The sequence below is a fragment of the Mobula birostris genome, chromosome 13, assembly GCF_030028105.1.
Source record: "Mobula birostris isolate sMobBir1 chromosome 13, sMobBir1.hap1, whole genome shotgun sequence".
In the NCBI taxonomy this organism is placed as follows: Eukaryota; Metazoa; Chordata; class Chondrichthyes; order Myliobatiformes; family Myliobatidae; genus Mobula; species Mobula birostris.
The window spans coordinates 85,951,700-86,023,788 of record NC_092382.1 but is presented as its reverse complement, the minus strand read 5'-3'; the positions used below and the strand labels follow the sequence as shown (position 1 = coordinate 86,023,788).

The following is a 72,089-nucleotide window of genomic DNA, read 5'->3' as shown; positions in this document are numbered from 1 at the left end:
GTAAATGAAGTGTGATTGAGGAGTAATCGGTGACAAAGCCACTACCCAGGCTAACCAGATAAGAAAGTCAAAGACTATTGAGATTCACTGATACTCAGAGACATTCACTGGTCTTGAAATCATATTGTGGTGAAGGACAACGGTAAAGTTCTGGTACTGCAGAATATTGAGGGACCTGACCTTGTTTACAGCCTCTCAATGTTTCTCCAGTGCAGAGTTGAATTGTGAGGGACCTCCACTTATCACAAAGGAAAGAAATTAATTTTTGATTTTATTTTTACTTACAACATACCCTAACCATACTTACAGCAAATATTATAAATATATGTTTCTGTACATGAGAAAACATTTTACATTTAATCTTAAAATTCAAACCATTTAAATATAAATTTAACATAAAAACAAATTGGAACACACAGATTAAGAGAGCACAAATTAAAGACAGATAATCAGCAATGAAAAGCTGAATTTACACAATTTGAAATAGAAACAGCATCACTTTCATTAGTTCATGATCTCTGGTTGCCCTGAGACAGGCCGGGCTGCTTGGGAACTGCTCCTCCAGGGCAAACAATGGAACCACAAAACCTTTCCTGGTTCTGATCTGGAGTGATGTCAAAGTTCAAAGTGCCTTTAATAGCAAAATATGCATACTATATAGAACTGTGAGATTTGTCTCCTTACAGGCAATCCCAAACAATAGAAAAAAAAACTATAGAACCTGTTTTATAAAAAAAGATTGCCAACAATCCAATGTTGCAAACAATAAAAGTAAGCAGATGGCATTCTGAACTGAAGTTTACAAAAGTGAATCCACAGCTGAATCAGGAACCCAGTTGTTCCAGTCCGTAGTCTCAGTGTGGTCAGCAGACAGACCCACAACACCACTGCCAGAAAAGAACAGGAAGGTGGCACTCCACTGCCAGACTCCATGAGGATTCAAAACTAGTGTATGGTTTGACTGACTGTGGGATGCATCTTTCAGAGATGTGGAGATCAGTGTCCATGCTTAGGGTCTTGTGCAGAGACCTGGGTCATCATTCTGACCCTCCTGAAAGGAAACTTAAGCCCTACTGTTGTGAACTCTGAGCTTACCTTCCAACCAGCCTTGTCTCTTCCCGCAGCAACAACCCTGTGGAACTGCTGTCTCAGGAATTTTCCATCTGCCAGAACTGAAATAACAATTGGAGAATGGATTCCTAAATTGAGGCAGAGTACTCACTTTGAGAATTGAACCCTATCCTCACCCTGTCTGCTTTCAACCTTCCCCCATGCCATCTAATCCTCTTTTTTAATTCTCCATCCCTATTTTCCATTTCTCTCTCCAGGTCACTCACTCACTGTGTAGAATGTGTCAGCTCTCTTAGCCCTACAGTTGCCCGCTGCCCCATTGTGACGACCGATAATCTGGTCTTCCAGCAATTCCCCTTCCCACACCCTTCAATCTCCCTTCATGCTGGGTTTGAAGACATTATTCCCTCATTACCTGCTGAATCTGTACCATCCTTCTTCAAGATATCTGTCAGACATACATTGTTCTCTTGTGCTGGGAGAATTCATTCTCCTCCAGGGCTGATCCAAGATGTTGTAATTTACACACGGATCACCAAGTGCGGAGTCTGTAACTGAGGGACAGGGTGACAATGAATAGTTTTTAAGGTCACCTGATATCACACAACAGCTTATTCACCCAGTCCACTTCCACCATCCCCACAGGAAAAGCAACAGTCTTGTTCTCCAATCAGTGATCAATCCCACAAATAAATGGTGGAAATGTTGCCTCATTCCACAACTTGGCTCCATTGCACTTGGTCCATCGCACCCACAAACTCACACCAGTGAGAAACTGATGGGGAACAGGAAGAGCAGCCCCAGCCATTCACTCTTGGAGTACTGGAAAACGTTAGTCAACTGCACTCAGAGTTGTGGTAATGCAGGAAGCCCCATCATCAATTTCTGCTAAAATGGCCACCTGCATTCTGCACTCTGATGCTGATCAAAGTCCTGAGGGCCATGTCACCACTTCCCACCACCACTCCCCCGTGTTATCCTCATCCCCAGCTTCACCCTCCCCAACACTCTTTCCCCAGTAACAAGTGCCATCCACACTCTTCCTCTCACCCATCAGCCTACCTTTGTTCCCTGCAACACTCCTGCAACCTCTCCTCAATCTTGTCCATTGCTCTGCTACTCTTTTCTGTCTCTCCTCCATTCAGTACCACCAGTCCAACATCTCTCTGCTATTCTCAGATTTTATTCTCAGCCCTTCGTTCTGCAGCGGCCAGAATCTCTGAATTTAACCCGATCCCAACTGTGGGACAATTTACGATGACCAATTGGTACATCTTTAGACCGTGGGAGGAATCTGGAGCACCCAAGGAAACCCGTGCTGTCACGGGGAGAACGTACAAACTCTTGCAGGCAACATAAGACCATAAGATACAGGACCAGAATCAGGCCATTCACCCCATCTAGTCTGCTCTGCCGTTGCATTGTGGCTGATCCCGGAGCCCCTCTCACCATATCCTTTGTCGCCCTGACCGATCAGGAAACTACCAACTTCTGCAGTCTGTGGCACAGCATTCTTCAGATCCACCATTCTCTGGCTAAAAAAATCCTCCTTGCTTCTGTTCTCAATTTTGAGCTGTGTCCTCCAGGTCTGGATATGCCCACAGAGGAAACATCCTCTCCACATCCACCCTATCTAATCCTTTCAACAGTCGGCAGGTTTTATTGAGATTCCCCTGCATTCTTCTAAATTCCAGTGACAACAGGCGCGAAGCTGCCAAATGCTCCTCATATGTTAACCCCTTCATTCCCAGAATCATTCCTGTGAACCTTGCTCAACCTGGGTTAAAGGTACTGTAAAATGCTGTGCTATCCTTTGTTACCGGGCTGACAATCACTCATGATTGTCATTATCACCACCCCCTTTCACCTAAGCACTTAGACCTCCCATTTCTTCCCTTCCCCTTGGGAAGGCTAATGAACTAATTTTAAACCCGGTCATCTCTCATATTTGCCACCTTCTGTTAGTAACCACATTTCACCTGGTGCTTTTTTTTTAAATATGTAGATTAATTAGCCACCATATACTGCTCTGGTATATGGTCGAGTGACGTGCATGTGGGGAGAGCAAACTGTAATCTATGCAGCGTTGATGAGAATGGGTCAGCACATTCTTAATGGACCGAAAGGCTGGTGTCCCTGCAACAATCGTCTATAACTCACCAACGTAATTAGTGTTCAAATGCACCATGACAATCTACTGCCCCACAAATAAGAGTTTTAAAAAATCAATCCTGAAACAGTAAAATAAACAGAGATAAACACTGCCAGTGATGTTACCATAGCCCGTCTCAGTGGATGTGATCAGTCGTAGGGGAGTCTAGAACAGAGGGCACAGCCTCAGGATAGCCATTTGGCAAATGGTACCGTAGCATTAAGGCCAGGACCAACAGGATCTGGGACAAATTCTCTCACCAGGCAATCAGCTTTACATTGATCTGATTGTATATCTGATGGTACATTGATCTGACTGTACATACATGTATACACAACATTTAGGTATGCAATCCTCACAAAGTGCTGGAGGAACTAAGCATGCCAGGCAACGTCTATGGAAACAAATTACAGTCGATGTTTCCCCGTCCCCTTTTCCCTCTCTCCTTGCCTGCCCATCACTTCCCTCTGATTCTCCTCCTCTTTTCATTCTTCCATGGCCTTCCATTCTCTCCTAGACTCCCACTTCTCCAGCCCTGTAACTCTTTCATCTAACAATTTCCCAGCTCTTTCCTTCATCACTCCCCTTCCGGTTTCACCTGTGACCTTGTGTTTATATCTCTCCCCTCCACCCACTTTTTAAATCTTCTCATCTATTTTTCTCCAGTCCTGCCAAAGAGTGTCAGCCTGAAATGTCGACTGTACTCATTTCCACAGATGCTGCCTGGCCCACCGAGTTCCTCCAGCATTTTGTGTGTGGTCCTTGGATTTCCGGCATCTGCAGATTTTCTCTTGTTTGAAATATACAATGCTAGTGTTGGGCAATATCCTCCCACATTTCCCTTCTTTATTGCTTGTACAATGCGCTGAAGATGCAACATAAAGGTGTTTAGTCCCTTGGATGGAAGAAATAAAATAACTACAAATACAATATGTCCACTTAGAATGGAGATGAGGAGGAATTTCTTTAGCCCAGAGAGTAGTGAATAGGTGCAATTCATTGGCACAGTAGGGTGTGGAGGCCAAGTCAGTGGGTATATTTAAGGCAGAGGTTGATAGATTATGGGCATGAAGACAGGAGATTGGAGCTGAGAGGGAAATGGATCAGCCATGATGAAATGGCAGAACAGACTCGATGGGCCAAATGGCCTATTCTCTGATATCTTATGGTCTTATGGTGTCCACTAAACGCAACGAACAGCCTCTGCTTCAGCTCCCATTCTGTGTGTTGACTCTGACAATGATCTTCCACACCAGAAAAAAGGACCTGCATTCAGGTTTTGTGTTTCAATGTGGGAAGCCCTGCAGGGAACAGCCACCCTCGCCTAGTTTAGCTGTTAGTGTACATGGATATCAGGACAACTTCCCAGTCTCTTAATAGTCATTTTTCATTGATGTTTCCTGGAGTGTTTGGTGTGCTTTACTGTGTTCAACACAGTTCAATAAAACTACTGTAACTCAGCTTCATTTAAATTTTCACAAAGTTTCAATACCTGAAACTTTCAGACAAACTGATACAGGAAAGAGACAGCACACTGTTAAGGGCAAGGTTCTCAGTATTGTTGCTGAGCAGAGGGATCTTGGGATCTTGGTTCGTACCTCCTTGAAACTGGCTACACAGGTCGATAAGGTGGTTGAGGTGGCTTATGGAATGCCTGCTTTTATTGGTCAAGGCATTGAGTTCAGACAGAGCATTTGCCTCATTCTGGACGTCAGGGAAAAATAAGTGAGCTGATCACTGATGGCCAATTGGAAAATTCAGGCCACTCTGGCTGTTGAAAGATTTGGATGGCCCAGAAATTTACTGTGTTTGACAGACACACAGATGTACAGCGCCGATATGAAGACAGACATACCTGTACAATACACACTGTAAACACCAGGTGTCGGCTTCAACTCGTACACAAAGTAAGCTGTGCAGTTTTTGATCCTGATGTCTATTTGCTTGGTGCAAGTCTTTCTCTGCGGGTTGCCTTGAGCCCAGTTGAAACAGATAGTGCGGGTCACTTCGCCATCTCCCACATCGGGATGGGAACCTGGAATGAGGTTTATAAACACTGTAAAATGAATCTGCTGCCATGGTACAGCTGGGAATGATATCAGTACCTGCCAAAGCACAATGGTTCACAACACAAGGACCGTTCCATTCTCAGTCAAAAGTTCACATTCCACTCCCCTCAATCCACGTACCCTGAGGTCACTTCATGCTGGTAATGTCCTCGGACAGGGGCTCCCAACCTGAGGGCCATTGACCCTCCTCAGGCAGCTGTGTAGGCCAGGACACTGGATGTATTTAAGGTGGAGGTTGAGAGAGTCTTGATTAGTCATTGCTTCAGCTGTTACAGAGAGAAGGCCAGGGAGCGGGGCAGAAGAGGGGAAAAAGGATCAGCCATGATTGAATGGTGGAGTGGACTTGATGGGCCAAATGGCTTAATTCTGCTCCTATGGTCTTAATGAGAGGGGTCCGTGGCATAGAAAAAGGTCGTAAATTCCTGTCCATAAGATCACAGGATATTGGAATGGAACTGGGCAATGGAGGGCTTTCACTGCTTGCCTAAACACTATCGTCGTGAAGGGCAAAAGAGAATTTTTAATGAAAGAACAACTTTGAATGAAGTGGTGCTATATTCAATCTGTAAGGGGGTCAAGAAGGTTGATCCACAATACTCCTGCAAAGCCGCCCCTCCTCTGGACTCCATAAAGATCCACAACTGGAGTGGAGACTGAGTAACTGTGAGGAAACCCCTCTGTGAACTCTACTGATTACCCTACTGCAGCCAACTAAAGCCCTGACTCCAACCAACATAGCCCTTCAGGTCACAAGAGACTGAGATTGTCAATCTTACCCTACTCAATAATAACTGTGGTAAATTCTTGTAAACCTACCTTTTAACCAGCCTGGACTCCATGCAGAGCAGTGAAAGAATGGAACCGTAGTCTCGGGGATCTTCACATTGCCATGACTGAAACAATGATCAGAGAGTCAGTCCCAGACCAGGAAGTGTGGTCTATTATATCCACACACTGTCCAGCTCTGGTCAGATCACAGGAAACTTCGTTTGTCCTCTGCCCCTTCTAAATTCCTGTGCAAATGATCATTTCCTCAAAGATGAGTGAGGGAGTTTCCTCTTCCCTGCACCCACACACTGCCCCCTCCAAAGAAGTGACATTCGTCGCATCTCTGCTCGACTCATTCTATCACATTTTACCCTCATGATATACAGTCTAAATGCAGAAGGAAACCATTCAGCCCATCAGGTTCAGACTGTACCCTTGGAAAGTGATCCTTTCACCACCATTCACCACTTCCTCTAACCAAAAACTCAACTGGCTCATTTACATTTTTTGTTATTATAATTTGCTGTGTCATATGACCATGGCCAATCAAGGTCGTTCCATGATTGTTCTTCGCAAACCTTTCTGCAGAAGTGATTTGCTGTTCCCTTCTACTGGGCAGTATCTTTACAAGACGCTGACCCCAGCCATATCCATATTCTTCAAGGATAGTCTGCTGGCATCAGTGGTCACATAAACAGGACCTGGGATATGCAGCAACTGCTATATGGCCATCCACTACCTGCTCCCCTAGCTTCATGTGTCCCACGTCGGTGCTGGGGGGGGGGGGGTGCAGTGTGGTGAGGTCTAAGCAGGTGGGACACCTTGCCCAAGGGTGACCTGCAGGCTAGCAGAGGGAAAGACCGTGTCACATCTCCTTGAATATCTCTACCCCACCAACTGATACATTTGCTTAGGCTAGGGAATCTAGAGGGCAATTTATATTGCTAGCTCACACATGGAATATAGAAAGAGCCAGGAAGATGATGATGAATTCACTGATACCATCCCCTTAAGATGTAACTGGGAACCCAGAAGATGTAAGCAGCAGGAGCTGCTGAACCTCACCTGCTAAATCTGTACCATCCTTCTGTAATGTGTCCATCATCCATCCACCGACCACTGCACCGAGTGTCAGAGCAATTCGAGCTCCTCCAGGGCTGATCCAGGATGGTGTGATTTTCACATGGATCACCGGTGGTGGAGGCTGTAAATGAGGGACAGAATGATGACCTGTTTTTTATCTAATAGTTACTGATCATTCAGCCTTTGCTATCCCCTGCCCACCTCCATTCCTACAAGTGGTTATGATGTGGGAGGAAAGAGGAGATCCAGGAACAAGCTACGTGGCCATGCTGGGAACGTGAGTTTCTGGGGACAATTTGGGAAGGGGCAGGATAGATATATCCCAAAGATGAAGAAGTATTCTCAAGGGAGAACGAGGCAACCATGGCTGACAAGGGAAGTTAAAGGCAGCATTAAAGCAAAAGCAAGAGCATGTAATAGAGCAAGCATTAGTTGGAAGATCAAGGACGAGGAAACTTTCAAAAATCAACAGAAGTCAACTAAAAAAATGTGAGAAAAGATGAAATATGAAGGTAAGATTGAAAATACTATCAAAGAGCATACCAAAAGAGTTTGTGAGATATATAAAGAGTAAAAGTAAGAATGGATATTAGACCACTGGAAAATAACACCTGTGACAGGATCCTGAATTACCCCTATGATTAACCCTATGAACTGTGTTTATGAAAAGAGAGGATGAGTTATTTAACACCGGTGTGTGTGTGTGTGTGTGTGTGTGTGTGTGTGTGTGTGTGTGTGAGTGTGTGAGAGAGAGAGAGAGAGAGAGAGAGAGAGAGAGACAGAGAAGGATGAAGACTGCTCAGAGTTTGTTTATACTTTCTACAAGGACATTGTCTGCTTGTACGTTCTTACAGACAGAGAAAGGAGGAGCTGTTTGAATAACAGTTGGTGTTCAGCATGGGGAGATATACAGAAGGTCAGATGATAGATCTGGAACATGTGATTTCGGACACTGTATGAGCTTCGTTGTTGCCCACAGAAAAAGTGGGTTTTTGGAGGATCAATCAGTGGCTCCCACAGTGTGAACAGGGTGTGACCGGTGGGGAGTTATTTGTGTGTCCAACCCTCGCCTGGGTTGATAGCTCCACCACAGAAGAACGGTCCCTTTTGTTGTGGTAACAGTCAGTGACAACGGGAAGATCGACGGCGACAGCTCACCTGAAGACTCAAATCTCTCCCTCTCTCTCTTTCCATCACTACTCACCTCAATACCACAAACTGAACTGAACTTTACTCATCATCGTAAGACTGTACCTATTTACCCCTAGACTTGGAGAAGCTTGGTTTTCATATATTTCCACACTTACTTATATATAATCAATGCTAACTCATTTGATTTATCTGTATTTATATTACTGTATTGCGTAGTTACTAATAAATATTACTAGTTAGTAGCAATACTGGACTGCAAAGTGTTTTCCATTTCTGCTGGATCTTTAACCCATCACAGGGTACATGACACACCAGAGAGGTAATAATGAGGTACATAGAAATGATGGATGAATTCAATGAGTATTTTGCGTCAGAACATTAAGAGTGTCGGGGACAGAAGAGAGTTGCCATTACTATGGAAAAGGTGCTTGGGAAGCCGAAAGGTTTGAAGGTAGATCAGTCACCTGGACCAGATGGCTAAACTATAGGGTTCTGAATGAGGCAAGTGAGAGATTGTGGAGGAATTACTATTGATTTTTCAAGAATCACTAGATTCTCAAATATTTCTGGAGCAATGGAAAATCGCAATTTTCTATCTACTCATTAAGAAAGGAAGGAATCAAAACAAAGGAAATCAAAGGCCAGTTAGCATGACTTCAGTGGTTGGGAAGATGTTGGATGCATGTGATAAAGTAGGCCAAAGTCGGTATGGTTTACTTCAGGGGAAATATTGCCAGACAAATTTGATGGACTTCTTTGAGGAAATAGCAAGCAGGATAGATGAAAGGAGAATCAATGGATGTTGTTTACTTGAATTAACAGAGGCTTTTGACAGGCTGCCATACATGAATCTGCTTAACAAGATAAGGGCCCATGGCATTACAGGAAAGATACTAACGTGGATAGAATATTGGCTGACTTGAAGCAGGCAAAAAATGGAATAAACAGGGCCTTTTTGGCTGGCTGCTGATGACTAGTGGTGTTCCACAAGGGTTAGTTTTGGGACCATTTCTTTTCACATTATCTGGCCATGACTTGGATGATAGAACTGATGGCTGTGTGGCCAAATTTTCAGAGAATAGAAAGCTAGGTGGAGGACAGGTAATGCTGAGAAAGCAGGGAGTGTGTAGGAGGACTTAGACACATTGGGGGAATGGGCAAAGAAGTGGCAGATAGAATAATGTAGGGAAGTGTATGCTCATTCACTTTGGTAGAAGAAATAAAGGCATAGTCAATTTTATAAGCGGGAAGAAAATTTTAAAAAATGAGAGGTGCAAAGGGACTTGCGAGTCCTTGTGCAGGATTCCCGAAACGTTACCTTGCATCCTGAGTCGGTGGTAAGGAAGGAAAATGAACTGTTACCATTCTTTTCGAGAGGGCTAGAATATATGAACAAGGATGAGATATGGAGGCTTAGCCAATCTTGGAAGATTGAGAGCTGTCTTGGGCACCTTATTTAAGAAAAGATATGCTGGCATGGGAGAGGATCGAGAGCAGGTTCCCAAGATTTATTCTGGGAATGAAAGGGTTAATGTATTAGGAGCATTTGATGACTCTGGGCTTTTCTAGCTGGAGTTTAGAAAAACGAGCTAGGATCTCATTGAAACCTCTTAAATATTGAAAGGCCTAGATAGCGTGGATGTGGAGTCTCGGACCACGAGGGACAAACTCAGAACAGAGCAACATTCATTTAGAACAGAAATGAGGAGGGATTCCTTTAGCCAGAGGGTGGTGCATCTGTGGAGTTCATTTCAAAAGATGATTGTGGAGACCGAGTCACTGAGTATATTTAAAGCGGAGGTTGATAGGTTCTTGGTTAGTCAGGGTATCAAAGGTTATGGTGAGTAGGCAGGAGTATGGGATTGAGAGGGATAATAAATCAGCCATGATGGAGTGGTGAAGAAGACTCGACTGACCGACTGGCCTAATTCTGCTCCAATGTTTTTTGCTCTTATAGAACATTCAAAGTCCCAACTGACTCCCTGTGAGCAGGCAGCTCATTCTGTCACAGAAAAGCTTACACTGGTACTTAAAAGTCAGAAACAAAACTGATGATCTCAGGCATACAATCAAACAGTAACTGCCAGAATAAAACAACAGGTTAGAAACCCTCACAGAACTCAGGTTTCAGTATGAAAACACTTCATTCAAATAATATCATCTCAAACCTTTACGTACACTGAGTGCACTGATAAGAAATGCAGAAAAACAGTGATTAATTTCTGAACTGCAAAAACGATGGGGTGACTAAAATCAATGTGTTTCTTTTTTGAATTAATTTACTGGACAATGCATTATGTTTTCTAATTTTCCTGTAACGTGGTGAAACACTCTAATGTGTCCATATCCCTGTAAATTAAGTCAGTATTGTTCCACAAATCAGCCTGAATCTACATTCTGAAGTCTCCGATCTGCAGCTAAGAGCTTTCAATAAGACACAGGGGTATGGGAGTACAGAGGAATTAGCCAAAGGCAGCGATATGAGTGGGGAAGGCAGAGGTAACAAGGATTATGGCAGAGAGAAACAAAACATTTTTGTGTCTTGTCTCAATTTTTCATATTGTAATGGATGTGATCAGGAAAAGAAATATGATGAACAAATGAGACCAAGTTTTCTGACGGGCTTATGATAGATCATGCCTTAGTGTTGGGAGAAGAAACCACCAAACATTCTGCATTACAAATTTCAGATGAAATACAAAGAGTTTGAGCCATATTCACTGGAAGAATACATGGAGTAACGTGCCTGCACGGCCATTCTGGTTAAAATGGGAAAGATTAAATGGCCATACACATTGTGAGGTGCACAACAGACTGCTCAACATCAGTGGAAGATCAAAGAATAAATGCAGTGGCAACTTTATGAGCTGTGTGAAGACAGGGTGTTTCAATTATCCTGTCACTAATTGGGTTAGGACCACAGGAGGGATGCAGAATCAGTAGAGCTCTTGGAATCCACCCAAGAGACCATTCTTGAATCGGGCATAACAAAACCAACAGGAGAGGTAGCAATTCTGGATGCAGACTTCAGGAGAAGCCTGAGCAAGTCGACGTAACCCTCCATTCTTCTACCATCCATGTGTCCATCGATAAGTCCCATTATATGCCCTATCAAATACGAAAAGGCTTTGATAGACTGGACACAGAGACATGTCCACAGTGGGAGAGTCTAGGACCAGAAGGCACAACCTCAGAATACAGGGATCTCTCTTTAGAACAGAGATATGGAGGAATTTATTTAGCCAGAGTGTGGCGAATTAGTGGAATTCAGACGGCCACGTTGACCAAGTCTTTGGGGATAAACTTATTGGCCACTTTATTAGGTACATCTGAACACCAACTCGTCAATTCAAACATTTAATTAGCCAATCATGCAGCAGCAACTCAATGCATAAAAGCAGAGTCAAGAGGTTCAGTTGTTGGTCAGACCAAACATCAGAATGGGAAGAAATGCGATCTAAATGACTTTGATCGTGGAATTATTGGTGCCAGAGAGGATAGTTTGAGACTCTCAGAAAGAGCTGAGATTTTAACACACGTCAGTCTCTAAGGTTTACAGAGAATCATGCAAAAACAAACAAACAAAAATTCATTGAGGAGCAGTTCTGTCGGTGAAAGTGCCTTGGTGATGAAAGTGGCCACAGAATGGTCAGACAGGTTCAAGCTGACAAGCAGGGGACAGTAACTCATATAACTACATGTCACAACAGCAGTGTGCAGGAAAGCATCTCTCAACACGTCAAACCTAGACGTGTTTGGACTGCAGCAGCAGAAGGCTATTCTGGGTCCTACTCCTGTCTCCACTTTATCAGATACACTCTGTACCCAATATAGTGGATGCTGGGTGTATAAAGTGACACTGATTGCAAGAACAACACATGCATGATGCTCGAGGAGCTCATCAGGTCAGTCAGCATTGATATAAATGAATAAACAGTCGACCATTAGAACTGAAACTCTTCTTCAGGGCTGGAAAGGAAGATGCCAGAATAGAAAAGATGGGGCTGGAGGTGGGGATGGAAGTAAGGACTAGCTAGAAGACGATAGGTCAAGCCATGGGGGTGGAAAAGGGAATGGGCTGGAGAAGAAGGAACCTGATAGGAAAGGAGAGGGGATCATGGGAGAAAGGGAAGTACAGTGAGGCAGCAGGGGGTGGTGATCGGCAGGTGATGAAAGGAGGATACAGGCCAGATTAGGGAATAAAAGAAAAGGAAAGGGAGGAGGGAAATAAAATACCTGAAGGAGAAATGGAAGGTGACCTGGCTAAGGATGCCCCCAGACTAACGGCAAGAGCCCTGTCTGAATCTCACCAATCAAGCTCCAGCTTTTATACAGAATATCCTGCACAGAAAGTGGATCTTCAGCTCACAGAGTGAACACTGATCATAAAACACAAACTTACCCTAGTCCAACACTATTCACATTTCATCATCCAGATGTACCCAACACCTCCCCCCAGGATCTAACCCACCACCACACAAAGAACCATTTACAGTGGCCAGTTAACCAATCAAACCTGCATTCCTGATAAAGAGTCCTGAACTGAAACATCAACTCTTTACTCCTGTCCACAGATGTTGCCTCACTCTGAACCAAACGTGAACTCTGGCATGAGAGGGAAACAAGAGAACCTTTGAGTCCACGTGGTCACAGGGAGACCGTGCAAACTCCATGAAGGTCAGGTTTGAACTGAGTCACTGGAACTGCCAATGGTCCTTCCTCAAGCCTTACCCAGGAGCACAGGCACCTCCCTTCCTGGGGCTTCTCCCTCAGCCAGCGGGTCTGCTGCAGTCACAGATGTGGCTCCAGTCGCACCTCTCCCCACCGTGACAATCACCTCTGTGACGTCACCCAGCTGAGCCTCTGTGATGTCACCCAGCTCAGCCTCTGTGACATCACCCAGCTGAGCCTCTGTGACATCACCCAGCTGAGCCTCTGTGACATCACCCAGCTGAGCCTCTGTGATGTCACCCAGCTCAGCCTCTGTGACATCACCCAGCTCTGCTTCTGTGACATCACACAGCTCTGCCTCTGTGACATCACACAGCTCTGCCTCTGTGACATCACACAGCTCTGCATCAGTCCCATTCACATCTTCAGCTACCTCCCACTCTGTCCTTCACAAACTCTGCTGGCTGTACCTGAAATTGTCCCAAGGCTCCTTCACCAACCATCCCTGTGTTCACTAATCTGGTTAAGTAACGTACAACCCAACTTTGCTTTCACATCCCAACATCGCCTCACCACTTCCTCCCAGCGTAATCACCTCTAGTCTCTTAACACTCCCTCTAGTTCAAGCCTCTTGGAGTGTAATCAGTGCATTACCTTTCTTTCTTTCTTTTTAAATCTTTTTATTGTTATATTATACAGGAAAGATAACGAGTACATTGAAGTAACAACACTTACAATGTCTCAAAAAAGACATTATCTTAAAGATTGAAAAAGAATTTGTGATAACAAAAAAACCTACTAAGCAGAAAAGTGAGAAAAAAAAGACCCCATTAGGTGTACGACCCCAGAGTCATGCATCATACAAAAAGCTTCTAAAAATAACCAGCAAGAAAATATACGAAAAAATTTACAATTAGATCGTGGAAAAATTATATCAATTAACTCAAATGATAATAATGAGCAAATGAGCCCCATCTTTTCTCAAAATCAAGTAAAGGTTCAAAGGTTCGACTTCTAATTTTCTCCAAACTAAGACATAGCATCACTTGAGAGAACCATTGTGACAAAGTGGGAGCTGATGTATCCTTCCACTTCAACAAAATGGCCCTCCTAGCTATCAATGTAACAAATGCAATAACATGTTGGTCAGACACAGAAATACCATGAACATTTTGAGGAATTATTCCAAAAAGTATAGTTAATTTATTAGGTTGTAAATTAATTTTAAGTGCTTTAGAAATAGCTGAAAAACTGACTTCCAGAACTGTTCCAATATAGAACAAGACTAAAAAATGTGTCAGTGTAGCTATCTCAGTTTTACATCTTTCACAATGACTATCAACATTAGAAAATATTTTAGAAAGTCTCTCCTTTGTCAAATGATAACAAGGTACAGTTTTAAATTGAATCAATGAATGGCTAGCACAAATTGAAGAAGAGTTAACCAACTTCAAAATCCGCACCCAATCCTCCAGCATAAAAGTCAAATTAAGTTCCTTTTCCCAATCCTGTTTAATCTTAGACAAAGGACGCTTATCCCATTAATAAATTATAAATTCTTCCAATAGAACGCTTAATCAAAGGATTCATACTCATAATAGTATCTAACAGGTCAGCCTCCAATACGTAAGGAAACTTACTTAAATATTTTTGTAAAAAATGTCTTACTTGAAGGTATTGCAGAAAGTGTGAGTATGAAAGAGAATATTTATCAATTAATTGTTCAAAACACATCATTCTATCTTCTTTAAATAAATCCAAAAAAGAATTAATACCTTTATTTTCCCAAAGTAAAAAAAATTGGGTCACTCAAGGAAGGCTTACAGAAGTAATTTCAGTAAATTAAACTACAAAGTTTAAATTTTTTAAGATTAAAAAAGTTGTGGAATTGGAGCCAAATTTGTAAAGAATACTTAATCACAGGATATAGGTTTAAATTAACAACTTTAACGAATTGCATAGGTAAAGGAGCTCCCAATAACAAGGTTAAATAAAACTCTTTTACAACTTTCAGTTCCAGGTCTACCCAAATTGGCTGATCACTCTTATCAACCCAATAAACCAAAAAGACATATCACACATTAACAGCCCAATAACACATTCTTAGATTAGGCAAAGCAAGACTTCCATCCTTTTTCAAATTTTGTAAGTGACACTTACTAATTCTTTGTCTGTTATTATTACAAATAAAAGATAAAATAATAGAATCAATCCGATCAAAAAACTTCCTGGTCAAAAAAAGAGGAATATTCTGAAATAAATATAAAAATTTCGGTAAAATCATCATTTTAACTATATGAATACGACCAACAAGTGAAAATGTAAGTGGACTCCATCAACATTTAAATACTTCATAGAGTCTACTAAGGGAACAACACTGCATTGCCAGCCATGCTTTCTCCTGTCTTCAAGCCTGAAATTCTCTGCTGAAAGATCTCTGCCTCCCCATCTCCCTGCATTCCCTAATATTGGTTTATCGAACCGGGTATCTGGATGTTTCTGATCACCAACTTTAATGCTGTATGTTTCAGGGTCAAACTGGCTTCATAATGTTCCCCATGTCCTGCAGTACCTTTCCCCATCAAACACAGGCTGTCTCTGCTCAGCTACAGAAACAATAAATAACATCTACTTCCTCTTACTGTACACAGCACGCAGTTTGTCCCTACAACACATTACTCACCCAGAGAACCCAGGATCAGCAGCAAAATGGTCAGTTCAGCCGGAAACATTCTGGAAATGAAAGACTGGAATTAACTCAGTGAGAAACAACACAGTGAGGCTGAGGACAAAGTGTAAGTATTAATGGGAACTGAGGATGAAACGGGATATCGATCTATAGTAGGATAAATACCTCTCTCCCTCACTGAAACCCCACAGGCAGAGGTGGATCTCCTTTTCTCCTTCATGACAAAGGAGAGATCTCGTTCACTGAGACCCCACAGTAAGAGTTTTCATCTCCTTTTCTCCATCACTGAGATGCCACAGATGGAGGTGAGATCTCCCTCACTCGGACCCCACAGGCAGAGACGAGAGCTCCCTCATTGAGACCCTAGATAGAGGTGAGGAATTGCTTCCTGAAGCCCCACAGATGGATGAGACAGAGGAGATCCATCAGTTTTAATTTATTTACACTCTCTCTTCCCCCACACCCACACACTGTCCCTGTTCAACACACACATATGCAAACGGAGCACAAGACAAAATTCAAGTTCTATAGCATGTGTGAGGATGTCTACTCACGTGTGACTCCCGATGAGGTGTAGATGTGTGACTGGAGGGAGATGGGACCACCTACAACCTCCTCACTCTCTGCTATGAGCAGTGTCAGGCTCAGCGACAGGTCGACTACTTTCCGCACTGGCTTCTCGAAGCAATGAAGTCTGAGCTGATCAGTGCAACAGCTGATGAATGTTTGGGAAAGGTATGCAAAGCAAACAAACAAAATGCAAAGCAAACAAACAAACAACCTGAGCCTCTGCAATGAACAGCCTATTGTTCCCAGTCAATGACTTCCGCTAACAACCATGGGTTCAGTGATTGGTCAGTTTTGAGCAGTAAAACAGGAATGGACAGAGGTGCTGGAGACAAAGTAGTCACAGGATTACTGTTGTCAGGTTTAAAATAAGTCAGAATTGTGGAGTGGAAGCTGTATATCTTCTGTAATGGACAGCACACATTCATCAGAGTAGATACAGGGTAAACCCCCAGTCAGGTTGGCAATGGACTGTATTCAGGGCCTGTTACTGAGAAGGAATTGAGAGAGAACTTTATGAAAGATTCAGAGACTTTTACACACAGAAGTAAGTGTGCAGTCACACTGAACCACCACAGGGTGCTTATCTCAGACTGCAGGAAGGGGCAGCATTAGTTAGGAAAGCAAACGGCACGTTGATATTTATTGTATGGGGGGTGGTGTTGGTCATCGAGTTGGAGATACAAAGTCAGGTATCAAAAGGTTGAGCATGAAAGGTTAATGTCCTGGGTTCTGTATATTTCAATTTAAGGTTCACTGCAAGGAGTATGATAAAAGCAGCAAGTGAGCCCAGGGTTTGGACCAGCATGTGGAATCATGAACCTGTAGTGAGAATAGGTTGCAGGAGGAACAGGACTGGCTGCTCAATATTACAGAGTTCTGTTGTTTTAGCCAGGACAGAGTAGGGGGGATTAAAGGGAGAGTCGTGACATTACTAGTCAGGGAAACTGTCACGGCTGTGTTCCAGCAGGACAGGATGGAGAGCTTGACTACTGAGGCTATATGGATGGAACAAAGGGATAAGAAATGCGTGACCACATTAAAGGGATTGGATTACAGACCACTCAATAGTCAGCTGGATTTAGAGTAAATTTGTAGAGATCGCAGACTGTTCCAAGAAGCACAAGGTTGTGATAGCAGAGAAGCAAACTGGATTTGAACCTGGGACAAGTCACCTCGAAGTCCGGTGCTGATGCCAGCCAGTTACCACCAACCGCTTAATAATGCCATTAGTTTCAAGACAATTGAGGAGCAGATTTGGTCTGGTCCTCAGGTTGATATTCTAAATCAGAGAAAGGCTAATGTTGATGTTATCAGAAAGGATCTGGCAAGTGTAGATTGGGATAGGTTGCTTTCTGCCAAAGGCATGTTTGTTAAGTGGGAAGACCTCAAAAGTGAAATTTTGAGACAATAGAGTTTATATGTTCTTGTCAAAATAAAAGGTAAATATAACAGGTTTTGGGAACCTTGGCTTTCAAGAGATATTCAGGTTCTGGGTAAGAAGATGAAAGGGGAGCTTAGCAAGTAGGGGAAGGAAAAAATTAGGTACTTGAGGAGAAGAAGAAATGCTGGAGATCGCTTAACAAGGAAATCATGAGGACTAAAAGAAAGCATGAGGTTGCTGTAGCAGAAAGGTGAAGGAGAATCCCAAAGGGATCTACAGATATATTAAGAGCAAAATGACAGCAGGAAAAAAAAAATGGTCCTCATGAAGTTCTTCTATGCATGGAGCCAAAAGCGTAGGGGGAAATTTTAAATGGATATATTGTATCTGTATTTACTCTGGAGACAGACAGTGAAGCAAAGCAAGGACTGTATACAGATTAGAGAGGAGGGGACGTTTGCTGTCTTGAAGCAAACTAGGGTGTATAAACCCCCAAGAATCTGACAATGTGTTCCCTCGGACCTTGTGGAATGCTACAGCAGTAATTTGCAGGGGCCGTAGCAGAGACATTGAAAATATGCTCAGCATCAGGTGAGTGTCAGAGGACTGGACGATTGTAGATGTTGTCCCGTCATTAAAAAAGATTCAAATAATAAACCAGGAAATTACAGGCCAGTCAGCCTGCCATCAGCAGTGGGTAAGTTATTGGAAAATATTCTAAGGGACCAGATATATAAATATTTGATTAGAGAAGGATAGTTTGAAAACTGTCAGAAACAATTTAATCCAGACAAGTCTGAGGTGTTGCACTTTGGTAGGATAAACCAGGGTAGGACTTACATAGTGGCATTCAGGAATGTCCCAGAACAGGGGGAACCGGGAATACACATCCATAATTCCTTGAAAGTAACATCAAAGGTAGATAGGGTCACATATAGGTAGATAGTAGTTCTGTTCAGCCACTCACAGAAAAGATACCAATACGATTTGAGGAATGCAGAGAAAATTTACAAGACTGTTACCAAGAGTTGAAGACCTGATTTACAACAGGAAATAAAGGTAAAGACAATTGTGACAGGTATAGATAGGGTAAATGCAAGCTGGGTGAGACTAGAACTGGAGAAAATTTACAACAATGTTGACAGGACTTGAGGCCCTGAACTATAGGATATGGTTGGAAAGGTTGGGAATTTATTCCCAAGTGTGTAGGAGAATGAAGGGAGATTTGATAAGTGTATACACAATTATGAGGGTTATAGATAGGGTAAAGGTAAACAGCGATTGAAATATTTAAGGGGAACATGAGTGGAATCTTCTTCACTGAGAGCGTGGTGAGAGTATAGAACAAGTTGCCAATGGAAGTGCTGGATGTGGGTTCCATTTCAACATTCAAGAGAAATTTGGTAAAGTACAATGTAGAGTGGGAGGGGTATGAAGGGCTCTAGGCCTGTTGCAATTTGATTGGACAAGGCAGATTAATAGTTTGGCGTGGACTACATGGGAAGAAGGTCTCACTTCTGAGATCCAGTGTTCTAAGCTTCTTCTCTGATTTCTGAATTCTCTCTCCATTTAGAAAATAGTCTATGCCTTTATTCCTTCTACTGGAGTGTATGACCACATAATTCATTACAGTGTGTTCCATCTGACACCTTGTCAATCCTCCTAATCCAAGTCTTTCTGCAGACATCCTGCTTCCTCAAAGCTACCTGTCCCTCCACTTATCATCCACAAACGTTGCACAAAGCTATCATCCATAACAGTGACATCTCTCTCTCTGGCTATCCATCCCATAGGATGATGATGGTTCCTTTCAGTCAGCTAGTGGGGTGCAACCCCACGTCTCAGAAAGGAACAGCGTGTGTGTGAATGGGTAGGGGGTTGCACAGGTCCAGACCCACCCTCTCGACATCCCCTCCCAGATCCAGAGACATGGTGGGCTCCAAGACGGCTGGGGGAAGTTCTGTAGCAGTGATTGATAGATAGATAGACATACTTTACTGATCCCGAGGGAAATTGGGTTTCGTTACAGTTGCACCAAGAATAGAGTATAAATATAGCAATATAAAACCATAAATAATTAAATAATATGTAAATTACACCAGATGGAAATAAGTCCAGGACCAGCCTATTGGCTCAGGGTGTCTAACCCTCCAAGGGAGGTGTTGTAAACTTTGATGGCCACGGGCAGGAATGACTTCCTATGACGCTCCGTGTTGCATCTCGGTAGAATGAGTCTCTGGCTGAATGCACTCCTGTGCCCACCCAGTACATTATGTAGTGGATGGAAGACATTGTCCAAGATGGCATGTAACTTGGACAGCATCTTCTTTTCAGACACCACCATCAGAGAGTCCAGTTCCATCCCCAACATCACTGGCATTACGAATGAGTTTGTTGATTCTGTTGGTGTCTGCTACCCTCAGCCTGCTGCCCCAGCACACAACAGCAAACATGTTAGCACTGGCCACCACAGACTCGTAGAACATCCTCAGCATCACCTGGCAGATGTTAAAGGACCTCAGTCTCCTCAGGAAATAGAGATGGCTCTGACCCTTCTTGTAGACAGCCTCAGTGTTCTTTGACCAGTCCAGTTTATTATCAATTCATATCCCCAGGTATTTGTAATCCTCCATCACGTCCACACTGACCCCCTGGATGGAAACAGGGGTCACCGGTACCTTAGCTCTCCTCAGGGCTACCACCAGCTCTTTAGTCTTTTTCACATTAAGCTGCAGATAATTCTGCTCACACCTTGTGACAAAGTTTCCCACCATAGCCCTGTACTCAGCCTCATCTCCCTTGCTGATGCATCCAACTATGGCAGAGTCATCAGAAAACTTCTGAAGATGAATGGCTGGACCAACATTTGATGCAAGGGATGCCCTTTCCGCACTTCACGGCACATGTTTGCAAGATGGCCGTTGACCCTATAATAGGGTTTGTCCGCCCTTTGGCAGGTCTTGTTATTCGTCCTGCAGGGTGTATAGCCACCCTCCTCACCAGGCAACTGGTAGGGGAGCCGGTTTAGTCGCCGACCACCTGACCATGCGAAAGGTAGTACTGAGTTACACGGTATCAGTAGCACTCAGACGAGTGACCTGACCCTAATATAATGTGAAAATAAATAGTCCCAATACCAACCGCTGTGGAACACCACTAGTCACCAGCAGCCAAACAGAAAGATCCCCTTTGTTTCCACTCAATGTCTTCTGCCAATCAGCCAATCGTCCATCTCGCTGATATAGTTCCTGTGCTCTTATTTTGTTTAGCAGACTCATTTGCAGCACCTTGTTAAAAACCAACTGAAAATCCAAGTAAGTAGCATCTTCTGACCATCCTTTGTCTATCCTGCCTGTTATTTCCTCAAAGAACTCCAACAGCTCTGTCAGGCAAGAATTCCCCTTACAGAAACTATACAGATGACATCCTATTTTATCATGTGCCTTCAAGCTCCCCAAAATCTCATACTTAATAATGAAACCAACATCTTACCAATAACTGAAGTCATACTAACTGCCCTATAATTTTCTGTCTTCTGACATTTGCAAATTTCCAGTCCTCCTGAATTATCCCAGAATCGAGTGATTTCTGAAGGACCATTACTAATGCCTCCTTAAACCCTTCAGCTACCTCTTTTAGAAATGTAAGCACCTTCTCTTTGGTAACAGCAGAATCAGAATCAGATTTAATATCACTGTCATACATTGTGAAATTTGTTGTATTGTGGCAGCAGTCCAATACAACACAATAATCATTAAACACTGTAAAATACAATGCATTTATACATAGTATTTAAGTTAGTAGAGCAAAAAAAGAGCCAAAATATGAAAAAGAAAACAGATGGAGTACATGAGTTCATGGTCCATTCATAAAGCTGATGTTGGTGGGCGGTGTGGAAGAGGCTGTTGCTAAAACAATGAGTGTGTGGCTTCAAGCTCCAGTACCTCCTCCATGACGGTAGCAATGAGAAGAGGGCATGCCCTGGGTGATGGATTCCTTAATGCTGGATGTTGCCTTTCTGAGGCTTTCCCTGTTCAAGATGTCCTCACAGATGGGGAGAGTAACACGCTGGAAGGAGTAGGCTATTTCCAATTTTCTGCAGCTTTTTCTGATCCAGTAGAGTACCACCTCCTCATTCCATTCCAGATAGTGATAGCCCCCTGACACTCCCAAATTCTGCCACACCGTCTTCTGCAGTGAAGACAGACACCAAATACATTTTCAGTTCATCCATCATTTCTTTGTTATCCTTTACGACCTCTCAGTATCATTTTTCAGTGGTCCAATCTCCACTCTCACTTCTCTTTTACTCTTTATATATCTGAAAAAATCTCCTAGCATCCAATTTTATATGATTGGATAGCTTACCCTCATATTTCACTTTTCTCCCCTTATTGCATTTTAATTTTGCCTTCTGTTGCTTTGTAAAAACTTCCCAATCCTATACCTTAACACCAATTTTGCTATGCATGCCTTGTGTTTTGTTTTCATGCATTCTTTGACTTCCCTTGTCAGCTCAACCTTCCGTTAGACCACATTGCGTTTGGGATTGCTTTATCCTGGGCCGTCCAGATTGCACCCAGAAACTCCAACTGTTGCTTTTCTGCCATCATCCCTGCCAGTGTTGCCCTCCAATAAACTTCAGCCACCTCCTTTATCAAGCCTCAGCAGTTTCCTTTCCTCCACAGTAATGATGATAATCTGATTTTCGCTTCTCCCTCTCAAACTGCAGGGTGAATTCTGTTATGTTATCATCACTGGCTCATTATACAATACCCAATCCAGAGCTGCCTTTTCCTTGCTGGGCACAACCACATGTTGTTATAAAAAGCAATCTTGTAGGCATTCTGCCATTGCCTTCTTTTAGATCCAGTACCAACATGATTTTCCCCATCTACCTGCAAAGTGAAATCCACTATGGCCTGCTTCTGTGTTGCATGAGTCTGTGACTCCTTCCCTTGCTCTCTCAATTCTACTGTCTTACACTTTCTCACTCCCCTCAACATCTCACTTTGTACCAATACATCGTGTTTCAATGTGCGATGTTTTACCAAATGTTACCTGTTCTAGGATGTGAAACCCCTCTGTTCTCCCTCTGTCTGCATCCTTTAACAAATAAGAGAACAGAACAGGGCAGAATTACCAGAGGGATGTTCCTATTACATCTGTAATGCCCACGGAAGCAAGAGCAAATAATTTGGAATGTTTTGCAGGGAAACAGAATATTCAGCCCAACAAACTGTGTGGCATCTCTCTTGAAATCCCCCCTCCACTTTTCTATTTATCTTTCTGTCTCTCTAAGCTGACTAGCCGGTCTATCTGCCTGCTGTACACCACTTGGTCATTATTAAAATTCTGCCAACATTTCTGCAAACCGCACCTTTATAGATGGTGTTTGAAGCACTCACACTCACTCTGTCCCCAACACTCTTGAATTTCTGGCTTACTGTCCTCCTATTTACCTCATCGCCCTGTTCCAGGAACTCCTGTCACTTCTGCCTCTGTATGAATTTGCATCTGTGGTTTTCAACATGCTATACCTGCGTGAGTGAAATGAACAGACCTTTGTTGTCAATCTGTGTGTTTCCTGTTGCCTATAATTTCCTGTTTTTTAAATTTTCCTCATTAAAGAGTGGAGTGACATTTACAATTTTTCATTCCCCTGAAGCCAGTCCAGAGTCTACAGATTGTTCCCTGGAGCATAGAGGAATGAGGGGAGATTTGATAGAGGTACAGTATATAAAATTATGATGGGTATAGATAGAGTGAATGCAAGCAGGCTTTTTCCACTGAGGCAAGGGGATTAAAACACCAGAGGACATGGGTTAAGGGTGAGGAGGGAAAAGTTTAAAGGGAACATTAGGGGGGGCTTCTTCACACAGAGAGTGGTGGGAGTATGGAATGAGCTGCCAGACGAGGTGGTAAATGCGGGTTCTTTTTTAACATTTAAGAATAAATTGGACAGATACATGGATGAGAGGTGTATGGAGGGATATGGTCCGTTTGCAGGTCAGTGGGCCAAGGCAGAAAATGGTTCGGTACAGCCAAGAAGGGCCAAAAAGGCCTGTTTCTGTGCTGTAGTTTTTCTATGGTTTCTATGGAAAGATCACCACTAATGCCTCCACAAACATTTCTGCTACTTTCAGACCTGTCGGCTACGCAAGTACCTTCTTCCTAGTAACATCAACTACACTCTCTTTGCACCCAACACTCAATATTCTGGCATAGTGACAGTGTCTTTCACAATGAAAGCCAACGCAAAATAATTATTAAGTTTGTCCACCTTTCTTTTTTCCCCATTACGACCTCTCCAGTGTCATTTTCCACTTGCCTCTCTTTTGCTCTTCGTATATCTGAAAAAAAGCTTTTGGTATCTTCTTCCATGTTATTGGCTAATTAATCTTCTGATTTCATCTTATCTTACCATTTTTTAATTGTTTTCACTTTGTTTTTAAAATCCTCTAGTTTCCAAAAATTGTTTTACTGATTGCCCTCTTTTGATTTTATACTGTCTTTGACATCCTCTTTTCAGCCATAGTTGCCTCATCCTCCCTTCACAATATTTCTGAAATTTTGATATTTATCTACCCTGTTCCTTCTGAATTACTCCCATAAATTCCAGCCATTGCTGCTCTGACATTATTCCTGCTAATGTCCCTTTCCAATCACATTGTCCAGGCCCACTCTCATGCCTCTGTAGTTCCCTTTACTCCACTGCAGTATTGATACATCTGATCTTAGCTTCTCCCATTCAAATTGCAAGGTGAATTCTATCATATTATGATCACAGTCTGATTACACAAGCCCAAATCCAGACTTTACCCTCGTGTGCTCAACCACAAGCTACTTCACAGGCATCTTACAAATTCCTTCTTTTGGGATCCAGCACTAACCTGATTTCCCCAGTCTTCCTTCAAATTGAAAACCCCATGGCTATTATTACATTACCCTTTTTACGTGACATTTCCATCCCCTGTTGTAAATTGTAGCCCACATCCTAGCTACTGTCCAGAGGTCTGCATATAACTCCCATCAAGAGCTTTTTACCTTTGCAGTTTCTGAACTTCACCCACAAGGATTCTACATCTTCCCAATCCTATAAAACCATAAAGACCAGTAGACATAGGAGCAGCATTAGGCCATTCAGCCCATTGGGTCTACTCCACCATTCCAGCATGACAGATCCCTCTCAACCCCATACACCTTCATTCTCATGATATTCCTTGACGCCCTGAGCTATCAGGAAACAACAAACTTCTGTTTTAAATATATGCACAGACTTGGCCTCCACTGCAGTCTGTGGCAGAGCATTCACCACACTCTGGCTAAAAAAAGTCCTCCTTACCCCTGTTCTAAAAGGTCGCCCCACAATTTTGAGGCTGTGCTCTCTAGTTCTGGTTGTACCCATCACAAGAAACATACTCTCCACAGCCACACTATCTAGTCCATTCAACATTTGATAGATTGCAATGAGCTCCCCAGGCATTCTAATTTCCAGTGAGTACAGGCCGAAAGCTGCCAGACACTCCTCAAATGTTAACCCCTTCATTCCAGGAATCATCCATGTGAACTTCTTCTGGACTCTTTCCCATGACAACACATCCCTACTGAGATATGGGGCCCAAAACTGTCAACAAAAGTCCAAGCTCAGCCTGACGAGTGTCTTATAAAAACTCGGCATTATCTCCTTGCATTTATATTCTATTTCCCTTGAAGTAAATGCCAACATTGCATTTGCCTTCTTTACCACAGACTCAAGCTATGAATTAAACTTCTCAGAATCATGCATCAGGACTCCTAAGTCCCTCTGCACCTCTGGTGTTTCAGACTTCTCCCCATTTAGATAATAGTCCGCATTACTGTCCCTTTTACCAAAATGTATTATTGTACATTTCCTAACACTGTATTTCATCTGCACTTTTTGCCCATTCTTTCAATTTGTCTAAGTCCTGCTTCCTCAGCACTACCTATCCCTCCACCTACCTCGTATCATCTACAAGCTTTTGCCACAAAGCTATCACTTACATTATCCAAATCATTGACAAACAATGTGAAAAGTAGAGGTCACAGTACTGACACCTGAGGAACCATCCAGCAAAGGCCCCATTTATTCCCACTCGCTGTCTCCTGTCTGTCAGCCATTCCTCTGCCCGTGCCAGTATTTTTCCTGTAATGTCTTAGGAGTTTATTTGTTTAAACAGTCTCATGTGTGACACCTTATCAAATGCCTTCTGTAAATCCAACTTAATGACTTTCTCTGCCTTTCATTTATCCATCCTGCTTGCTACTTCCTCAAAAAACTCTAACACATATGTCAGGGAAGCTTTCCCTTCACATAAACCATGCTGACTTTGACTTATGTTATCATTAAGCTATGTACCCCGAAGCCTCCTCCTTAATAATGAACTCCAACACTTTCTCAACCACTAAGGTTAGGCTAACTGGCCTATAACAACTTTTCTTTTGCCTTCCTCCCTTTTTAAAGAGTGGAATGACATTTATAATCTTCTAGCCCTCTGGGACCCTGCCAGTATCAAGTGATTCTTGAATGATTATTAACAATGCTTCCACTAACTCTTCTGCAACCTCTCCTAGGGATCTGGAATGTAGTCCATCTGGTCCATGTGACTTTTCCATCGGAAGATATTAGAGCTTGCCAAGCACTTTTCCCTTTGTAATGGCAATGGCACTCCCTCCTGTTCCCTAAAACTCCCGGACCTCTGGCACACTGCTAGCTTTTTTTTCTCTCACTGTGAAGACTGATGCAATGCTCTCATCAAGTTCATCTGCCATTTCTTTCATACGACCCCACCAGCATCATTTTCCACTGGTCCATTATGAACTCCAATGCCAATTCTCTCTCAGAACTCTGTGACTGTGGCAAAGTACAGCTCCAACATCATATACAAATTTGCTGATGGCACCACTCTTGTGAGCCGTATCAAAGTTGGTGATGAATCAGCATACAAGAAGGAGATTGAACATTTGGCTGAGTCATGTCCTAACAACAATCTCTCACACAATGTCAATAAGACCAAGGAACTGATAATAGACTTCAGGAGAGGGAAACCAGAGGTCAATAAGCCAGTAACCACTGGCGGATCAGAGAGGGTGTGCATCAGTAACTTTAAATTGCTGGTGTCTCTATCTCAGAAGATCTGTCCTGGACTCATTATAGAGAGACAATTGTGAAGAAAGCATGACAGCACCTCTACTTCCTCAGAAGTCTGCGGAGAATTGACAAGTCATCAAAAACCTTGGTAAAGTTCTGTAGCTGTGTGGTGCAAAGTCTGCCGACTGGCTGCGTTACGGCCTGGTCTGGGAACACCAATGCCTTTGAGCAGAAAATCTAACAAGAGGTAGTGGATTTGGCCCAGTACATCATGGATAAAACCCTCCCAACCATTGAGCACAGCTACATGAAGTGTTGCTGCAGAGAATTAGCATTAATCACCATCCAGGCCAAGCTCTTTTCTCATTGCTGCCATCAGCTAGAAAGTAGAGAAGCCTTTGGTGGCCCGAAGCGATAACTGTATTTTTTCCATACATGCTGCCGGGCCTGCTCACTCGTCCTGCTTTTTGTGTGATTCACCATGTCATTCATACCTGTCAATTTCTAACTGTGCTACAAGAATGTCGACATTATTCCTGCAGTGTGAGCATTCAAAGATATCACATTCAGTGCTGTATTCATCACCCTTTTCAATTTTACCCACATTACCATCAGTAAAATTTATATCAGTTTCTAACCTTTTTGCCTTTTTATTTATTTGGGAGAATTTTGACATCTCTCTTGAACTCTCCTTCCCTTTTACTTTCTCCTCCACTGTTCTAAACTGCTGAAATGTGGAGCCTAATATTTAGTTTGAAGACAAACTTCATCCTAGCCCATTGTCGGCAGTCTTATGGTCTAAATCTAATCGTCCTATGGACTGCAATTTTAACCTGTCACCTGCCTAAATTCCACCACTATTTTGGTTTTGCTACCAGTGGTGAAAGCACACTAAACCTCCTTTATACTAACATACCAAGTGCATTTAAAGCTGTTTTCCCTCCCCACACCGGGCTCTCAGATCATTTATCTGTTATGCTAATGCCCGCGTACAAACCACTGATCAAACTGGCCCAACCAGTTCTGAGGGAGCAACCTCAGCATTGCAGGATGGCTTTGAAAACATGAACTGGAGAATGTTCAGAAAGGCTGCTACCTATGGCAACCACATTAGCATCGAGGAATATGTGGATTCTGTGACCAGCAAATGCAGAGACATGTACTGAGAATTTTATCATCACAAAACACTTCCATGTGAGGACAAATCAGAAGCCATAGCTTACTGCAGAGATCCATGCATCGATGAGGGATTGTGACTCTGCCTTTTGATCAGGGCACGTGACACTTCTCAGGGAAACAGGAACTGTGCTTTCCACTCCATCAGCAAGGCAAAACCGGAGAATTGTCAGAGAATGTGGAACCACTTCTGTGATACCAGAGAAACGAGGCACATGTGGCACGGAATTCAGAGGATTACAGACACGTCTACCCCGTGCATCACTGATAAGGATGCCTCATTCCCTGACAGGCTGAATGTCGTTTCTGCCCAGTCTGATGCACAGAACTGAGTGCTGGTGAGAAAAGCACACAAGGGAGCAGACACTCTGTCTGGCTGAAGCTGAGGTGAGGAAGACCGTGGCCAGAGGCAACCCACGCAAAGCTGCAGGTCAGGTTGTGAAAGACTGGGCAACTCAGCTAACTGAGGTGCTGCAGATATATTCAACATCTCTCTGGAGAAGTCCATTTTTCCCTCGGTTTTCAAGATGGCAATGTCATCCCAGTGACAAAGAAGGTGACAGTAACCTGTCTAAATGACTATCCGCCAGTGGCATTACCATGAACCATTATGAAATGATTTGAGTAGCTGGTCATAGAGAGCATTAGAGCCTTTCTCCGGCTAGATTGGAACCTTTCCAGTTTACGTACTGCTTGAATCAATCCACTGATGATTCTATAGTCTCTGCCCTGTCCCACCTGGAAAATGCGAGGCTGTGAGACCTGTTCAGTGTTTAACTCCATTATACCCCAGACACTGATTGGGAAACTGTCCTCGCTGGGTCTGAACACCTCCATCTGTAACTGGTTCCTGGACTTCAATGGAAAGGTCACAGTTAGTCCATGTGGGCAGCAATATCTCTAGTCCCACCACCCTGAGCACTGCTGCACCCCAGGGTGATGTGCTCACGCACTGCTGATGGACGACAGTATTTCAGAATTCAGCTCAAACCGTATCATCCTGTTTCCAGATAACACAAGAGCGGTTGTGGCCTCATCAGTAATGATAATGAGTCAGAGTACAGACAGGAAGTGGAGTGGAAGTGTGAGAACAGCAACTTAAGCCTGAACATGGAGAAGACCAATGAAAAGACTGTGGATATTAGGAAGGTGCAAATGAACCAACCCCCCCTGAAAATTAATGACTCCTCTGTGCACCAAGTTCCTGGGAATTCCCATCATAGGTAACCTCACCTGTTCTCTCAACATCACCTTCCTGAATGAGGCAGCACAGCAGCGTCTCCACTTCCTCTGGAGATTCAGGTGTGTGAGCACCCACCATCAGCAGAATTTTACAGCTGCATCTCCATCTGGTATGGGAACAGCGGAGCGTCAGACAGGAGGACCCTACAAAGGACTGTGAGAACGTCGGAGATTATCATAGGGGTCTCCCTGCCATCAGGAATGCTGCATACATGCGGCCCTTAGAATTATTAAGGATCCCACCCATCCGTCCAACATCCTCTTTGACTTACTACCATCAGGCAGGAGACTCCGATGCATTAAGACAAGTGAAGTTGGGATGGAAACAGTTTGTTCCCTCAGACAATTAGGCTTCTGAACTCACTGCCACAATGCATTCCAAGTATCACCAGTTCATTGGTTCCTTACCCGACAATATTTAATTTATGCACTTTATTTTGTGCATTTATAACTAATTCATTTGCAGATTTTTTTTCTTACTTTCCGAAGATATTGTGTGTTCTATGTCTACTCCTGTGTTTGGCACCCTGGTCCAGAGAAATCTTGCCTTATTTGACAGTATACGTGAATCAATTTTGATAACAATAAACTTGATTTGACTGTCCCTCCTCACTGTCTCAGCCATACACCATATCCACTTGTATAGCATCTGCCCCATCCTCAGCCTTATCACTCCGGTTTCCATTTCCCTGCCGAAGTAGTTCAAACCCTCCACAAGAGCTCCAGCAAACCTGCCCACAATGATATTGGTCCCCTCGGGTTCAAGCCAGAAATGTCAACTGTTTTTCCTTTCCATAGATGTTGCCTGACCTGTTGAGTTCTTCCAGCATTCTGTATGTGTTGATCTGGGTTTCCAGCATCTGCAGAATCTTGTGTCTATGATTTTCCAAGTCATGTCTTATTATCAAAAAATTGCCTGCTCCACCCCTTCCAAAAACCATATAGTTTTCCAAACGCAGCTTGAATTGAAAGTCCGCTCATCTGAAACATCCCTTCAGCCACACATTTATAGACCAATCCTTGTATTTCTATACTCAGCGCACGTGGCACAGAGATTATAGACTTGGAAACCTGGCTCTTTAACCATCAATCCAACTCCCAAAGCAGCATTGCAACATCTCATCCCCTGTTATTAGCACCAAGGTGAACAATGATCTCTGGCTGATCTCCGTCACTTTTCACGATTTCCAGCAGATGCCCCCAAGATGTCACCAGTGGTCATTCTCAGACCAGATAGTTATTACAAGAGGGGGCAGTTTTACGGTCAGTAGTCAGAGGTTCACAGGAGATTTCAGGTCAATATCTTCACTGAGAGGGTCTTCGGAGTTTGGAATGCAGTTCCTGAGAGAGTATTATCTGGATGAGCACTTGAATCAACAAGGCACAGGAGGCGATGATCCAAGTGTGCTTAATTATTATAGACAGGTACTTGATGGTCAGCATGGTCTGGATGGGCCAAAAAGGCCCGTATAGGCTGCATGTTTTATAGTTGTTTCCAAGTTCAAAGTAAAAGACAAACTGGTAGAGGTAGCATCATGCCGTGGGAATGCTTTTCAGGTGCAGGGTCTGGAAATCTGGTCAGGATTGCTGGGAAGGTGACTACTGCTAAATACAGAGAGATCTGTTTGGCTCTGCCAGAAAGCTTAAACTGGTGAGGAGGTTAGTCTTTTATTAGGACAACAACCCAAAGCACACTGTCAGAGCAGCCATGAAGTGGCTTCAAATGAATAAAATTGTTGCCCCTGCGTGGCCCAGTCAGCTTCCTGACCTTAACCCAATCGAACATCTCTGGCAAGACATCACGATTGCTGTCCACCGCTGCTCCCCGCTGATCTGGCACAGCTTGAGCAATTTTGCAAGGAGGAGTGGGCAAACCTTGCTCTATCACCTTGTGGAAATTAAAAAGAGACTTCTCCAAAAAATTAACTCCTGTCTGTAATAACTGTGAGAGGTGGTTTAACTAAATATTGAGCAAAGTTGAATAAACACTTCTGAACTTTTGAACTTTTAGCTTTTTATGCTTTCCAATTCTCTCTGGTTTTGGCCTCTATTAAGAAAAAAAGAGCATGCGACTTACAAATAAGAATTCTGAGTTAAATTGATCAAGCTCCCTGGTTGTAATATTCAATTATGTGACCAAAATGTTGGAGGGTGAATACTTATAGAAGGCACTGTAGTTTGATAGATCAATATATGAAACCGAGAACATGAACTGTAGAGTCCTTGAAAGTGAGTCCAAAGGTTGTGGAATCAGTATATCATTGAAGTTATCCACATTGATTCAGCAGCCTGACGGATGAAGGGTAATAACTGTCCTTGATCTGTTTGTGTGTTAACTCAGGCTCAATGGTAGCAATGTGAAGAGAGCGTGATCTGAATGTTGGGGTCCTTGATAATGGATGCGGCTTTCTTGTGTCTGTACTCCTTGTAAATGTGCTCAATGGCAAGGAGAGCTTTTCCCTGGGACTGGGCTGTATCCACCACTTTTAATAGGCTTCTCCGTTCTTTGCATTGGTGTGGGACAGGGATGGATTGACCAGTGAGTGGCAGCCTCAACTTGAGATGCAGGGCGAAGTCCTCTTGCTCCTAGTGTGTTGACTCCTTGAATAATGACATGGAGGGGCCACAGGAGGAGACTCTAGAGCACGGCTGCTGATTTCAATCCACACACTGATCAGTACATTAAATGAACACAGAAAACAGCCTCCCAGGAAGGTGGAGACAATAATGTGGGATTAGCGTAGGGTCAGTGTTCAAGATGTTTGATGGTTAGCATGTAGTCAGTTGTCCAAAATGCCTGTTTCTGTGTTGTATGACGCTCAGCACCTCTCCCTCCTCTTTTACCTCTTACTGTCTTTCACTCTCACATTCTCCCCATCACACCCTAAACACATCGCTTTATATGAATGCCTCATGTTTTACCTTGTGAACTTTCATCAGATGTTACCTATGTCAATGATGTGAACCCTTTCTGTTCTCACCCTGCTGGCATCCGGTGGCAAACAGGAGAACAGAACAGGGCAGAGTTAAGCACAGTGATATTCACATTAGATCAAGATTGAAAGAGTGCAGAGAAGATTTACTAGGATGTTACCGGGTCTTCAGGAGTTGAGTTACAGGGAAAGATTGAATAGGTTAGGACTTTATTGCTTGGAGCGTAGAAGAATGAAGGGAGATTTGATAGAGGTTTACAAAATTATGAGGGGTATAGACAGAGTAAATGTAAATAGGCTCTTTCCATTTAGATTAGGAGAGATAAATATGAGAGGACATGGCTTTAGAGTGAAAGGGGAAATGTTTACGGGGAACATTGGGGGAACTTCTTCACTCAAGAGAGTGGTGGGATTGTGGAACAAGCTGCCATCTGACGTGGTAAATGCAGGCTCACTCTTGCGTTTTAAGAATTGGATATGTACGTGGATGGGAGAGGTATGGAGGGTTATGGACCGGATGCAGGCCAATGGGATGAGCGGAATAAAGTTTCGGCAGAGACTAGAAAGGTTGAATGTCCTGTTTTCTGTGCTGTAGTGTTCTATGGTTCTATCACAAATCACAACACAAGCAAGAGTGAATAATTTGTAAAGTTTTACAGGGAAATAGAATATTAAGCCCCAGAAACTGCATGGCATATATATCTCCCTCTCCCTCCCTCTCTTTCTCCCTCCCCCTCCCTCTCCTTCTCTCAGATTCTCGCTCTCTGTACCACATCACCACCCTATTCCAGGAAGTTCTCTCACTTATCTCTTGGGTGAATTTGCATCTGTGGCTTGAAACACGTGATAGACAACAAAAAAATCTCAGTAAGATCAGAGGAAATGAAAGCTTTTTTTCCAGTCCCATGACCACTACCTGAATATTCATTGCTGGTATTGTTTAGTTATTTTGTAAATTATAATAATTTTTATGTCTTGCACTGTTATGCCATCATAAAATATTCTGCACAAATGTCAGTATTAAAAAATCTATTTCTGTTTCTCAGCTCCATTTCTCACCATGGCCTTGTTTCCAAATGTTGCTCAATACCATCCTGTGGCTTTTTACCAGATAGGTTGTCTTTGGGTCTGACACAGAGAGTCTTTCACTCACTCGCTGTCAGCTTCCTCTCACAACATCAGTATGGGGCAACAGAGACGGCTGGAATCTGGAGCAACATACAAGATGGTGGAGGTGTTCAGCAGGTCAGGCAGCATCTGCAGACGGAAATGAACAATCAATGTTTCTAGTCAAGACACTTAATTAATCTATTGAACTGTGTGTGTCCATGTTGTCACACTGTACACAGATTGTAATGGACAGAGAGTGAGAGACAGACTGCAGGGTTGATCCTTCCACACCAGCACAGTGTCAGATATGCACTTTGCAGAGGGAGGTGGGATTAGTTCAGACTGGCAACATGCTAATTACAGATATCGTGGGTCAGATGGACTATTTCTGTGCTGTGCTGCTTTGTGATTGAGTGATATTAGTGTTTTGCACATAGAATGCATTACACTGACACCACAAACAAGAGAAAACTTGCAGAGGATGGAAATCCGAGCAACACACACAAAATGCTGGAGGAAATCAGCAGGCCAGGCAGCTTCTCTGGGAAAAAAAAAAACAGAGTCAACGTTTTGGGCTGAATCACTTTAGCAGCACTGGAGAAAAAAAGCTGAGGAGTAGATTTGAAAGGTGGGGGTAGAGGGGAGAGGAACACAAGGTAATAGGTGAAACTTGGAGGGGAAGGGATGAAGCAAAGTGCTGCGAAGTTGATTGGTGAAAGAGATAGAAGGCTATGGAAGAAAGAGAAAAAGGGGGTTGTGGGGAGGAGTACCAGAGGGAGGTGATGGGTGAGAAGGAGATAACATGAGAGAGGGGAAAGAGGATGGGACATCGAAAAGGGGTGATTCTGGGAAGTTTGAGAAATCGATGTTCATGCCATCAGGTTGGAGGGTGCCCAAGTAGAATATAAGGTGCTTCTCCTCCAACCGAAGTGTGACCTTTTCAGGACAGTGGAGAAGGCAATGGATAGAAATATCAGATTGGGAATGGGGAGTGAAATTAAAATGGGTGGCCACTGGGAGATAATGCTTGTTCTAGTGGACTGAGTGTAGGTTCTTGGAGAAATTGTCTCCCAATCTACGTCAGGTCTCATCGATATACAGGAGGCCACACCAAGATCAATGAACATAGTATATAATCCCAACAGACTCACAGGGGATGTGTTGCCTCACCTGGAAGGACTGTTTGGGCCCTTGAATGGTAGCGAGGGAGGAGGTGTAGGGACAGATGTAGCACTTGTTCTGCTTGCAAGGCTAAGTGTCAGGAGGGAGATCAGTGGGGAGGTATGAATGGACAATGGAGTAGCGTATGGAGTGAATCCTGTGGAAAGCAGAAAGTGAGGGTAGGGAAAGATGTGTTTAGTGGTGGCATCCAGTTGGAGGTGGTGGAAGTTTCAGAGAATTATGTGCTGGACATGGAGACTAGTGGGGTGGAAGGTGAGGACAAGTGGAACCCTATCCCTGGTAGGGTGGCAGGAGAATGGGGTAAGTGCAGACATGCGTAAAATGGAAGAGACACGGTTAAGGCAGGGTTGATGGTGGTGGAAGGGAAGCCCCTTTCCTTGAAAAAGGAGAACAGCTGCTTCATTCTAGAGTGTATAGCCTCATCCTGAGAGCAGAAGTGGTGGAGACGGAGGAATTGAGAGTGAGGTAGACCTGAGATTCAATCGATGTTTGCACTGGGTTGAATTTGAAAGGTCGGGTACAGATCGAATCGAAGGCAACGGCTTCCAGACCCCAGAGCAGATTAAGGTGATAGAACCCAGAGTTTAGATGACAATTTAGGTCCTGGACTAGTTGGAAATGTCAGTTCCAGGCCCCATGATGGGCCGAGATGACTGAACCTGATACTTGGATGACAACTTAAGGGCCATGCTGAATCAGAAAAGTTGGGTACAGGCTGAATAGAGGCGGCAGGATTTGGACGATGACTTAGGCGCCAGGCCAGATTGAAAAGGCCAGGGGCCTGAGGCCAGGAACAGACCTGTTCAGTTTGCTGCTCCACGACACAGACTCGGCTCTGTGCTGAACTGAGGGTCTGGGAATAGACGCTTTCTGGATGTCAGATCAGAACTCTATTTGTTTTCATTTATTGTTTATACGATTTGTGGTTTAATTGAACATTGGGTATCCAATGATTTTTTTTTAATAGGTTCTGTTAGGGCTCTTTGTTTCATGGCTGCCTGTTAGGAGACAAATCTCAAGGATGTACAACACATAGATATCTTGATATTAAATATACTTCTAATTTTATTTTCAGACCATTCTCTTTAAACTCGAATGACTGTTGTACATGAAAATCACAGCACCTGAGTGGTTTCCGATATACTCAAGCCACCCTATCTGGCACCATCAATCATTACATGGGCAAAGTCACTTCAATCACTTTTCCCCCATTCTGATGTTTCATCTGAACAAGTGAACATATGAACCATGTCTGCATGTGTTTATGAGGCGAGATGCTGCTACATTATTTGCTGATTAGATATTTGCATTCGTCGTGGCTATCCCTCGAGGTCGAGGATGATGGTCTTCATTCTGAAGAAGTGGCCCACACAGCGAAGATGTCTGTGCGTGTATTTGTTTAATGAGTACTTGATGTTGCACTCCAAGAAGCATATAATACTTCACAAATCCACCAGCTGATTCCAATGGCATAGAAACCACGACGATTGGAGCTGATGAATTTTTTGCAGCCTCCATCCGCCTTCACAGCCATTGAGTTTGAAGTAACTTCATCCGCCTGTTCCACCGTTGAGGTCTTGGTTGGATTGTACTTTGTCAGGGACCTCACCCTCATCCTTACCGCCATGGGTGACCCTACCAGGAGCATAGCTCCAGACGGCATTGCTCTCGGGATCACAGGACCACACGTGCTTCTCCACCACGACAAGGTGACAATCCATGGAGGAGATTGTCAAATAATGCAGATAATGCATTATTTGCATTAATGAACAGATGTACCTAATAAAGTTGCCACTGAGTGTGTGGAAAACAACACACTACAAGCGTATTGTTTGGACAACATTATAAACGTGAAGAATGCAATGTACTGTAGTATATTTCCTGGATATATTTTGCAAATAAAATTTACATGTCAGATTTTTGAAAAATCTATCCGGATTGAATTTGAGATGAGCAGAGTACAGAGGGACTGAAGTGTTCTTTCGAATGAAACACTGTAAAGTGAGCATGAAACTGCAGCAAGCAATCAGGAAGGTAAAGGGTATTTTGCAATTATTGTGAGGGGTTAGAATTTAGAGGACTAATGTCACACAAAGGAGGTTGTGTAAACACAACTGGAATATTATGTCCTGCTTTGGTCCCCTTATTTAAACAAAAGTAGAGACTAGCATTGAAGGTTGATGAGAAGAGATTCACTCAGCTGAATCCTGGGATGAGAAGGCTGTCCTTCACTAAAAAACAGGGTAAATGTAATCCTCAATAATTATTTCGTATGGCGCGGAAGTGGATACGTGGCTATCATGTTGTGTGTTTGGGGTTGGTTCCCTTGAAGAGGATCTCCTTAGTGATAAGCTACTGCTAATGATAATCCATATGTGGATTCTGTTTGAGTATCCTGTGGCCACCAGTTTGGAATGACCCTTAGCTGAATTCGGGTGTGGTACCACTTGTAACACGGCCTAAGGCTCGAGTTCAGCTGGGCAGTGGCGGGCGGTGCCAAGGCGACCAGTGAGATCAAACTGGAGGAGAGGTTGTACCCGGTGCTGTCGCAAGATCGAGGAAGATGGAGGTGCATAGCCGCCAACCCTGGATTTGGGACGGCACCCACTGACTGACTGACCACCTGTGTTGAAAGGATATTCGTTGAAGATCACTGTTGATGATACTTCGTGTGTGGAATGGAACAACTTCGGAGATAAAACCTACTATTGCTCTTTTGTATTGCTGTCATGGAATCTGTGGAATATCAATGTAATTGCCTTCTCTCGACATTTACCCTGGATTACAAATCTCTCTCTCTATCACTGCTCAACTCAACACCACAAAATGAACTGAACTTTACTCATCATTGTAAGACTGTATCCATTTACCTCTAGGCTAGAAGAAGCTTGGTTTCTACATTTTCACACTTATATGCATATAATCTCTGTTAACCAGTTTAATATATCTGAACTTTTTGACTGTATTGCGTAGTTACTAATAAATAGTATTAGTGAATAGTAATACCAGACTCCAAAGTGCTCTCTATTTCTGCTGGTTCTTTAACCCGTCACGGGGTATGTGATATTATAAAATATTGAAAGTTCCAGAGGGAGATGACAGTGTAGAGGTTCAGAAGTTCTCAGCAGAAGGTATGACTCACATAAGGGGGCGTAGTAACAAGTTGTGTGGTCATTTAAAAGTGATGTACACCGTATTTCTTCTCGCAGTGTTAAACACTGGGGTTATTGAAAGAATGGACATTTGATAACATCCTGGATCTGGCTCAGGAGAGGAGTTGAGGCCAGGGGCAAATACCCCGGATTGGTCTGAGAAGTAGGTCAGGATTGAGGAGACCGGTGACCCAGACAAGCTCCTGATCTGTTGTATGCTCCCGAGTGGAGGTGCGGGTGTCTCATGATGTACTTCTAGAGCAGAGGGACATGATGGACAGTGTTGTAGAATTTAAATCACAATAATAGTAACAGGGATGGGACAGCAGTGATTACTCAGTGGAGTGTAAGACCAGTTGAAATGTTCATCCTCCCAGTCTCAGCTCCATCTCTCACCTCAGCCTGGTTTCCATCTGTTGGTCAGTGTTGCCCTGTGGCTCCTCACCAGACGTTGCCTCTGCGTATGACAAGAGTCCATCACTCTCGGTCTGATACCTTCCTGTAACAGACCCGTCATCAGTGGACTCTGATCATTGGAACTCTGCCCACCTCAAAACCTCAAGTCCAACCCTCACCCTGAGAAAGCTCACTCAGTCTGTCACTCAGCCTAAGAAGCTCCCTCTACAACCTTCCCTCTACCTCAGGACCTCCCTCATCATCAGACCATCCCCCTACTTAAGGACCTCCTTCAATGACTATGAGCTCCCTCATTAATCCTAAATTAGACCCTCACCCTCAATCCTTCGCTCGGCCCATGTCCCTCACTGCATCACAGCAGCTCTGACGTCATAGACAACACTTGGAGTAGGTGTGGGGGCGAGGGAGAGCATGAGGGGAATGAGCTTTGACCACAATGAGAATCCAGGTGCCCCCTAACCTCAAACAGTCTTCCTCACCTCCAAGACCCTCACAACACACCGGACACTCCCTCACCTCAGACTCTCTCCCTCCCCCGAGACCCTCAGTAAACATCAGACACTCCCTCACCACAGACTCTCTCCCTCCCCCGGGGATCCTCACTAAACACCGGACACTCCCTCACCTCAGACTCTCTCCCTCCCACGAGACCCTCACTACACACTGGACACTCCCTCACCTCAGACTCTCTCCCTCCCCCGAGACCCTCACTAAACAGCGGACACTCCCTCACCTCAGACTCTCTCCCTCCCCCAGAGACCCTCACTAACCACCGGACACTCCCTCACCTCAGACTCTCTTCCTCCCCCCGAGACCCTCACTAAACACCAGACACTCCCTCACCTCAGACTCTTTCCCTCCCCGCGAGTCACTCACTAAACACCGGACACTCCTTTACCTCAGACTCTCTCCATCCCCCGGAGACCCACACTACACACCGGACACTCCCTCACCTCAGACTCTCTCCAGCCCAGACCCTCGCTAAACACCGGACACTCCCTCACCTCAGGCTCTGTTCCTCCCCTGAGACCTTCACTAACCACCGGACACTCCCTCACCTCAGACTCTCTCCCTCCTCCCGAGACCCTCACTAAACACCGGACACTCCCTCACCTCAGACTCTCTCCCTCCCCCGACACCCTCACTAGACACAGGACATTCACTCACCTCAGACTCTCTCCCTGCCCCCCGAGACCCTCATTAAACACATGACACTCCCTCACCTCAGACTCTCTCCCTCCTCCCTAGACCATCACTAAACACCAGACACTCCCTCACCTCAGACTCTCTCCCTCCCCCGACACCCTCATTAAATACCTGACACTCCTTCACCTCAGACTCTCTCCCTCCTCCGAGACTCTCACTAAACACCGGACACTCCCTCACCTCAGACAGACTTCACTCCCCCGAGACCCTCATTAAACACCGGACACTCCCTAACCTCAGACTCTCTCCCTCCACCAGAGACCCTCACTACACACCGGACACTCCCTCACCTCAGACTCTCTCCCTCCACCAGAGACCCTCACCAAAGGGGGAAAGGGAGAGAGAGGGAGAGAAGAAGATATATATATATATTGTTACGTACCCCGTAACTGGGTTGCCAAACCAGCAGAAATGGATCTCTCAGTTGGAGTCTGGATTACTAGAACTAAGAAAGTTTTATTAAAGAAACAAGCAACACAGTAATCGAAAGGATAATAAATGCAACAGTTCAGCAATGATAAACACACATGTGCACAGAATTAAGATAACAGGATCAACCAAGCTCTATCGTTGTCTAGGGGTAAATAACCAATTTCAAAGTGACACAAAGTCCAGTTCAATTTAGTTCAGTTCGCAGTAATCTTTGCCATGGCGATGGACAACGTGGGCGGAGGGAGAGAGAGAGAGAATGGGAACGACTGATCATTCAAAACGGCTTCCACTCACAGACCGGCGATATTGCTCACCAGCAGCTTTCGGGTGGGTCCTTTGTGATGTCACCTGAGGTCACCGACTGTGACCCCTCCTCCAGATGCGGTCGATCCTCTGTAGTGAACCTGGCACCCAAGCAAGGGCGGACACACACCGGAATCCCGCTGATCATATCTTTCCACCCTGTGCGTTTAAGGCTGATCCCGCGGTCAGCCGTCCAAGAGCTTCCCACCGACTTGTGGGAGGCGCACCGCTTCCAGGGTCTTGTTACCTCGGGGTGTCGTGTGTCCTGCCTTAGCGAACCTGTCCCTTTTTATCCCCCTGCTGGGGTATCGCCTGTCCATCACTTCAAACAGTTCAGGGTTCAAAGGGGGAGCCGCTCTAGACAGCTCTCTCTCCCGTCCCTTCATTACACATCTCCAAATCGCCTGTCCACCACTTCAAACAGTTCAGGGTTCAAAGGGGGAGCCGATCTTGACAATACCCAGACTGATGGCTCCTTCAGTAACATCTCCAAATGCTGCTTCATTGTGTGCCTTATCTCTCCCTCCCCTGAGGACAGGTGGCAGACCAACTGCTGATGCCACTGGTGCTAGCCCAGGCCAGCAAACATCTTAATTTATGTGTATTCTCATCACTATATATATAAGTTCGCGCGGTTGCCGGGATTCCCGGCGAGGGCGGAGCGCGATGTTCGCACGTGAGCGGGGCTCCCTGATCAATGATGGAGAGATTTCGGTGCTCACCAGTTTCTCGAAGATGGAGTAATTAATATTGATGTCCAGCATCCGTGCCTCACCGTCCCATTTTGGGTGAGTAGGTGTCCAGGGCTTCCCTCCCTCTGCTGGGTTACATCTCAGTGACAGTAAAGTTGTCTCCAATCACACTCCTGCACTCAGACAGTAAAGCTCCTTTTACCAGGGATTCCCAGCTTTTCTCTGCCATGGACCTCTCCCAGTAACTGAGGGATCCCTGGACCCAGGGTGGGAACTCCTCCTTCTACACGGTCCGATCACACACTCCCGAAATCAGACGCACAATGAAGCTCCCTCCGCAATGTCCAATCACACACTCCTCGGGTTTAGACATGGAGTACGGCTCCCTGCACACTGTGCCATCACACAGTCCTGGGGTCAGACACAGTGAAACTCTTTCTGCAGGCCCCATCACACATTACCGGTGTCAGACACTGTGAAGCTGCCGCTACACAATACCATCACACACTCCCACAATTAGATATATAGTGAAGCTCCCTCCACACTCTCCCATCTCACATTCCCGGGGTCAGACAGAGTAAAGCTCCCTCTACATTGTCCATCACATACTCCTGGGGTTCGGCCCCATCCACCCCTTGTCAATCAGCTTGCTGACGTCACTAGGGTGAAGGGTTCAATGTTCAGCTTCCTTCCCATGACCTTAATAGGAGGTTGGGATCAGTGGCTGTGGTTAGAAAATAGGAGTCACAGACCAACCCCCCACTACATTTCAATGGTTTTCCCAAACTATGCTGGAAGTGTACAACGCTATGCTTCTGGCGGGTAGCATGTCAGAGTCCATGAGGAAGGGCATCATCACCCTCATCTACAAGCAGAAGGGGGAAAGGGAGGACATTAGGAATTGGAGGCCCATCTCTCTCCTCAATGTGGACTACAAGATCCTGTCCAAGGCTATCGCCAGCAGGGTCCACTCTGCTCTGGGACAGGTGATCCACCCGGACCAAACCTGTGCTGTACCGGGCAGGAAGATCTCGGACAGCTTCGCGCTGCTGACGGACACCATCGCCTACGTGCAGGACGGGGGGTGAACGCCTGCCTGGTCAGCTTGGACCAGGAGAAAGCCTTCGACAGGATATCGCACACGTACATGGCGGACATGGTCTTCAAAATGGGATTTGGGGAGGGAATCCGGAATTGGATCAGAATGCTCGACACAGACATCCGTAGTGCAGTCCAGGTCAACGGGTGGGAAACAGACAGCTTCCCCATCAGGTCTGGAGTCAGGCGGGGCTGTCCCCTCTCCCCTGTCTTGTTTGTCTGCTGTATAGAGCCCTTTGCCGAGGCCATCAGGAGGGATGGGGGCATAAGAGGGGTGATGCTGCCAGGCAGTGGAGGGACCCAAGTGAAAACCTCCCTGTACATGGACGACGTCACCGTCTTCTGCTCTGATCTGAGGTCAGTTCGCAGGTTGATTGGCACCTGCGAACAGTTCGAGCTAGCGTCGGGGGCCAGGGTCAACCGCACGAAGAGCGAAGCCATACTCTTCGGCAACTGGCCCGACCGATCCAGCGTCCCGATCACCATCAGGTCTGACCACGTGAAGGTGTTGGGGATCTGGTTCGGAGGGGCTGAGGCGTGCAACAAGAACTGGCAGGAGCGGACTGCCAAGGTGAAACAGAAACTGGGACTGTGGGGAGGGCGCTCCCTGTCGATAACGGGCAAGAGCCTGGTCATCAGGTGTGAGGTGCTCTCAGGGCTGCTGTACTTGCCGCAGGTGTGGCCCGTCCGCCGCTCCTACAGCTCCGAAATCACCCGAGCTGTCTTCAGATTCGTCTGGGGATCCAAGATGGAGCGGGTGAGACGGACCGTCATGCACAAGTCCCTAGACAATGGGGGCAATTACTTCCCCAATGTTGCCCTCACCCTGATGGCCAGCTTCGTGTGCGGCTACATCAGGTTGTGTGTAGAACCCAGGTATGTGGGCACCAAGTACCACTATGTGCCCAGGCTCTACCTGTTGCCCTGGCTATGAAGGATGGGTCTGGCCCCACTCCCGCGCTCGCCCAGTCAGCTGGTCGTTGCCGGCATACCTGTCCTACGTAGCAAAGTTCTTCCAGGAGAACGCCTTTGACCACAGGGCCATCAGGCAGTGGTCGGCACGTAGTGTCCTGCAGGCACTGCAGGAGAAGGACGTGATGGACACAGTGGGGTGGTTCCCTGAGCAGACCGTCCAGTTCATCTGGCAAAATGCCTCATCGCCAGACCTCACCAACAGGCACCAGGACCTCGCCTGGCTGGCGGTGAGAGGGGCCCTCCCAGTCAGAGCCCTCTTAAAGGTTTTGTTCTTGACTAAGGTTTGAGAGTCAACGCATGATTTAATGTAAATAACTTTATTTATTGTAGAAGGACACAGAGTGAACAAATGACTTTTTTTGCAAATAATTTTATTTTGTAATATTTCTGAATGAAGTATATTGTTCCAGAAAAAAAAAATCACTTATCAGTTTAATATCTGATACGTCCCTTATGTGGGGACCATATATTAAATTGATTTTTGGAACAGGGAGATGGAATAGGGGCTTGCTCCGTCCACTCCGCGCATCGACCCGGTATTGCGGCTCCTCCGGGAATGATGCACCTCCCCTCGGGGAGATTAAACAACAAATAAAGAGAAGAATTCAGTTATCCTTACGCATTAAGCTTCTTAGGCTTTTTCCCTATTTCTTCGTTGTACTTTTACAGGTAGTGTTAATGGTAAGACTCTTGGCAGTGTGCAGGATCAGGGGGCTCTTGAAGTCCGAGTCCATAGGACGCTCAAAGCACCTGCGCAGGTTGACTCTGTGGTTTAGAAGGTGTGCGGTTTTTTGGCCTTCATCAATCGTGGGATTGAATTTAGGAGCCGAGAGGTAATGTTGCAGCTATATAGACCCTGGTCAGACCCCACTTGGAGTACCGTGCTCAGATCTGGTCGTCTCACTACAGGAAGGATGTGGAAGCCATAGAAAGGGTGCAGAGGAGATTTACAAGAATGTTGCCTGGATTGGGGAGCATGCGTTATGAGAATAGGTTGAGTGAACTCGGCCTTTTCTCCTTGGAGCTACGGAGGATGAGAGGTGGCCTGATAGAGGTGTATAAGATTATGAGAGGCTTTGATTGTGAGGGTGAGAGATAGGTCGGTGTGGAGGGGGCTTCACTCAGTGTCTGATCCCGGGAGTGTGAGCTGGGACTGTGCGGAGGAAGCTTGATTCTGTCTGGCCCCGGGTTTGTTTGCCGGGTCTGTGCAGAGGGTCCTTCAGCCCGTGTTGATTGCTTCTGTTCCCTTCTGTTTGCGACCTTGGTGGACGCGGGTCCGATATTATACAGTATATGAGCTTCCAATCTCCTTTGTTGTTTTTGACTGTGAGAGCGAGAAAGCGCGCAGGAAGGTGGAGATCAGGATAGTGCGAGTATCTGGGTGAGAGGGAGTGGCGTGTCAGCCTGGATGGGGATGGGGAGTGAAGAGATCCTGGGGACCAGACACCACCAGAATGACATCCCTCAGCCTGAAGCTGAGACGCTGCTGTACCAGTGTGAGGTGCTCAGACCCATTATTGCAGTTCACCGGGTGTGGGGGGCAGCAGTAACCCCTGGTCACTGTTTCTCCTCGAATGAGACTCAAGTCCGACACCAAGGCGGGAAGCTACAGCGGTTTATTGAATTCATCATCACAAACGTAAATTAAACAATGTGTGAGCTGCTGACGTGTGGGAATAAATAAGCAACTCCTGACTCACTCGCAGTCACACACAATTAACTGATCGGCGACAACGAGTGGCCGGTTGAATAGCCAGTCCCGTTTCTCACCGTCACTCTGCATCGAGGAACCGATGGTTATAAAATCACACTTCAGAGATCGCTGCAGATCCAGTGTCACTGCCGAGGTATGTGTCAATTTAACATCATTATATCGGCCAGACTGCCGAATGCAACGTGCTTAGCAAAGGGAGCAAAATGATTCTCTCCCGGGATAATCCTGCTCCGTGACACCAGAGTCCAAGAGTGATCCCCAGCCCCCAGGCTCTTCCTGTGCGTGTAATTCTCCGGGGTGTCACGTGGGGGGGGGTCTCGAGCACTTACATCCGGCGGAAGCAGCGCCGCTGGACAGGAGGTAGAACTATGTCTCTGCGGGAGCACAATGAACGCCCCACAGCGCGAGCGTGGAGCCAGTTCCGTTAAAACTGTTTGGAATTACACCTGGCGCGCGGCGAGTTAAAGGTAAGGGCGGGAGTTAAAGGGGAGGGTGGGGAATCGGGCAAAATGTCCCCATCCCGCGGGCGGGGCTGTTCACACATTCAGATGTTCACAGGATCACTGTCAGTCCGGGTCTGACTCCCTGCAGAGGTCTCAGTTCCTTCCTCCCGGTCTCACTGAACCGATTCTGGTCCAGCCTGAAACAGACAGAAGAATAAAGATGTAATAAACAGATTACACAACAGTGTCAGTACCAGGGGACCGGGGCTAATGTTTCAAAAACACTCACAGACAAATATCAGCAGAAAACCCGCAGATCCACTGATAGTTTATCACTTTGAACATTAACACAAACACTCACCGGATCCGCTCCAGACTCGGGAGGTTTACTATGAGCCGGCGGAGGGCGGGGACGGATCGGTCTGTCAGCGAGTTGAATACCAGGTCCAGCTCCTTCAGTGATGGGTTTGTAATGAGAGCGGAGACGAGATCCTCGACACCAGAATCTGTGAGACCGACACCCCACAGCCTGGAGATGAGAGAGAGTGAGGATGAAGGACACAGAGAGACAGGAGACGGTACAAATCCCCAGTGTTTATCAGTAACACAATTACTGATCTCATTAATGTTCAGTGTCAGACACCCAGTGACTGTAAACACAACCTCCCACAGTCTGGTACTTACCCCAGTTTCTGTATTTTACACTCCGGATTCCTCAGAGCCGCAGACACCAGTTTCACTCCTAAATCTTTCAGTTCATTAACACTCAGGTTCAGCTCCCTCAGAGATCTGTTTGTACCAAGAGCAGAGGCGAGATCCTCAGCACCAGAATCTGTGAGACCGACACGGTACAGCCTGGAGATGAGAGAGAGTGAGGGTGAAGGACAGAGAGAGAGAGAGAGAAGATGGTACAAATCCCTGGTGTTTATCAGTAACACAATTACTGATCACATTAATATTCAGTGCCAGACACCCAGTGACTGTAAACACAATATCCCACAGTCTGGTACTTACTCCAGTTTCTGTATTTTACACTCTGATTTCCTCAGAGCCACAGACACCAGTTTCACTCCTGAATCTCCCAGTTTATTAGCACTCAGGTCCAGCTCCGTCAGTGATGGGTTTGTACTGAGAGTGGAGACGAGATCCTCGGCACCAGAACCTGTGAGACCGACAGCCCCCAGCCTGGAGATGAGAGAGAGTGTGGGTGAAGGACACAGAGAGACAGGAGATGGTACAAATTCCCAGTGTTTATCAGTAACACAATTACTGATCACATTAATGTTTAGTATCAGACACCCAGTGGCTGTAAACACAATCTCCTACGATCTGGTACTTACCCCAGTTTCTGTATTTTACACTCCGGGTTCCTCAGAACTGCAGACACCAGTTTCACTCCTGAATCTCCCAGTTCATTAGCACTCAGGTCCAGCTCCGTCAGTGATGGGTTTGTACTGAGAGTGGAGACGAGATCCTCGGCACCAGAACCTGTGAGACCGACCTCATCCAACCTGGAAATGAGAGAGGGTGAGGGTGAAGGACACAAAGAGACAGGAGACGGTACAAATCCCCAGTGTTTATCAGTAACACAATTACTGATCACATTAATGTTCAGTGTCAGACACCCAGTGACAGTAAACACAATCTCCCAGACTCTGGTACTTACTCCAGTTTCTGTATTTTACACTCCGGGTTCCTCAGAGCCGCAGACACCAGTTTCACTCCTGAATCTCCCAGGTCATTCTCACCAAGTCTAAACACAAACAGAAAAATCCATGAACAAAGTGATTCATACTGTGCGCTGAGCAAATTTCTCCTACTCGGATATTTCAGGAAACATTAAACCAGTCAGTAAATCACTGATCGGAGTTCCCATCATTGTCAATGTCCCTCACTGACCAGCTCCAGGGTATTCACCGAATGTCAGTAATGTAGTCTGTCCGTGTGACCCTGTAAACTCCACATACTCTGTCTCATTGCCTGCTGGTTAGAAAAGTGTTCCTGACCTGAGAGGGTCAGGAGGGACAGGGATGAAGGGTGGGAGAATGTACCACAGTGAGGAAGATCTGTGAATGGGGAAATGTCGGTGGGAAATGACACCACCCGAGGAAAAGTATGGAAAGATAGAACCTGCAGGATGGGGAAGAGAGATCCCACTGGAAAAGGGTAATGAGTAAGAGAAATCCCACAGGACGTAGGGGGATGGCATTTGTCACAGTTCTTCACAATCATATTTACGACAGTTTACTCAACTTCATTTACATTGAAACAACACAGTGGAACAATTTCACAGCTCAGAGTGAGAAATGAATAAAGTTACCTCAACTCCTGGCACTTGTGCAGCCCGGGTCCCAGCCGCTGGATTCCTTCACACTGAATGTGGCAGCCAGCCAGATTGAGGTGTTTTATTGTATCACAGAGTCTGATGACATGAGACAGGATCGCGCAGTCAATCGGGGTCAGTGTCATTCCACTGAATGAAAGTGTTTCCACAGATTCCAGTGCGGCCTGAGCCAATGCACGATTCTGAGACTCAAACAGGTAGTGCAATGTGTTCAGGAGGCTCCTTTTACCAGCTTCACTCCATGTGTTTCCACTCCGGCGTTTAACCTCCTCCTTCACCCAGTCAATCACCCGGCAGGTTGTTTCATGAGGAAATGGACCCAGAAACTCCTCCAGGCCCCGAGCTGTCATTGGGGAGGAGAGACCAGCAACAAAACGGAGAAATACCTCAAATCGCCAATCTGTTGAGTTGTGGGCTTTTGTGAGGAATTTCAGGATATCTCCTGGATGTGGATTCAGGAACTGTGCGACTGCAGCTACAAAGTCTTGGATGGTGAGGTGTGGGAATGTGTACACCACACACCGGGCAGAATCCTCTCTCTCCAAAAGCTCCTTCAGGAATCCGGACAGGAACTGGGAAGGCTGCAGACTGTAGTTGATCAAATCTCCATCTGTAAACACAATCTTCTTCTCGAATACTCCTCTGAGGGCCATCTGACCAACCCTGAGTAACACATCACGGGGGTTCTCAATCTCACGGCCATGGTTTTTCAGGATGTTGTAAATATAGTAGGAATATAATTGGGTTATGGTCTTGGGAACTCGCTGCGGGACCCTGACTCTTTGTGTGAAGAAGGGGCCCAGTGCCAGAGCGAGGATCCAGCAGTAGGAGGGGTTGTAGCTCATGGTGTACAGGATCTCGTTCTCCTCCACGTGTTTGAAAACAGCTGCCGCCACCGTCTGATCTTCAAAATGCCTGATGAAATATTCCTTCCGTTCATCACCAACAAATCCCAGGATTTCAGCCCAGACACTGATCTCTGCCCTTTCCAATAAATGTAACACAGCGGGACGGGTGGTCACCAGCACTGAACACCCTGGGAGCAGCTTGTGCTGGATTAAACTGTACACAATGTCCGACACCTTGCACTTGAATTCAGGATCTGTGCATGTGTCCTGAGTTTCTGTGTCTCCCTGACTGTCAGCAAAATTGATTCTGTGCTTGAATTCATCCAAACTATCGAATATAAACAACAGCCTCTTTGGGTTCTTCCAGACCTGTCTCAGGATATTCCCAAAGTAGGGATACTGATGCAGAATCAGTTCTTTCAGGTTTATTCTGCAGGTAATGGAGTTTAAATCTCGGAATTTGAAACTGAAGACAAAATGGAATTGTTTGTATATTTTCCCCGTGGCCCAGTCATAAACAATCTTTTGTACCATTGTTGTTTTCCCGATCCCTGGGACTCCGGCCACTGCTGCCGAAATCCCATATTTTTTTCCATAAAAAGAACTCTTCAATTTTTGAAGAAAACTCCTCTTGAATAACTGATCCACCCGGACTTTTTCCCGCTCTCTGCGGAGATGTTTGTCTCTCCACTCCTCGTGGTCTCTGCCTCTTGCCAGCAGCTCATGTTCCACCAGTGTCCGATCTCGAACAGTAGAAATGACCATGAGCTCAGCGTGTCGATCAACCAGCTGGAAAATCTTCACCTTCTCCCTCATCAGGATCGTGTTCACTCTCAGTGTTTCAGTTTGTTCCTGCAGAGTCTCCATATGTTTCTGTCGAACATCTGAGGATGTACAGAAATAGGTTGTCAATCCCTGAAGAACATGGAACACCAAACATATTTTTCCAAATTAAAAAAAAACTTATTAAAGACATTGTTTGGGTGAAATTGGGAGCTCAGTGGTAGAGCGTCTGAAAATGAGTTATGGCCCGAAACATTTCTGATCTGATTCAGATTCGCTGTTAAAGACACCACTCTCCCCTCTGTTCATAGTTTGCAGATTCCCTGGTGTTACAGCCAGCACCAAGTGCACACGTGATTCTGCAAAGGGGAGTGTTGTGTGGAGAGGCTGGTTTCACTGCTCAGACTCTGCTGAACTGTGCAACACCACAGGGGGTAAGTGTGGGGCGGGGGGGATTCACTTGCTCTTCCTGTTTTCACTTCTCTCACAATGGACCTGATGCTCCTGACACTCCTTTAGGTTTAAGCTGTCAGTACTGAGTCATGGAAAAGGAACACTATTCCTGTTTCCTGCTCTAGGTTGAGCCAGTCACGATAGAGCACCCTCCTCCTCCCCTCCCCCCCCCCCCCACCCCCAGAGTACCAGTGCAGTCTCATCTACTCTGGTGATCCAATACATGAACATAGGCAGCACAGCCCCAGTGCACCTCTACGGTCCCCTTTGCTCTGGGGAGCTAGTACATGAAGTCAGGTAATACATCCCCATCACATCTTTACAGTCCCCTCTGCTCTGGGGAGCTGGTGCATAAACTCTGAGGTGTGAGACTTCCTCTGCCAGAGTTGGATGATCCAAATAGAACCGGCTGGTTTCATATTTGCTAGATCTCGGGATATTCGGGGCTGGGTAATGGGGATCACCAAGGTTTGCTGTGTTACAGACAGGCGCATCTGTTTATGAATCTCAGAGACCTCTGGGTACACAGGCTGAGACCTGGAAGGTGCCAGATGTTGTGAAAAATGCAAATGGTTTCCTGTGTTCCAGCCACAGCAACAACAACCCTTCTCCCAGGTTCTGACAGTCTCTAAACAGGTAGCAAAAGACAGGTATTCAGACTCTCAGAATGAAACAGACTCTGAGATTTCCGTTACATCGCTTACCTTTCAGATGCATGGGCACTTCAGATAAACCCCGCTCTGTGTTCAGGTAGGCGAACTGGGCGTCACCTGTTCAAACAGATTAACCTGCATGAAGTCTGTTCTGTGTAATACTGTAAATTCATTAGCATTTACATCTGTAACACACAGTGTATTGTTCACCCTACCACGTTCCCGTATTTCATCCAATATTCTGCTCAGCTTCGGTAAATGGTGATGTAGTTTCACGAAGGATTCCCACATCACCCTCCAGGCCCCGGAGCCCTTCTCCATCACTAGATCCAGGAGGAGTTTGGAAGCACCCGCTCGGTTTCCCTTCCCTGCGAGCTCAGTCACGCTCTGTGATGAACAACGGGGAACATATTGAGGAGCGGAGGGATGGCTACAAATCTACCCTGAACATGGACTGACCCAGCACATTCTGCACGCCACAGATTCAGAGGAGTAACTGGAGTGTGCGTTGCGGGAGCAAGGCTTTAAAAGGTGAGCTGGGTCAGTCGGGACTACGGGCTAATTTTGCACTTGGTAAGGGCCAGTAAAAAAGTAGTTTGGTTTAAGCGGAGTGGCTATAGTTAAGAGTGGGGAGTTGAAGCGTTGTGTCAGAGAGGCTTTGGTGATGAGTTATGGAAGATTTAGAGATTTTTGATGATACAGACCAGTGGAATGCTTCTCCTACCGGATGAGATTAGGAGCTATACCCAAACTGCAGGACAGGGGTGTTTGGGTGACTGCTGGGCTGGGGTGAGAGGATAAGCAGCAGGTGCAGAAAACCTATGTGGTCCCTTACCTCAATAACAGGTATACCGTGTACTGTAGAGGGGGGTGGGGGGAAGTGGGTATGACCCAGCAGAGGAAAGCCATTGCAGCAGGTCTCCCGTACTGAGTCTAGCTTTTAGATTAGGAAGGGATGGGATGAGACTTGCTGAGCTGAAGTTATGGGAGCTCAATAGTTAGGACATCAGACAGAAGGGTCCGTGACTGAAAATGAAATTACCAGATGGTATGTTGCAAATGTCAGGGAAATCTTGGATCAAGTCCACAACATTCATAAGATGGAGGCTGAACAGACTTTGACCTCATCTGTACCAATGATTTACTAATGAAGGGTGATGAGGTCTTGGAAAGTGAGTTCGTGGATTTAGGTGCTACGTTAAAGGGCAGGATCTCAGGGTTGTGTTCTCGGGATTGCTACCCGTACCACGCACCAGAAATAGGATGATAATACAGTCTAACATGTGGCTGATGAGATGGTGCATGACAGAGGGCTTCAGATGTTTGGATAATTGGGCTCTGTTCCAAGGGAGATGATACCTGTGCATACATCGTTTTGCACCTGAACTGGAGGGGAACTGATACGCTTGCGGGAAGGGTTGTTAGCGCTGCATGGGGCGGGGCGGGGGAGTCAGGTTAAACTAGAATTGCAAGGGGATGAAGAACCAGAGCAGACAGTGCAGTGGTTGTTTGGGAAACATGTTGTTAAGCCGACAAAGTCAGGACACTGGAGGATGAACATGGTGAAACTAATGTTCCAAGATGCATATTATTTCAATGCAAGCTGTATTGTAGGGAAGGCAGATGAGCTTAGAGCATGGATCAGCACATTGATTGTGGAATTCAAGGAAACACTGTTGTCTGGCCAGTGAGGTCAAGCATTGGAAACATGCTGGAAAGACAGACAGATTAATATATTCCCTATCCACTGGCAGTCCCCATCGCATGTCACATGACCAACAGTCAGCTGTCAATCATTGTTTGTATCCTAACCAGACTAAAAATGACTGTGTCAGATCATTGGCAAGACTCCTGTCAGAACGTGTATCTACCGCATAAAGGCTCAGTGTGGATGCAGCCCCGGGCTGCCTTGCTGACCCACACAGACCAGTTTGTTTACATCGGGTCTGTCAGTCTGTTGAAAAATCGACACTCAATCTATCGGTCTCCCTTTCACTTACGTGATACTCTCGTCCGGTGAAGTGATCCTCGCCAGTTAACATAAGGCCGAGACCCTCCACACCCTCTTCAATCGCCTGCTCCAGTCGCTCCATGTAGAATCTCGTCAACTGGAGCAGTTGGTGATCATCACAATTTGACAAGAAGGTGGAGATTGCGGAGTTCAGATCTGTGAACAGACATAGAACATGGAACAGTACAGCACAGGAACACACACTTTGTATCACTATGTCTGTGTCGACCATGATGTCAACTTGATCCACTACTATCTGCATGTTCATGGTCTCTATACCTCAAGTCCTTGCCTGTCCATTTGCCTATTTTATAATCTCTTAAATGATGCTCCCAGTGTAAAAGCTGCATCGTAAATATCGTGGCACAATCACCCCTCCGACGCCCTCACATGAACTCATGCCTTTTGGTTAGGACTGTTGCACACTGAGTGAGAGACTTGAGTGTCCATGTAATCTGTGCCTCTGATAGTTTTAGATACTGCGCCACCAGTCTCCCCTTACATCTGATCCTCTAATTCACACAGCACTGTTCTGCACCTTCTCCGGAGTCTCCATATTCTTCTTTAATGTACAAACCAGAGCTCCACACAAACTGCAGTTGTGCCCCAATCAAAGTTCCTTACAGCAACAGCATGTCTTTCCCACATTTGGGCTCAACTCTCGACTGATGCTACAGTTCGTTTTTACAATCGGTCGACATGTTTTGTTTCTTTCATAGAGATATGCACATGTACCCACAAATCGCTTTGTCCATCAATTCGCCTGCTATCTCTCTGTTCATAGTTATAAATGGTCAATATTCTACTGTGTCCTTTCACAAATGTTTCAAATATCCATAACTCCACCAAGTTCTGTATCTTCTGTAAATGTGTGAATCAGAGTCATTAGAGTTTGCCAGTCATTGATAATATCACAGACAGCAGACGTCACTGAAACTTGCAGAGCACCACTGCTCACAGACCTCCCGGCCTCACCGCCAATACCTGTTTTGTGTGGCCAAGACAATTTTGCACTTCTCCAAGCACCTGATGTGCATAATCATTTGAGGGATATTTTGAAAGTTTCACTAACATCTTTGTATGCAAAATTCACTGTCCTCCCTTCATCAGTCCTCCTCCTAAGTGTCAGTCAACTGTACAAAACATGACCTTGCGTGCTGACCCCATACAAGTAGCACGGTTCCCTGGGAAGTTTCTCTACAAGTTCACCGACTGATGTTTTATTGGAATTCCTCCATGGCTCTTCGGAATCTAAGGAATAATACTGACTATTCCAGTGATGGTGGAGCGAAAGTTGTTTCCTAAAAGTTTGAGTATGTGTCTTCACTCCTGTGCGTCCTCATTGATGGAAGCGAGAAGAAGGGTTGTCATAGGTGATAGGGGTCTATACAGGACGGATAGGGTCTTTTTTTTAAGGTATTGTCTTTTGAAAGTGACCTTGATGCTGGGTAGGACAGTGTGCATGATGTTTCTGACTGAGTGTGCAAAGTTATCCCCGATCCTATACAGTGGTCCTTCATACCAGATATTGATGCGACTAGTCAGAAAGGCTCTTCACAGTACATCTGTAGAAATTTGAGAGCAACTTTCCCTCCGTTTGTTTTAAACAGCTGTATTGACTGACCATTGCTCTGAGCAGAGAATGTTCACACGGCCTGAAAACTGGGCATCCTCAAATGCCTTTTAGTAGTACGAATACTGTATATATCAATGTTGAAAATTAAAAAAAAAACATACTTGTGAGTTTACTTATTAATTTAAGTTTACAACGGTAAAAGTAAATTATTTTTTATAAAACGGCATCATCGTTCAGCAGCCGACCGTGCCAGAGACCCTGGCACAGCAGATTCCACCTTGTACCCCTGAACAACAAGAGATTGTGAAGGAATTAGTAATGACCATAAAGGAATCACTAGATTCTAGCATGGTTCTGGAGGACTAAAAAGTTGCAAACATCACTTCACACTTAAAAAATGGAGAAAAGCAGAATAAAGGAAAATTTAAGTCAGTTAGCCTGACTTCCGTGCTTGGGAAGATGTTGGGAGTCGATTCTTAGGGGTGAGGTCTCAGGGTACACGGAGGCACGATATAAAATGGGTCAAAGTCATCAAAGTTTTCTAAAGCGAAAATCTTGCCTGAACAAACTGATGGAATTCTTAGAGGAAATAATAAGCAGGATAGGCAAAGAAGAATTGGTGAATGCCGTGATTTTCAGAAGGCAAGGTGCCGTGCAGGAAGCTGCTTAACAAGTTGAGCCCACAGTGTTAAATGAATTATACAGTACTAGCATGGAGAGAAGACTGGTTGATCGTGAATAAATGGGAGCTTTTCTAGCTGGCTGCCAGAGACTAGTGATGTCCCGCATGGGTCAGTGTTGGGAACACTTGTTTTTACATTATATATCAATGCTTTCGAATAGGGAATTGATGGCTTTATGGCCAAATTTGCAAATATAGGGGGACGAGGAATACTATATAAGAAGCATGGAGGCTGCAGATGGGGAAACTCTGGAGAGCTGAGAATGGTTATACACTTTTTTAAGAAGGAAGAAAAGCATGGAGTATTTTCTAAAAGGCAAAAATTACGAAAATATGCGGTGCAAATGGACTTGGAAATCGTCATGCAGGGTTCCCTAAAGTTGCAGATTGGGTCGGTCGTGAGGAAGGAAATACATTGTCAGCAATCAGGTCAAGAGGACTAAAATGTATAGGCAAGGATGCGATGAGGATTATCTATAAGGCACTGGTGCGGACTCAGTTGGAGTTTCATCAACAGTTTTATTACCCGTCTCAGAAACGATGTGCTGATATTGAAGATGACATGAGAATGACGCTGTGAATAAAATTGTTATCATACCAGGATGGCTCTGGGCCAGTACTCATGGGAGCTTAGTAAAATGAGGGGTGAAGACCTATTATAGAGGAATATGGAAAGGGTATTTTCAATAGTGGTTGTCCAGGTCTAGAGGGCACAGCCTCGGAATAGAGGCAAGTCAATTTAGAACGGATATGGAGAGGAATTTCTTTAGACAAGGGGTTGTTAATCGGATGAATTTATTGTCACAGGCACTTGTGAAGGCCAGGCCAGTAAGTATATTTAAAGCAGATTGTGATGGATTCTTCATTAGTCAGGGAGAAAGCAGGATTTGGGAGGGAAAATGGATCAGCCAGGATCAAGTGACGGAGAAGCCCCGACAGGGTGATTGCCCAAATTCTGCGCTGATCTCTTATGGTCTTATCCAGCCCTCAGTATACAGGTCTTATAAGTCCTGTATGCACTCCTCCATTTCCCTTGACCATGCTTGCCTGGTCCTCACCACTTGTACTGTACTGTTTTGCCTGTGCCCATACACTGGGAGTAGATTTACAGCCAGATTCAATGAACTATCCAAGGTGGATGAGAACTTCATGACCTTCATGAGAACTGACTTTCCTTGGCCAGTCCTTTGAAAGAGTTTCGGCTCAAAACGCAGAGTTCTATTCATTTCAATGGATGCTGCCTGACCAGCTGCATTTCTCCAGCATTTTGAGTGTGACTGTTGTTCTGAATTTCCAGCATCAGAATATTGTTTGTGTTTATTCATGCATTAAAGCATTATAACAGACCGTATATCTGTAAGCATGGTTTATCTGCAATGAGCTCTTTCGTGGGTCATTCGCCATTGGAAGTATTTTCTAACTTGGCCACAGAAAACAGACTACCCGAAGCTCTCCACATCGCCACTGTGCAACTATGAAAACCCACAGGAAAGGGACCTTCAAAAATACAGACTGTATTCATATCACTTGATCCGAGAACTCTTGAAAATACTCCAATCATCTGGTGCCAGATTTACGAAATGAGATTTGAAATTCCTCTCCATATCCGTTCTTCCACATCAGGGCTTGTATGGTGATGAAACAGATGGGCTATTCCTTGGACTGTTACCTGAAGAACAACAGCTATACTCTTGTCTGTGTTTCACTCACATTCATCTGATTCAGGATCTCCTGCTACTTTCACTCAGGTGAAGCTTTGCATGGTGAGCGGAGTCATTCGACTATTATAGGTATCAGTTCCTGAGCTTGAACCAATGGATTGATTCATTACTCAAAGATACTTTATCAATGGGATCAATGAGGACACTTCTGTGAGCATTGTTTGCACCTGTATACATTTCTTCATCTGAACTATTGTGTACCAATGGGACAGAAGTTTAATTATAAAGATCCTAGTGATCATACCTGTAGCCATTCCGATTCTGACCGACTACTGTTGATGGTCACTTGCCGCCTTCTTGTCTGATCTTCGGTCCTGGTACAGCAAACCCGCACTTGCTGGTGAGGCTATGAATTACACAACAAGCAGAGAGTGACAGTACACTTATTTTGCAAATATGACAACATCTCTTGCATTATTGCAGTAGTTGGCTTAGGGTGCAAGCATTCCCCAATAATATCAACTTCCACACCACGTTCCTATGCCTGTCCAGTGCCTTCTGGTACATCCTACTGATAGTCATGGAGCGATGGAGCCGATACAGACACTTCAACCTAAGGAGACCACGTCGAACACAGTGAGGACCGTGATGGTCCCAATTTCCTGTGATGGGTCAATATCCCTCCAAGTCCCTTCACTCCATCTGCCCATCTGCACTGCATCTTAAATGATACTATTGTGTCTGCCTCATCCACATCCCCTGGTAGCTCACTCCACATAATCACGTGCCTTGCATGAAAACATTGCTTTTCATGCCCATTTTAAACCTCTCCCCAAATCCTTAATCTATTACCCTAGTTGTGGTCTCACCTGAAATCGGGAAAAGATTTAATGTTGACCTTATCTCTGTCTCTCATATGTTTAAGCATGTATCTAAAGTTTCTATTCATTTCCTGGTCTTCCAAGAAGTAAAGACCCAGCCTGGTTATCCTCTTCCTGTAACTCAGGCCTTTAGTCTTAGCAACATCATCGTAAATCTTCTCTACACTCTTTCCAGTTTAACCACAACTTTTCCGTAAATGTATTCCAAGCGCAGCCTCACAAAACTCAACTGCACAAGATGTCCTAGACTCTCTTCTCAATCCTGACCACTGAATGCCAGTAAGCCAAACATCTTTCTCTGTACCCTGTACTGCTAGGACCCTCTGTTCCCTTACGCTACCTTATGCCCTACCACACACATCATCGGTACTGCATTGCTTCATTTCCCAAAACTTCCAATAAGTATTTTTAATTCAATCTATTTATCTGTTCTCTGCCTATTTCCCAAACTGAGCAACATTCCCTGCAATCTATGATAATGTTCACTATTAGTAGCATTCCTAATTTTGTTTCAACTGTAAACCTACTGTTAAGGACACATGATATTACAGGAATGTTACTGGCATATTTACAGCATTGGTTGATTGGTAGAAGGGAGTGAATGGGAATAAAGGGATCCTTTTTCTAGTGGGCTGCCAGTGAGTAGTGGGGTTCTGCACGGAGTCAATATTGGCACCACTTCTTTTTATGCTGTATATCAATGATTTAGATGATGGAGTAGATGGCTTTGTTGCCAAGTTTGCAGATGGTACAAAGAGTAGCGGAGGGGGAGGTGGCGTTAAGGAAGCATGTAGGATGCAGAAGGGCTTAGACAGATTACCAGAATGGGAGAATAGGCAAGACAGCAGCAAATAAAATACAATGTTGGAAATGCAAGATCATGCGCTTTGGTAGTAGATATAAACGAGGAGAAAATCCAAAAATCTGAGATGCAAAGGAACTTCTTGTCATCGTGCAGAACAACCTGAAGGCTAACTTAAAGGTACAGTCATTGGTGAGGAAACCAAATGCAATGTTAGCATGCATTTCAAGAGGTCTAGGATACAAGAGCAGGGATATGATGCTGAGACATTAAAAGGCACTGGTAAGACCTCACCTTGAGTATGAATACAGTTTTGGACTCCTCCTGTAAAATATGTGCTGACATTGGAAAGGGTTCAGAGGAGGTTCACAATAATGATGCTGGGAATGAAAAGGTTATCAGGCTTTGTTAGCCCTGGGTTTTTACTCGCTGTAATTTAGAAGAATGAGGGGGGATCTCATTGAAACCTTTCAAATGCTGAAAGGCCTAGACAGAGTCGATGTGGAATGAATGATGGGGGGAGTCTCCGACAATGGTGAGGAGTCTCAGACAAGAGAGCACAGACTCTAGATAGAGGGGTGTCCACTTCAAACAAAAGTGCAGAGTAATTTATTTAACCGGAGTAAATTTGTGGAATTTGATACCACTGGAGGCAGGGTCCTGGTAGGTTCCCGATTGAACAATGCATCAGTGCTTACTGAGAGAAGGCTGGGGAGTGGCTCTGAAGATGGAAAGGAAAGGATTAGCCATGATTGAATTGGGGAGCAGACTCGACGGGCCAAATGGCCAAATTCTGTTCCTATGCCTAATGGTCTTATGGTCCTTGCTATGTGGCACCCTATTCTGAGGAGAAACCTTCAAACACCACGTTTTGCTTCATTCCTTCAAGCTAATTTCAAATACCCCTAACGAGCTCCCTCTGGACTTCATAGGGCCTAATCTTCTGGACAAATCTGCCATGATGCCCCTTGTCAAAGGCTTTGCTGAAGTCCAATGACCCATGTTCCCAGCGTACCCTCATTCATACTTTTACTTAGCTTTTCCAACACAACTTTCCATGCACTACACCATGCTGATTCCTTATCAGACTGTCGATCCAAATGTTGGTAGATCCTGTCCATCAGAACATCATCCAGTGACTACTCCACCTCTGACTGTCTGTCTGACTGTTCTGTCCTGGCTGCACTTCTCTAACTACAAAGTGAATTTAGCTACCTGCCAGCTACGGAGAATCTCCGGAGTCTAACGGTGAAGCAAATATCTTCAAAGGGGCTTCTGCTGGTTCTTCTCTACCGTCAAATTGTAGGAAAGCTTATGTTGGCTGAATTTACAAATTTTACCTGTCTACTGTCTGAAATTACTTGCAGTACACAACAGCAGGGTGCTCCTGAAAGTTCACCGAGAGAATACTCAGGGAAACGAAGAAATATTATTCTGCAGGTCAATACTGCAGTATCAAATTACTTTCTGCTTTATGGGACCACACCAATCCGATTTTCCAGGGAACTGTCAGGAGTTCCACATGATCATGCTGGTAAGTTAAGAATTTCTGTGCTCGCAATCACAAGTCCGGAGGCAATAACTTGATTTAATGAAACGCCATAACACCTTACAGCATGGTCTGGTGCTGGAGTTTGGCAGCAGAGTCAGTCCACGTACCAACAGCTCAAGTCAGTAAACATTTCCATCCAGGCAGTGGGAAAACACACCAAAGCGCAATATACTTACACTCCGCCCAGTATCATTCCTTCACCTGATCCCTGACACAGGCCTGCTCTGAATCACATTCAACCTCACTTAAAACATGAGTGTCCCCAAAACAGGTTAATTTTAAACAATACAATACGTTGGGCGTAGGAACAGATGACAACAGAAATTGCAATGTTCTATCATATTGAAATCATGTATTGCATCTTACATTCAGACAAAGCAAATTTAACCTTAGAAAATCTGAAATTCCAAGTAAAGGTTAACATTTGAAGAATGTAAATAGCTTTCATGTACATAAATGTTTCAACCAGAGAACAGAGAACATTACAGGACAGTACTACTACATCTCTGGTAGTTTGAGATGATTATGATGTAACACAGCCAGACAAGGTAACAATAGAACTGACTAAAACCTTCTTAGAGGATGCAAGACATTGAAATGAGGAAACACAGGAGATGTCAGTGGCTTTGAAGAGCTGGCCTGCTAACAGAACATTATCGAATCTGCAGTGATAACAGGAGAATTGACAAGAGGCGTCACTGTACCTCTGGGCATATTCAGCCTCACTCCAACTATTTCATATCCTCCTTCGTACAGATATACGTCATGTCTAAAGGACAAGAGTTTGAGTAAATGAGACTCACCAAACTCCGTCCTGGCTGAATCAATTGAAACTCCGAGTCAGAAGGGGTCTCTCCAGTTGATGCTCTCAGTCCTTGGCCTGGTTCGCTTGTTGCTGTTCCCTCATCTGCAGTTATGGTTTGCTTCCCGTTGTGGGCTTTTCTTCACTGCAGGGATCACTTTATTCAGAGAGATATTGAAGCACATTAATAATACAAAGGTGAAAAAAAAACAGTTCTGTTCAAATTTTCCAAAAACAAAACTCAAGACTTATACAGTGAATGGTAGGGGCCTGCGATGTGTGACAAAGCAAACTGACATGGGAATACAGATCCATAATTCCTTGAAAGAGTCGTAAAGAGAGTTTTGGGCTAAATAAATCAGGGTATTGAAAAGAGGAATTGGAATGTTAATACTAAAGTTGTAAAAAATACTGTGAATCGAAATTTGCAGAATGTTGATGGTATTTCAGGAAATGAGTTTCAGGGGTAAGTTTAACAGACTAGAAATTGATTTCCTGGAGCATAGGAGAATACAGAGCGGTCCTAGCAGGGATTCACAATCTTTCTAATGCCATGGACCTCAAGTTGGAGACACCTGCTGGAGATATACAAAATATTGATGTTATAAATAGGGTGAATGCAGGTTGGGTGAGGTCATGAATTTAGGGTGAAAATTGAAATATTTAAGGGAAATCTGAAGGGGAAGCATTTCACTCAGACAGTGGTGTGAAACATGAACCAGCTCCCAGTACAACGGGTAGATGCAGCTTTAATTGCAACATTTAAGTTTGTTTGGGTACACGGATGAGAGAGGTATGGAGGGCTATGGTTTGAGTGTAGGTAGATGGGGCCAGAACAGCATGAAGTAGATGGGCTGAAATCCCTGTTGGGGTCAATGCATCTGAATTGAGTGTTCCACAAATCCTTTCTCCAGGAATGTACCAAAAATGTCAAATACAAGAAATACTGAACAGATAAAGAACGCCTGCAGAGAGAAGAAGAGAGTTTATTTTCTCAGGTCCAACACCCTGAATCGAATGGCTTCGAACTATTTCTGATTTTATTTAAGTTCTCTAGCAACTTGAGTGTTTCTTTAATTTCCACCTGCTCACAGACAGGCGGCAGTGAGTGGAAATTTCCAAACCTTGACATTACTGAACCCAAGCTGGATAACCAACAATCCAAACACTGATCTGCTCTTTCCAGGTACTCAGTACCCTTGCATATTGAGATTACCTCTCAGGTCTCTAAAATCTCCCCACTTTTCTGCATATGGGCCCTTCAGCTTTCAACTCCTCAGCCTTGGGAAATAAGACCAAGGGTGTTACAGACTTCGCAAGGTAAATGTAACGTTGACTGTACCAGTGGCAGCACCTTCCCTGGCATTCTAAACCACGCCTTGAGTCATGTAACACAAACCAGCAATGAAAGCTACTGCCCACAGGTGAGTAGCAACTGCCTGTAACAACAGCAGACAAGAGAAGGACTCCGCAGAGATTCAACCCCTGTTAGGACAGAAAACATACTAGGCCAAGTACTCAGGCCGCTGATGTCTTGACGTGCATCTTCAACAAGGAGAGCTTCATGGGCGTTCAGACATTCCAGAGGCCCAGTCAGCGGAGGGAGCAGAGCACTGTGAATTAAATAAGAGTACAGAAAAGACAAGAGCCATTGTTGGGAGCAGACCAGCAGTGAGACAAGGATCATCATGCTTTGGCCCAAGAGGCTTTGATGAGAAGAAACTGAGGCCAAAGAAACAGGTCAGAAAGATTTTCCTTTCATTATTGCTGATTTGGTCGTGGTTGCCCATTGTATAGTTCAGGCAGGATGGCTGATATGGCTGCGGAATGCTCCTGTAGGACATGGGAATTCATGGAACCTGATGGCCTCCCTAATGACCTCATCTGTGGGAGGTGCAGCCAGCTCCAACTCCTGAAAGACAGAATTAAGGAGCTGGAGCTGGATGAACTAAAGATCATGCGGGAAGCAGAGCAACCGACAGATATGACATTTAAGCAGGCGGTTACACACAGAGTGCAGAATTCGGAGAGTAGATGGGTGAACACCGTGAGAGGTAAAGGGAGAAGGAAGTGAGTGTAGGGTCACCCTACAGCCATTCCCCTCAGGAACCTTGCCCCTGCTAAGTGGGATGACCTATCAAGGCAAGGCAGCAGCAGCCAGACCAATAACCCTGTGGTCAGCTCTGAGCCTCAGAAGGGCAGGGTGTAGTCTGGGGGAGCAATCGTCATAGGGGACTCGATATTTAGGGGAACAGATAAGAGATTATGTGGCAGTATAGGGGCGCCAGGATAGTGTGTTGCCTCCCAGGTGCTACGGTCCAAGATGTCTCTGAGCGGTTGCAGAATATTCTTCAAGCGGATGGTGAGCCAGCCGGAGCTCATGGTGACTGTTGAAGCCAATGACATAGACAGGAGAGTAGTAGAGACCCTGCGCAGGAAGTTTAGGGAGTTAGGAAGGAGGTTAAAGAGCAGGACCTCCAAGGTAGTAAACTCCAGATTAGAACATAGAATAGTATAGCATAGTACAGGCCCTTTGGCCCACAATGTTGTGCCGACCCTCAAACCCTGCCTCCCATTTAAACTCCCACCTTAAATTCCTCGATATACCTGTCTAGTAGTCTCTTAACCTTCACTAGTGTATCTGCCTCCACCACTGACTCAGGCAGTGCATTTCACGCACCAACCACTCTCTGAGTAAAAAACCTTCCTCTAATATCCCCCTTGAACTTCCCACCCCTTACCTTAAAGCCATGTCCTCTTGTATTGAGCAGTGGTGCCCTGGGGAAGAGGCGCTAGCTGTCCACCCTATCTATTCCTCTTAATATCTTGTACACCTCTATCATGTCTCCTCTCATCCTCCTTCTCTCCAAAGAGTAAAGCCCTAGCTCCCTTAATCTCTGATCATAATGCATACTCTCTAAACCAGACAGCATCCTGGTAAATCTCCTCTGTACCATTTCCAATGTTTCCACATCCTTCCTATAGTGAGGTGACCAGAACTGGACACAATACTCCAAGTGTGGTCTAACCAGAGTTTTATAGAGCTGCATCATTATCCTGTGACTCTTAAACTCTATCCCTCGATTTATGAAAGCTAACACTCCATAAGCTTTCTTAACTACCCTAGCTACCTGTGAGGCAACTTTCAGGGATCTGTGGACATGTACCCCTAGATCACTCTGCTCCTCCACACTACCAAGTATCCTGCCATTTACTCTGTACTCTGCCTTGGAGTTTGTCGTTCCAAAGAGTACCACCTCACACTTCTCCGGGTTGAACTCCATCTGCCACTTCTCAGCCCATTTTTGCATCTTATCAATGTGTCTCTGTAATCTGCGACAATCCTCTACACTATCCACAACACCACTAACCTTTGTGTCGTCTGCAAACTTGCCAACCCACCCTTCTACCCCCACATCCAGGTCGTTAATAAAAATCACGAAAAGTCGAGGTCCCAGAACAGATCCTTGTGGGACACCACTAGTCACAATCCTCCAATCTGAATGTACTCCCTCCAGCACCACCCCCTGCCTTCTGCAGGCAAGCCAATTCTGAATCCACCTGGTCAAACTTCCCCGGATCCCATGCCTCCTGACTATCTGAATAAGCCTACTGCGTGGAACTAGTGAAATGCCTTACTAAAATCCATGTGGATCACATCTACTGCACTACTCCCGGTGCCATGAGCGAGAGTAGGTCAGATCAGGAAGACAGCGAAGATGACTGGGTGGCCGAGGAGACCGTGCAGGGGGCATGGTTTCAGTTTCTTGGATCATTAGATCCTTTACTGGGGAGGTAGTGCCCTGTACAAGTGGGACGGGTTGCACCTGAACGGGAGGGGAACTAATATCCTGGGAGGAAGTGATAAAGTTGAACGAAATGGGGGATTCTGAGATTCCTGTCAACAATGGATTAAGTACTGACTATGTCTGTGACTGCAGTGAGTTTGAATAATGTCTCACAGCTGCTTTCTTTGGGGCGAGATAAGGGTTAAAGTTCACCCAGATCCACATAAGATGTCTTCTGTCTTTTCACACCCTTTGATTTTGACAAAAGGCGGTACTTGATGGATATCAGACAGAACATTCCTTTCTTAATTAAAGCATAAATTTGACGGATGTTTTTATCTTTGTAGTTAAGTTGTACCTCCAAGAAACCAGGTAGGACATTCCTTTCTCTAATTAAGGTGGTTGGAGTGTCTATGCAACTGACTGTTCTTTTCTATCAACAGTCCATTGACTTGACTGGGGTGCTTATCAAACTGATTGTTCTTTTGTATTGGAGGCCTTATAACTTGTAACAATTCTGACATCAGGCAGTGAACTTGTAGAACCGCTGGGGAGATGAGAACTTTCTCTCCCTGATGTCGGGTCGAAGTTCACTCACCGGCTGAGCTCGAAGACATAAACGGGTGAAAAGATAAGTAACGATCTTTTTGTATTGTCATTATTTTTATCCAGCAAATTTACGTTTACAGGAGGTTTGCTCCTGCTATTGGGGATGGTTTAAACTAGACTTGCGGGGGCTGGAAACACAAGTGAAGAGACAGAGGACGGGGCGGTTGGTGCACAAGTAGAGACAGCTTGTAGGGAGTTTCTGAGGAAGGATAGGCAGATGACAGAACAAAGATGTACTCAGGCTGATAGTTTGAGATGTAAGCAACACACATAAAAGTTGCTGGTGAACGCAGCAGGCCAGGCAGCATCTCTAGGAAGAGGAGCAGTCGACGTTTCAGGCCGAGACCCTTCGTCAGGACTAACTGAAGGAAGAGTGAGTAAGGGATTTGAAAGTTGGAGGGGGAGGGGAGATCCAAAATGATAGGAGAAGACAGGAGGGGGAGGGATGGAGCCAAGAGCTGGACAGGTGATAGGCAAAAGGGATACGAGAGGATCAAGGGACAGGAGGTCCGGGAAGAAACACAAGGGGGGAGACCCAGAGGATGGGCAAGGGGTATATTCAGAGGGACAGAGGGAGAAAAAGGAGAGTGAGACAAAGAATGTGTGTATAAAAATAAGTAACAGATGGGGTCCCAGGGGGAGGTGGGGCATTAGTGGAAGTTAGAGAAGTCGATGTTCATGCCATCAGGTTGGAGGCTACCCAGACGGAATATAAGGTGTTGTTCCTCCAACCTGAGTGTGGCTTCATCTTTACAGTAGAGGAGGCCGTGGATAGACATGTCAGAATGGGAATGGGATGTGGAATTAAAATGTGTGGCCACTGGGAGATCCTGCTTTCTCTGGCGGACAGAGCGTAGGTGTTCAGCAAAGCGGTCTCCCAGTCTGCGTCGGGTCTCGCCAATATATCAAAGGCCACATCGGGAGCACCGGACGCAGTATATCACCCCAGCCGACTCACAGGTGAAGTGGTCCCAACACCGACCCCTGCAGAACACCAGTAGTCACTTGCAGCCAACTAGAAAATGATCCTTTTATTCCCAGTCGCTGCCTCCGACCAACCAGCCAATGCTCGAAACATGTTAGTAATATTCCTGTAATACCATGGGCTCTTATCTTGGCAAGTATCCTTATGTGTGGTACCTTGTCAAAGGCCTTCAGGAAGTCTAAATATACAACATCCACTGCATCCCCTTTGTTTATCCTACTTGTAATCTCCTCAATGAATTCCAACAGGTTCGTCAGGCAGGATTTTCCTTGAAGGAAACCACATGGACTTTGTGCTATCTTGTTCTGTGTCCCCAAGTACTCCATCACCTCATCCTTAACAATTGAATGTAACATCTTCACAACCACTGAGTTCAGGCTAACTGGTCTATAATTTCCTTTCTGCTGCCTTCTTATGCTGTTTGGGGCTTCAGCTTGCCTCTAGCAGCTAAACGGAGCACATTTGATCACTATCTTATCGCTGTGTGGGATCTTGCCCTGCACAGTTGGCTTTCATGTTTCCCACAGTGTAGCAGGAACAGAATTTAAAATTATAAAGTAGAAAATGCTGGAAACGCAGTACACCAGGCTACGTCTATGAAAGGACAAATGATGGCAAACCCAGTTTCAGAAGTGGGACTGCCCAAGATACTGCCGATCTGCTGAATGTTTCCAATATTTTCTCCCTTCTTTAAATTTCTTACAACTGTACTCCCCCCCCCACTTCAATTTAATGCACAGATAGTAACTGACTGCAAAATGTCAGCAACACACTCCACCCCCACCAGTTTGTAAGTTCATTCTGACCCTGGTGTAACTCATTCCATGCAGTCAATGCTCACAGCATCCTTTCCTCCCGCTTTCATTCTGTTACATTTGGTCCCGAGGCCACTGTCTCCACGCTGAGCGGCAGTGACCACAGCGCGATAAAAAAGTGCAACAATTGCTGCACCTCTGACGAGCTGTTACTCTGGAAACAGAGGATGTGGCTCACAAAAATAACCGAGAAAGGAAACAACAAATTCACCGTATGCTACAAGTCTCATTATGACAAAGGTTAACACTGCAACCATTTTGTAACGGTGAAACTAAAATTGTAATGGCTGCTTCGTACCCTGCTAAATGCTGTGCTCAATTAAACCTCTGGTAGCTCCAGCTATCAAAAACCTATTCCTGGAAAACTCTGAGGTGCAAAACAACAGTTCACAATGAAGGCAAAGGTTAGAGGAAAGATTGCTGAAATATATCATTGAGACGATGGGATACAGTCTGAACAAAGACTGTATAAGATGGGTAGGGAAAGACCAGATAGAACCAGGTGGGAAAAGGGATCAAGGACAATCTCTGATGGTCCTCCAGCAATACATAGATTCTGAATTAATACTACATACTAGTAGATAACAGATTGTAAATTAACAAAGCTAGAACAAACATTAAGAATTTTGGTATATGCCCTTTTCCACTCAACAAGCTTTACAAACGCACCACAGAAAGTATCCATCCAGATATACTTCACGTCTTCTTCCAAGAAACCCAGATAAATGAACAAGACTTAATTCTCACATTAATAGGGCAATATATCGGGAAACATTGTTAGCATTTCGGCGAGTCGTAGCCATGAAAAAAAAAAAAGATGGAAATAAACTTCCCAGTCCCCCGAGAGTACGTGAGAGATCTGGATCTCACTGTCCTGTCTGAACGGGGAAAGATGAAACTACTCATACACGTGGAGCTGCGTTCCGAGGCTGCGATTACTCTGTTTAACCCTCGTGTCTGCAAGAATACAACAGGCCGAACGGTCGCTTCCAGTGTGTTGGAAATATGTAAAACAATTATCGACCCCAGGCATCGATCTAGGTGAAGTTTGGATCCGCTACCGGGCCGAGTGACGGAGGCAAAGTTTCCCAGGTAAAACTCAACGGAAAGGGTTAGTCCCAGAATCGCCACCTCATCCTGTTCCTAGGACCAAAGTAACAAGGACTGAGGGGCAGCTCATCTCAGGCGGTTCGGTGTGAATGTCCCACAACCGGGACCGACCCCGGCAGGTTATATCCTGGAAGCGGGACGAGGCCTCCAGTTCGGGGGAAGTTAACGGAACTCACCGCCCAACATCAGGTCATTCCTCGGGTTCGGCCTCAGTACTCACCGAAGGGAAATTGTCGGTCTCGTCCTTCGCTCAGGACCGGCCTCAATACTCACCGATGATCTCTTTGCCCCGCAGACAGCGATCCGTCCCCCGACTCTCCGCCGCCGATCCGATTCAACAAACAATCGAAAGAAAACCACCGCCCATCCGGCGACTGCGAGTATTTGAAAAGTGATCGCGTCTCAGAACGGGGGCGGGGCCTCGGAAGCAAAACCCGCAAATGCTACAGAAACACGAGGAATTCCGCAGATGCTGGAAATTCAAGCAGCACACATCAAAGTTGCTGGTGAACGCAGCAGGCCAAGCAGCATCTCTTGGAAGATTTAATCTCTTACTAGCTTTTCGTTCAGTTAGTCCTGACGAAGGGTCTCGGCCCGAAACGTCGACTGAACCTCTTCCTAGAGCTGCTGTCTAGCCTGCTGCGTTCACCAGCAACTTTGAGATGCTACAGATCTGCGTTCAAATGGGAGCGAGGAATTGGATCACGTGACGGGTGGAGGGTCTCCCACCTGAATCGATGACCCTGTTCTTCGCCCCTCACACGCTGCCCGACTCACCTGCGGTATTTTCCACATCATTTCATCTTTACACGAGCTAACATTTTAATATTTGCTCCGTATCTTCCCCGTCCCCATTGCTCCACCCCCCTCCGCCCCCCGCCGGGTCTCAGAATTATAGTTTGAATTCCATCCCGGTCCGACACACAATTCAGACCCAAACGCGAATTGTGCAAGCTTAATTCAAATCACTTGTATGCTTATAAACACTCATTTCCATTCACCCTACTCTGGCCTCACAGGAAGGGAACACTGAACCATCAAGTGAGAAACAGCAGGAGGTGGCCATTCAGTTCCTCAAACCAACAACTTAATGACGACTGCTCTTGCATCGCAGCCACGTGTTCCTGCCTGATCCTCATTTCCTCGATCCCTTCGGTCTCCGCACACCTGCTGACCTCTGTTTTACGTGAAGACGATAACTGAGACTTCATCATCTTCCGGGGATCAGACTGGTGAATCTCCATAACAAATACTCTCTAACCTCTTTGTTAATCCTCTATGGAATTAGTTTCCATCTTCTGCAGCCCCGTGTTGTCCCAACCACTCACCTCCCACCCCTGTCACTATTTCCATCTTCCCACCTCCCTCTCACCTGGATCCACCTCTCACTCCCCAACTCTTGCCCCATCCCCACCCCTCACCTCTTTTCTCGGACTATTTCCCGTCCACTCTCAGTCCAGAGGGAGGGTCTCGGCCCGAAATGTTGACGGTCCATTTCCCTCCACAGATGCTGCCCGACCCACTGAGTTCCTCCGGCAGTTTGTTCTTTGGTCTGTATAACCCGTGTTAGTGTGGGGAGCGGGATTTTACACCATATTCCAGGTACAATCTCAGCAAAACCCAAGTAATTGTTTTGATAATTACCACACAAACATGAGAAAGCCTGCAAATGCTGAAATCCAAAGCAACCACTGCAAAATGCTGGTGAGGACGGCATCAATAGTGAAAGGAGGACAGCCACATCCTGGGAATAGATGCAGTGGAAGCGAAGAAACTGAAAAAAGGGAACAGCATTTTAAAGGAGATAAATTGGGAAGAGCTATGGTCGAGATTATCATGGGAATCGTTCAGCTTAAGATGGAGGCAGAGAGAGATCAGGAAAGGGCACGGAAGTGTTAGAGATGGACCAACTTATACTAAATAGCTCTTGCAATAAATTCAATGTACCTTTGAATTCCCCCCCCCCTACCCACTGCACCTCATTCCCTCACCATTTAAGCACACTCTGCATTTCTGTTTCTCTGACAGAGATGGGTGATCTCACGTTTCCCACATTGGGCTCCAGCTGATCTGTTGTTCCCACTACTCCTTTTGCCTCCATTACCCCGAAACTTCAGGCGATACAGATCATAGAACAGTACAGCACAGGAACAGGCCCTTCGGCCCACAATGCTGTGTCGAACCAATTAAATTAGTAATCATCTGTCCAACTAAACTAATTATTTCTGCCTGCACAATGTCCACAATCCTTGAATTTCCCTCACATTCACGAGCCAATCTAAACATCTCTTACAAGTTCCCAATATACCTGCCTCTAACACCGCCCCCCCCCCCACCGACAGAGAGCACATTACAGTCACACCACTCCCCGTGGAAAAAAAAAACTTGCCTATCACACCTCCGGTGAAACAACTCTATCGCATTTTAAATGCTTTCCATCCGGCATTAGATATTTCTACGCTGGGGGAAAGATGCTGTCAATCTACACTACCTGTGCCTCTTTACAAACCTCTATCAAACCTCACCACAGTCTGCATCACTCTAGAGAAACAACCCTGGTTTTATATTGGAATGATCAGGTTCCTGGGAAATGGGTTTGTCAATTTAAATTCATTCTCCTACAGCACAGAGCTTGTCCAACCTCTCATTATAGCTCATGCCCTACAACCTATATCCACCCACCTGACTAGAAACTCTGCTTCATTGCAGAAGGAGGAACATCCAGCCTCATCTACAGAAGCACAAACCTAGGCCAAAGACAAAGCCGAAAGCCAGTTCCGCATTCCAAGACCCCATCACAGGATTATAACCAAAGCACCAACACTCCAGGACTCTTTCCAGTCGGCAATATGCTGCAGTGCCTTGGCTATTCCCAGTTCTAAAATTAACACCCTCTTCCATCCCACAATGCAATTGGAGCCTGATGATGCCTTAACTGGGCAGAGAACCTGCGCCGTGGTCACCAGCAACTGGGAATATATTTTAACGTCCAGTGCAGCTAAACATTTTTCCATTATCTTATTGCTGAGCGGGAGCTGGAGCAGCACAATTCGCCGCCACATTTCCCGTAGTGTTGCAAAAACAAAATGCTTTTAATATAAAATTGAAAATGAATCACTGGAAACTCAGTTCAGGTTTCTTTTTGATGCAAAAAAGCTTGACTGACTGCAGGATGTTTGCGATATCCTAGGCAGATTTGTATAAATACAATCCCTACCTACAGTCATTAGTTATCTCTTCATTCCAACACAAACATCATATATTCCGTACAGTGAATGATCAAGGCATCCTGGCATCCACACCGGCTTCTGTGGCCACCGAGGGGCAGTGACCAGAGGGCGATATAAATGTTCAACACTCCTTGCAGCTCTGGTGGGCTGTTACTCTGGTGATGGAGGAAGTGGCTCAGCAGAACTAACTGAACATAGGAAATAAGAAACTTAACCTCACGTGCTCTGAGTTCCATTGTGAGAAAGATGAACAGTGAAAACTCAGCTATTTTGTAACAGGGAAGCTAAATTCCCATAGGTTCTTTTAACCCTTCCTTGCGGTGCATCCAGTACATATGTTGGCAATTCCATTTCTGCAGAACTTTCAGCAGAAGCTGGAAAAAAATCAAAACACATTGTTAGATGCGGCCTGTCTTCTCCAAATGGCAACTCTGGGATATTTACAAAAGACATCACACAATGCATTGTGGTGATAACCATGAAGTTTCCTTCTTCGTTCAATTAAGTGGTTAAACATCGCATCATATTCTTGTGTCTGCAAATAACAGACAGCTACGGTCAACCCCAGGCACTGATACAGGTGCAATTCAGATCCTGCTGCTGGACTGAGTGATGGAAGGGAAGATCCCCAGATACAATCCAATGGATTGAGATTGTTATCCCCTATTCCCCTACTGTTGAAAACATCTTGTCCCCATTCAATCTATCCAGAGCTCAGGATTTCATTGAGGTTCCTGTTCCCAGAGTCACAGGCCCAGAGACACCAAATAGTCCCCATACATAAAACGTTTCATTCCAGAATCACTCTTGTGAACTTTGTAAACAGCAACGGTAATGAGCACATTTCCATGTGTAACAGACAATTTGGTGGCCAGATAATTTATTGAGAAAACCTGTGGTTTCCTTACTGCCCCAATAACTGTCTCAAAATATCTGCCGATGATCAGCGTGCTCATCTGTGTATGGAGCCAAAAGAGATGGGAGAGATCTTCAATGATTTCTTTGTGCTTAAATTTACTTGGGAGTCAGAGATAGAAACGAGGGAAGTTAATCCAGTCATGGATTTCATACTGATTATACAACAGGTGCTTGCTGTCTTGAGGTGAATTAGGATAGATAAATCCCCAGGTCTAGTGTGGAGACTGCAGGAGCCCTGGCAGACACGGTTGTTGCTGGTATTTAAGGAACTGAGTTGAACAGGTTGGAAATTAATTCCCTGGAGCACAGGAAAATGAGGAGAGATGCTAGCAGGGGTTCCCAGCCTTTTTATGCTACACCAGTTGGGAACAGCTGCTGGAGGTATACAAACTATGATGGTAGAATTAGGGTGAATGCATGTAGGCTACTGCCCCTCAGGTTGGGTGAAGGCATGGGTTTAGGGTGAAATGTTACATACTTAATGGGAATTTGTGTGGGAAGTATTTCACTCCGAAGTTGGCACGAATGTTGGATGCAGATTTCAATTGCAGTACTTAGGAGAAGTTTGTACGGGTAAGTGGAAGAGGAAGTTATTAAGGGCTATGGTCTGGATGCATGTGGACGGGTCCTGGCAGAGAATGGCACAGACTTTTTAGTGCTATAAGAGAATGAATTCAGATTGAGCGCCCTACACAAGTACCTTTCCCAGCAGGTTTAAAACATGGAGTCCTGTGCTCAGTTCTGGTTGCCTCACTACAAGAAGGACGTGGGAACCATAGAAACGGCGCAGAGG

At 45.2% G+C, this 72,089-nt stretch overlaps 1 protein-coding gene and 1 pseudogene across 4 annotated transcripts; one reads left to right on the top strand and one right to left on the bottom strand.

Moving 5' to 3' along the window:
• The first annotated feature begins 42,985 nt into the window (after positions 1 to 42,985).
• Positions 42,986 to 43,206, top strand: LOC140208741 (U2 spliceosomal RNA; annotated as a pseudogene).
• On the bottom strand, positions 43,025 to 67,694 carry LOC140207083 (NACHT, LRR and PYD domains-containing protein 12-like). 4 transcript variants are annotated; one of them, XM_072275403.1, is made up of 13 exons: positions 67,369 to 67,694; positions 59,843 to 59,998; positions 56,109 to 56,210; positions 51,875 to 52,041; positions 50,090 to 50,261; positions 49,926 to 49,991; positions 47,114 to 48,869; positions 46,460 to 46,546; positions 46,134 to 46,304; positions 45,808 to 45,978; positions 45,478 to 45,648; positions 45,155 to 45,322; positions 43,026 to 44,990 (listed from the first exon to the last, which is right to left on the bottom strand). In XM_072275403.1, exons 3-13 carry the CDS (start codon positions 56,116 to 56,118, stop codon positions 44,903 to 44,905), a joined length of 3,027 nt encoding a protein of 1,008 aa, XP_072131504.1. In that variant the 5' UTR covers positions 56,119 to 56,210; positions 59,843 to 59,998; positions 67,369 to 67,694; the 3' UTR covers positions 43,026 to 44,902. The 4 variants fall into 4 exon arrangements, with proteins under 4 accessions (XP_072131502.1, XP_072131504.1, XP_072131503.1 ...); XM_072275402.1 differs by having other exon boundaries at positions 67,422 to 67,694; XM_072275401.1 differs by lacking the exons at positions 56,109 to 56,210; positions 59,843 to 59,998; positions 67,369 to 67,694 and having other exon boundaries at positions 43,025 to 44,990; positions 51,875 to 53,587.
• Between the last annotated feature and the right edge of the window lie 4,395 nt (positions 67,695 to 72,089).

Bases quoted from the DNA above. Each gene is read 5' to 3' on its own strand.
- LOC140207083 (XM_072275401.1), bottom strand. From the start codon at position 52,153: ATGAACATGCAGATAGTAGTGGATCAAGTTGACATCATGGTCGACACA. The intron at 49,992-50,089 runs GTAGGGTGAACA...CTGTTTGAACAG, and splicing joins GGATGAAATACGGGAACGTG to GTGACGCCCAGTTCGCCTAC. The intron at 45,323-45,477 runs GTAAGTACCAGA...TCTCATCTCCAG, and splicing joins TGTAAAATACAGAAACTGGG to GCTGTGGGGTGTCGGTCTCA.